This window comes from Eumetopias jubatus, unplaced genomic scaffold, assembly GCF_037043125.1.
Source record: "Eumetopias jubatus isolate StellerSeaLion01/CBP00866 unplaced genomic scaffold, mEumJub1_p1.0 scaffold_2, whole genome shotgun sequence".
NCBI classification, from domain to species: Eukaryota; Metazoa; Chordata; class Mammalia; order Carnivora; family Otariidae; genus Eumetopias; species Eumetopias jubatus.
Genome location: NW_028274808.1, coordinates 17336302 through 17408390, shown reverse-complemented (window position 1 = coordinate 17408390; position 72089 = coordinate 17336302). Strand labels below are relative to the sequence as shown.

At 39.8% G+C, this 72089-nt stretch overlaps 3 protein-coding genes across 3 annotated transcripts; all 3 read right to left on the bottom strand.

Annotated features, from left to right (window-relative positions):
- Window positions 1-17154: 17154 nt before the first annotated feature.
- LOC114206166 (coagulation factor XI) lies at window positions 17155-25891 on the bottom strand. Its single transcript, XM_088021302.1, has 10 exons — window positions 25752-25891; window positions 24785-24894; window positions 24520-24682; window positions 24324-24430; window positions 21194-21201; window positions 20638-20804; window positions 19334-19509; window positions 18632-18727; window positions 17764-17903; window positions 17155-17337 (listed from the first exon to the last, which is right to left on the bottom strand). The coding sequence occupies exons 1-10, from the start codon at window positions 25889-25891 to the stop codon at window positions 17155-17157; spliced, it is 1290 nt and encodes a 429-aa protein (XP_087877428.1).
- Window positions 25892-29170: 3279 nt separating this feature from the next.
- On the bottom strand, window positions 29171-33488 carry F11 (coagulation factor XI). The gene is made up of 4 exons (XM_088021386.1): window positions 33434-33488; window positions 31369-31531; window positions 29989-30095; window positions 29171-29334 (listed from the first exon to the last, which is right to left on the bottom strand). The coding sequence occupies exons 1-4, from the start codon at window positions 33486-33488 to the stop codon at window positions 29171-29173; spliced, it is 489 nt and encodes a 162-aa protein (XP_087877512.1).
- A 6589-nt stretch (window positions 33489-40077) lies between these two features.
- On the bottom strand, window positions 40078-60810 carry KLKB1 (kallikrein B1). Its single transcript, XM_088021385.1, is given in 13 exon segments — window positions 40078-40151; window positions 42546-42641; window positions 43619-43797; window positions 46108-46276; window positions 46444-46556; window positions 46656-46818; window positions 46978-47084; window positions 48022-48181; window positions 51612-51721; window positions 52146-52305; window positions 54814-54920; window positions 56143-56305; window positions 60753-60810. Coding segments are annotated over 13 exon segments (1659 nt in total).
- Window positions 60811-72089: the final 11279 nt, after the last annotated feature.

Genomic DNA, 72089 nt, shown 5'->3' with positions numbered 1-72089 from the left:
GTAGTGGAGAAAAGCATAGGTTCATGAGCCAGACACTATGGATTTGATTTTCTAGTCTACCTCTTACTAGCTCTTCGGATACTTAATCTCTCTTTGCCTCAGTTTTCTGACCTGCAAAATTAGAATAGTAGTACCTACCTCATATAGTAAGTGCCTAGTACACTGTTAGTTATGATATTTGATTTCCAATTAAATTCAATTTTTTCTATTTTCAGTTAAATTCTATTTTTCAATTAAAAATTGGCATACAGAGATGGGATGGGGATTCAGAGATGTTAATACAGATCTAGTGAAATCTCTTTAAAATTTTGCTCCAGAATCTTAATTATCACATAGAACAAAATCCCCCCAAAAGATATTCAAGTACATTGAGAGGAAAAGTAAGCAAACAATTTTTAATTATTTTTTATGTTAGTCACCAATCATTAGTTTTTGATGTAGTGTTCCATGATTCATTGTTTGCATATAACATTCAGTGCTCCATGCAATACGTGCCCTCCTTAATACCCATCACCATGCTCACCCATCCCCTGCCCCCTCTAAAATCTTCAGTTTGATTCCCGGAGTCCATAGTCTTTCATGGTTCATCTCCCCCTCTGACATCCCCCCTTCGTTTTCCCCTTCCTTCTCCTAATGTCCTCCATGATATTCCTTATGTTCCACAAATAAGTGAAACCATACGATAATTTTTAAAACAGTAGATGGCAGTGTTTCAGGAGTCCTCCTTCATATGCCATTGGAACTGGCAGTTGGATAGTCAAAAGGTCTGTTAAAAGGGAAACCAAATAAAACATTGCTTGTATGCCCATTGCATTTTAGAGAACAAGCTAAGCAAAAGCCAAGCAACAGGAAGGAAATAATAAAACTAGAGCAGAAATAAATGAAAGAGAAGAGAAAAACAAAAGTATAAGTTAATGAAAACATGTCATTTATTTGAAAATATCAGTAAAACAAACCATTAGTGAGACAAGAAAAAGAGAAACTCAAATGATTAAAATCAGGACTGAGAGAGGAAACACCACTACTAATCTTACAGACCAAAAAAAAAAAAAAAAAAGGTTATAATGGAATACTATGAACAACTCTATGCAACTAACAGAGAAGATATGGGCAAATTCCTAGAAATATATAAAGTATTGAAATTGACTCAAGAAGAAATGGATAATTTGAATAGACCTATCATAAATCAAGACATTAAATTAGTAATTTTAAAACTTTGACAAAACCCAAAGTAAGCTACAGATTCAGCACAATCTCTATCAAAATTCCAATGGCATTTTTAACAGAAATAAAACAATCCTAAAATAGGCAAAGCAATCCTGAGAACAAAGCTAGAAGCGTCGTGCTTCTTAATTTCAAACTATATTACAAACCTATAGTAATCAAAAACAGTATGGTATTGGCACAAAAATAGACACATAGATGAAGGGAACAGAACAGAAAGCCCCAAAATAAACCCACATATAAAGTCAATTAATTTATAACAAAGGAGCCAAGAACACACAATAGGGGAATATAGCCTCCTCAATAAATGGTGTTGAGAAAATTGGACAGCCACATGCAAAAGAATAAAACTGGACCCCTAACTTACGCCATACACAAAAATCAACTCAAAATAGATTAAAGACTTAAATGCAAAACCTAAATCCATAAAGCAATTAAAAGAAAACATAGGCAGTAAGCTCCTTGATATCATTCTTGGTGATGATTTTTTTGGATTTGACTCCAAAAGCAAAGGCAACAAAAGCCAAAATAAGTGGGATTACACCAAACTAAAGTTTTTGCACAGCAAAAAAGTCATCAGTAAAATGAAATAAAATGAAAAGGTAACCTTTCCAATGGGAGAAAATATTTGCAAATCATGTAACTGATGAGGGGGTTAATATCCAAAATATATAAAGAACTCCTACAATTCAATAGAAGAAAATTTGATTTTAAAATGGGCAGAGGATCTGAATTGGTATTTTTCTAGAGAAGACATACAGATGGCCAAAAGGTACATGAAAAGATGCTCAATATCACTAATCATCAGGGAAATGCAAATCAAAATCACAATGAGATATTACTTCACACCTATTAGAATGGGTATTATCAAAAAGACAACAGGGGTGCCTGGGTGGGTCAGTAAGTTGAGCATCTGCCTTCAGCTCAGGTCATGATCCTGGGGTCCCAGGATCAAGCCCTACATCAGGCTCTCTGCTAAGTGGGGAGTCTGTTTCTCTCTCTCCCTGTCTCTAGAGAAAAAAACAAAAGACAAGAAATAACAAGTGTTGGTGGAAATATGGAGAAAAGGGAACTCTTGTGCACTGTTGGTAGGAATGTAAATTGGTGGAAAACAGTATTGAGGTTTCTAAAAAAAAAATTAAAAGAATTATCATATGATCCAACAATTCCACTTCTGGATATTCAAAGGAAACAAAGACACTAATTCAAAAAGATACCTGTACTCCCATGTCAATTGCATGTTTATTGCATTATTTATTTACAATAGCCAAGTATGGAAGCAAGCTATGTGTCCATTGACAGATGAATGGGCAAAGAAAATGTGGTGTATATACACAATGGAATATTGTTCAGCCATAAAAATGAACTCCCGCCAGTTACAACAACATGGGTGGACCCTGAAGGCATTATACTAAATGAAGTAAGATAGAGAAAGACAAATACTGTATGATCTCCCTTCCGTATGGAATCCAAAAAGAAAAGCCCCCAAAACAAAAAACTAAACTCATAGACTCAGAGAACAGACTGGTGGTTGCCAGAGAACAAACTGGAGGTTAGGGGATGGGAGGTAGGCAAAATGGGTGAAGGAGGTCAAAAGGTATAAACTTCCCCATTATAAAATACATAAGTCATGGAGATGCAATGTACAGCGTGTGACTATAGTTAATTAACACCATATTGTTTATTTGTAAGTTGCTGAAAGATCTTAAGAGTTCTTATCACAAAAAAAAAACAATTGTAGCTACCTGTGGCGATGGACGTTAACTAGATCTATTGTGATCATTTCACAATGTATACAAATATCAAATTGTTACATTGTATACCTGAAATTAATATGTTACATGTCAATTATATTGTAATTTAAAAGTCTTTGAGTCCTTCAAAAAGTTAAACATAGTGTTACCATATAACCCAGAAATTCTGCTTCTAGGTATATAACCAAGAGAAAGGGAAACATAGGTCAACACAAAATCTCGCACCTGAATATTACGAGCTTTATTCATGAGAGTTAAAATGTGGAAGCAATCCAAATGTTCATCTACTGATGAGTGGATAAGCACCATGAACATCTATACAATGGGCTATTTAGCCATAAAAAATAATGAAGTACTGATACATGCTACAATGTCAATGAAGCTTGAAAACGCTGTGTTAAGTGAATGAGGCCAGACACAAGAAAATGACATATTGTATGGCTCCATTTACATGAAACGTCCAGAACGGGCAAACCTATAGGGACTGAAAGAAGTTCAGTGGTTGCTTAGGGCTGGGGTAAGGGGGAGGGAGAGCAGAGATGGGATGGTAAATGGCTGCTAATAGGTATGAGGTTTCTTTCTGAGAGTGATGAAGATGATCTGAAAGTAGACTGACAGTTGCACTATTCTGTGGATATACTAATCATCAGGGAACTGTACACTTCAAAATACGTGTATTTTGGATTTTGTGAATTATAGCTCACTAAATCTTTTTTTTAGAAAAGAATACATACGATCACTGATGATGTTAACCTCATTCACTGAACTAGCTGGTTTCACACTGTAAAATTACCTTTTCATCCCTTTCCATCCTCTACCCATCAGAAGAAACAGGGAGAGAATTAACCCCCATTTCTGTGACAGGAGGAATAACTCCATAACTTTTTTGGAATTCTTCTGTGTAGGAAATTTCTCTCTTCTCTCTCATTTTTGTATTTATTCAATAATTTTTTTTTAATCAGTCTAAACTCATGAGTATATTTTTTTCCTTTGGTATATAATCCAATACTACATTATTCATTTCGTTACTGAAATTGTTCCAGCTTTGGTCACGGGAACTCTTTCAGGTTGGGGCTTATGTAATTACAAGTAAATTACTTCTTTACAATAACAATTAAAAGTGATCTGGACATGCAAACAGCCAGTTCAGAAGCGGGCATTCAACTGAACAGAAGCTCACGTGTGCACTACAAAGTAGCCTTTAAGCCATGAGCATTTCATGGATGGTGGAATCAGCCAGGGTGTTCTACAGGAGTTGTGGGGAGTGCTGGCAATGAATCTGAAAGTCAATTTAGGAGCTTCAGCTCAAATGTTAACTCAAAAACAAAACCTACCATGCAGAGAAAAAATATCGATGCCTCCAAATGCAATTGTCCATTTTTTCCAGACATTTTGTTACCACCCAGGCAAAGAATCTTATGCTTTCAAACCACACCAGCCTTTCCCCCTCTACTTGACAGGAGAGGACTCAGCCCTAAAACAATGCAGATAAGCTAATGAGGCTCCTGAAATGAATGCAACCTCTTTCTAGAGCTACAGAGATTGTCTTGGGTGATGAGCATGGCCTGGGCTGCAGAGAGGGTATTGCTCTATTCTGTTTCAAAATATATTTCAGACCCACTCCAAGCTTTAAACAGCAACTTATTAAAGAATCTAAGTAAATCTCCACATTTGGTTGACCTTTGATAGGGTCCCTTTTAGAGAACAGAAGAATCTATTCAGTTGTTTGTTTGCCATGTTAACAGTAATGCTTTCATTTATGACAACGTCTGTTCCAGGGGACGGATCTTTCAGGGCAATTACGTTCTATTAGGGAAAATTACACAGAAACTTGAATTTCCAGTAACAAGCATGGAAAACAGAAAAGCATTGTGAATTAAAATGTTATGTTGCTCTGGTTTTAAATGCATGTTTATGATAAACCCCCAAGAAGCAATTGGCTTTCTGATATTAACTCATTCATGTATTCATTCACTCAACAAATAGCTATTGAAAATCAACTATATTTTAGAAGTAGAATGTCTAGGATAGAAAATAGAAAAAAAACATGTAAGATATATTTTAGTGTGATAAAGTCATAAAGTTATTGTGTCAGGGAGGATTCGTGTCAGGGTTTAGTTTGTGGGGATGAGCAAGACTTCCCTACCAGATGTGGCATTTGAGCTGAGACTTAAAATAATAAGATCCACTCAAGTGAAAGCTGAGAATGGTACCTTCCAGAGAGAGAAGCCAGTACCCAGGGCCTCAGCAAAGTGCACTGATGGAGGATGGGGACAAGGATGGGGAGTGATGGGTAAGGAGGTTAGTCAGAGGTGCAGGAGCCAGATATGTCAGGGATTAGAAGTCTCAGGTAAGGAGTCGGAATTAAATAAAAATCAAAGACTTTAGAAAGAGATGATCTAGAAGTCCAATAACCTTTTCTTTTTAAAAGATTTTATTTATTTATTTGAGAGAGAGAATGAGATGGAGAGAGAGCACATGAGAGGGGGCAGGGTCCGAGGGAGAAGCAGACTCCCTGCTGAGCAGGGAGCCCGAAGTGGGACTCGATCCCGGGACTCCAGGATCATGACCTGAGCCGAAGGCAGTCGCTTCACCAACTGAGCCACCCAGATGCCCAATAACCTGCTTTCTATACTGAAAAATTTGCTTACTTGCAGAGAATGAATTTAAGAAAGCAAAAAGAGATGGTAAGGATCCCCATTCGGAGACTCCTATTAGTTCAGGCAGGAAAGAGGTGGTGGTGGGTGGGCATTGCCTGGCAGCAGAGAAGAGGTCCTGAAATTAAAAGCCAAGACCTTGCTGATCAATGAGATGTGTAAAGAAGCTCAGGTCTCTGATTCCAGGGAATGGACTTGCACCTTGTAAGACTACAATTTATTCAACTGAGAGTACAGAAAATATCAGGAGTGGGGTGGCCACACAAAGTGTAGGTAAGGTAGGCTATCTTAGCCCAGATTTCCTAGCTACCTCAGAGAAATTTACAGTTTTGTATTACTAAACGTCCACCATATTTTTCTTACTTGAAGGGAAGTAAGAGGCTTTATTTGAAAGAAGTTAGTTTTCATCAGAAGCTGTACATTCATGAATGTGGGAAACAGAGATCAAAGCCAAATCTGTCTGGGCCAGCATTGTGTTCCCAACTTTGTCTTCCCTCAGTCGAACAAAATCAGTTCTGCACTCCCCTGGGTGCATTAATAATGCTATTAAGTGTGTGGAACAGAGCAATGGACCGCCAACATGGCTGACCTTTCCTCTGTCAGTTGACCATAGAACAGTTCAGACTGGGGCTTCAGCCTCCTCACCATCTCCCTTTGCTTATCCTGCACACAGTGGAGCCTCACACAATTCTGACAAGATCATTATTCTTGGGACACTTAAGGAAAAAAATCTACTAATACAGATGGTGTCCTTGAATAATAGGAGTTTGCATTCAGGGCAGACTTTCAGCAGCAACAGAAACATGCCCCCATAAAGCAAACATTTTTTTAATGCATGCATTTGCACTTTCAGTGGTCTTCTACAATAAAGCAACCATCTCAACCTGCAGGGAGGTTCTTAAAGCCATGAACATTAATTTCCTCTTGCTGCTCTGACAAATTACCACAAACTCAGGCAGCTTAAAACAACACAAATTTATCATCTAACAGTTCTGGAGGTCAGAAGTCTCAATTCAGTCTCACTGGACTAAAGTCAAGGTGTTGGCAGGGCTGCAGTGTTTCTGGAGGCTCTGAGGGGAATATCCCCTTTCCGGCCTTTCCAGCTTCTAAAAGGACCCGTACTCCTTGGCCGGTGGCCCTTCCTTACATCTCACCAACCTCTTGCTTCCATGGTTACCTCTATTACTGGCTCTGGTCCTCCTGTCTCCTTCTCATAAGGACCCAGTGATTATATTGGGCTCACTGGGATAATACAGGATAACCTCCCCCATCACAAGATGCTTCATCACTTCAGCAATGTCCCTTTTGCTATGTAAGTTAACAAAGTCACAGGTTCTGAGGATTAGGACATGGACATCTCTGGGAGGGTGGGAGCATTACCCAGGTACCGTACCCTGTGTAGTCAAACTTCACATCCTGGTCTCTGCAATGTACCAGAACCCTGAGAGGGCGGGCGACTACAACTGGAAACGCCTGACTTTAAAAAAGTAACTTCTCAGGAGAAGTAAAAATAAGTGAATAAGAAATTTTAAAAGATGCCATCAAAGTAGTAAAATCTCATTCAGGGCATCAACTTAATTTTGGCAGCCTTGAGTGCCATAAAATTTAGCATGGTCTTTTTGCTTCTTTAAAGTATTTGCAGGCCAGTAGGACTTCCAAACTCAGGGGAAAAAAATGAAAGACTATAAGGCAGCAGATAGTGATTATCTGTGATGCCATAATAAACAGAGTACCAGATATGAATGCCAATGAAAAATAAACAACTGTTTGATGGCATGATGTCTCACTGTGGGTGCACTGGTGCTAAAAAATGAAATTCATAATAAACAAGGTTCTTCCTGTATTTAAATTATCTCCAGATTAATTCAGGAGTCCCTTTAGGGCAGTTGAGCAGCTTTTCATTCTGCAAATACATCACAGCTGGAGAATTAAGAGTATTAGAGGAAGGGGTTTAAAAAAAACCCACTGGAAATAGAACAAAAACTCTATTATGTTGCCTGTATGGTAGTTTATTTTTTAAGTACTTCCATATCCATTGGTTCTTTTGTTTGGCTATTCATACAAAAATATCTGAGCCTTTCCCCTATGTATGCCAGGTGTGTGTTGTTGAGGATCTGAAAGGCCATTACATGAGGTAGCCCTTTGCTGTGAGTTTAATGAGGAGCCACTGGAGGTTTCTGAGCAAAAAAGTAAGACGATTAGATGTAGGTTTTAATGGGGTCACTTTGACCCCTAGACTGAAACTGGATAAAGGGAAGGAAAGATTAAATGGAGGAGACAAGTGTAAACAGTGTGATGTACGTGTGTGACAGGTTACTCTCAACAGTACCAGGAATGCTTACTTAGCATCTGATGTACTCATCAAGAATCAGTAACCCAGAGACAGTTACTTAGTATTTCAAAGGATGCCATCAGAATCCACACCAGAGGGTTTGGTAGTTAGCAAAATTAACAGAGAAGCACAATTGTGTTGTTTAGAACGAATGAAGGCTAGTTGGAAACATGTGCACAGGCCCCACTACCCTTGCCTGAGTATGAGAAGCCTGCAAGTTCCACACCTGTGGCTTCAGTCCACCTTCAAGGTCAAGCTAGTGCCCCACTGATTCTCAATTTGTCTACTGAACCCCACCCCAAGGCTGACTGGTCCTACCAGAATTTTGTGTCCCCCTCGAAGTAAACCTGAAGACACCACAAAACTACAAAGATAGGGGGTTGTATAACTTTTTGTACATGATTGCTAATAAATATTTGCATGTTTGGTAGAATTTGGTCCAAGACTTGCTTTCTCTGTCACATACCATCTTACAGGCAGTTAGTGGGGGAAGGGAGTGAGTGAAAGACGGCCAACCTTCCTCTAGCCAATGAGAAGCTATTTACCAAAAGAACCTGACATTTTTGGAGAGGTCAAATCAGTTTAGATCCATTCACGTCTAATAAAATGATTTAGCTCTTTATTTTAATCCAAATCTGGATTCTATGTGCTTGTGTTTCATGTTGGATGTTTCTATCTATATTCAAATAAACATTGCTCTGAAGTTTCCCTTTCTATCTTTATTAGGTTCTAGAAATATAAAAATGACTGGAAAGAATTCAGAGTATGAGCATATAATGAAAATATTTTCAATAAGTTCTCCTGATAGAACATTTAACATTTCTCATTTATATTATTACCAATTGTGTTTTAGAAGTTTCTTTCCTATCTCCCACCCTCCATAATCAAATATGACAGTTACAGGTCTCAAAATCAATTTTAATGATTATTCTTGGATGAAGTAGGTTATGGGTCAGTTAATTTTGTTAAGTTTTTCTCTGGGAGTTTTGAATATTTTGGTATTTTCATCTTTGGGTCCTCTGCTTTGTAGCAATCGTTATTTAAGTTCAAAAGGAAACGTTTAAAGTGAAATTTATTCCAAAGTAATACTTTTGTGTAGAGGTTTGCTCTGTATTCTAATAGAGACTATGCTCTCTTCTTCAGGTAGACAATTTAATGGGCTACATTTGAATAAAGTATGACTTCTAAGACTTCATTTTCCCCCCAAATTATGTGGCGCTCAAATAAATATCTGCCCGTCAGGCAGCTCTTACCAGAGGGACATCACCTGAACTCACTTTCTGAAGGGAGCTTTTAAGAAAAAATTCCACAGGTGATTTTAACTTAATGTTGTAATGGCTGAGCTGGGGAAGCATTTCAAGTGCATTCCCGCAATGCCCAGGCACGGCAGAGTTCTCCAACCAGCTTCATGGGTACCAGATAAAAATGGACAGTATCTGCAAATTTCCAGTGGCTCTGCACCACATGACCTCCCAGAATACCTGAGTATCTCTGGTTGGTAGCGCTGAGTGATAATTTTGTTATAGGCTGCTCAAGTGGAGCGCTTTTGAAAACATGAGAGCTACAGATTACAGGGTAAGGTGGGACTCAGGGGGAATGCTCTTTTAAGGCTGCAAGCAATTTCTCAACTTCTCCAAACTGTTGCCTGGCGTTGGTATGCAGTTCTTAGGATAACTGCACCCTCTGGTGGGCACCTTTGGAAGCTATGAGGATTTCACACTGAGCCCTATCAAGAACGGCATCCTTAATCCTTGTTCCCCACATTGTCTTTCCACCAGTTTTTCTTTCTTCCCTTTCTTTTTCTTTTCTTTTTTTTTAGAAGCTCCTAAGCCAGCCGGCCAACGTACTGCACACTGTTCACGAGTCAGGGAAGATCCATACGTCAGGCCTTTGCTCTGTTCACATGATGTGAACAAACCAAATACAGATGAACATTCTGGCCCTAAGAGGCTTTCTAGGGCACAGAGAAGTTCCCCCACTGCCATGCATGGGGGTACGTTCCCAGACCTTCAGTGGATGCCTGAACCCACACACACTACCAAACCCTCTCTCTACCATGGTTTTTTTCCCTACACGGACATACCTGTAATGGAGTTTAATTTATAAATGAGGCACAGTGAGAGATTAACAGTAACTAATAAGAACAACTGTAACAATATGCTGAAATAAAAGTTACGTGAATGTGGTCTCGCGCTTTCTCGCTAAACATATTCCCCCAAGGTACTCACCCTTCTTCCCGGGATGCTGCGAGGTGACGAAATGCAGACGCAGGGGAGGAAGTGAGGTAAATACCCGCCGGCGCTTTGTGACGTACGTAGCGTGAGGCTGCCGTTGACGTTATGACTCTGAGTCAGAACGAGGGGCAGCTGCTTCCGGACCACGGGGAACTGAAACCGGATGGTAGGGGCTACTGTAGTCACAGAACCGTGTGAGCGTCTGCCCCACCAAACCTGCTTCTGTCCCCGCGAGCTCCGTGGCTGGAGTGTGCTTGAGCTGGGCCTTGCCGCACACAGCCAGGGAAACGTCCTTGAAGGACCTTGACCCGTGGAGTTTTGGAGTGACTGTGTCCACGTCCCTTCTGACTGTGTGTGTGTGTGTGTGTGTGTGTGTGCGTGCGTGTATGTGTTTGTGGAGGTGGTATTTTTTTCTTTTTCTTTTCTATCATCAAGCCTCTAGTATTCAAAGATTGTGTTCATTTTGCAACTTGATGTTAATATTCTGAGTAATCAAGGGAAGGCTTTCTGCTCCCATGTTCAGCAAAGCAGGTGTGGGGGAGAGGCAGGGAGTGACCAGAGGGTTGGGGGGGGTGGTAGAAAAGTGTGGGGAGGATAGCAGTGGCTTAAAGGAATCCACAAAGCCATGGCCAGAAGTAGTCCTGAGCCACGTGACTCAGCAACACGGCAAATGACAAGAGGGATGGTTTGGGGAAACACAGGAGAGCTGTCCACCTGCAGCCCTACCGGTGTCTGAGGGGCACAGCTGTGCACCTCGACCCCCTGTGCACCCAGTGTTGGGAGCTCACAGTAGTTAGTCACTAAAGGGAAGCAAGTCCCCAAAGCTGGGGACTCTGGAGCATATTTAAAGGAGAAACTACTATCTAGAGACTATTTACAACAATTATATTTGAAAAGTCAAGCGTACCTGAATTGAAGCAGTTGATTTAATGTTTCCAGATACTGTAGCTACATAGAATTGTTTAGATAAATTAAGTGCATTCTGTCTGGACGCTGTGGTTTAAAATGTAACAAAAAGAGGTATCAAAGTGCCATCTAGTGGGACAATGGAGAATTAAGCTGAAGATATGTACCCACTGATGTTTCGTTTTTTCCCTGTAAAAACATTATGATGTACTGGAAAAACACCTTCTCATACATGGTGGTAATAAGGAGTAGGAGGTGGTAGGAGGGGTAAAGCACACGGAACAGTATGCAGCACGTAGCAGGCACTGCGTAAGAGGTAGAGATTGTAATTCCCTATCCGTATTCATTTCATTTGTAATTCCTTATTTGTATTCTTTTTCTCATTTCTGTTAATCAAAATGATATTATTAACAATACGAATCACTGATCGTTGGACCTACTGAATCTCAGGTTTAGGCTATCCATTTAACAAGCTCTCCGCTTAACTCTAGAATGTCCATTTCTTTTGGGACAGAACGAAGTGATAATGATGGGATAGCCTTATGGTCACCCCTTCCTTGGGATTGTTTAAAAGGCTGCTTAAGAAGCTCCTGGTTTATTTCCACATACACTATTCCCCAACACTGAACTAGAAGCCGCTGGAATTTGGAGGAAGGAGGGAGGAGAACATACATCTCCCGAAATACTTGCAGTGTCGATGCCTTGGGTACAGACAGAAGAGCAGCTTAATGTAAAATGCCCGTGGGTGGGCGCCTGGGTGGCTCAGTTGGTTAAGCGACTGCCTTCGGCTCAGGTCATGATCCTGGAGTCCCGGGATCGAGTCCCGCATCGGGCTCCCTGCTCAGCGGGGAGTCTGCTTCTCCCTCTGACCCTCCCTCCTCTCATGTGCGCACTCTCTCTCTCTTTCTCATTCTCTCTCAAATATATAAATAAAATCTTTTTAAAAAAATGCCTGTGGGTAACGTGCAGCATCTTAGAAACCTGTTTCTAATGTGTCCCTCAGGACAGCAGAGACAATTCCCTTCACATGGGATTTAATACCCTGAGTAGTGCGGGATGGGGAGTGGGGGACTGGAAACCTAGATATCAGTGTAAAATGCCCAGAATTCAGATAAATTGGAAGGATGAACAAATTGAGCACCTCAGTCATAGTGGAGCCACACAGTTTTTATAACCTCCAGCGCAGCCATCAATACGCTGCTAAACTCATGTCCTGATGTCAGAATGTTAAAGCTGCCAGGCATACCTGAGATTTTTCATTTTGTTTCTCATTTACAAAGTGGAATCTGAATAAAGAAAAATTAACTTTTGAGTCTGGAAAAACAGTCTTACCTTGATTGCTGCCACTCTACAAACACATTGAAATATATATGATGCAGAAATGTCACTCTAAAATAGCTTTATTAATCCTTCCCTCAACTAAGTGAAGTAATGACTTGAAAAATAGATCCACCAAGCCAAATACAAAGTAGTAGTTTGATTATATAGGTACTCCTGAGAAAGGAACTTCTGGCCTTGATTTCTCTTCACTGCTTTACCAGTATTCTTATAATGGGGATAATTATTTTAAGTAGTAGCAGCAGAGACTTGTCAGAAAATACCCCCTACTTTGTGGTTGATACTGTTTTCCATGGAATGAAAAAAGGTTTCATATTTTGTATACTTTGTTAAGGTGTCTTTCCGACCAAGGTCACGAGTGCCACCCTGGCTGTTCTTTTGACAGTATCCAAGCATTGATATTACCTACAGATCCTCACCAAATTTAGAAATTCCTGCCCATGCACAGCACAGTGTCCTTGGAAAGTTCCTTTGGTTACAAAGTTTGCACAACTTTCTGGGGGGTGTTGGGTGAAGTGGGAGAACTGCCTCAGTAGATAAAAGTTGACATCTTTTTAGGTAAAACAAACACACACATGCACAGTTACAATCTTCATCTGGAAATCCCACCATATAGTATTACATTTGTCACAAAATTACCTGATATCCCAAGGGCAAAAGGGAGGGAAGTCATTTATTGGATATGTTTTGTGCCAGTTACTGTACGAGTCATTTGAATATAGTCTCTTCTCTGAACATTTGGGTTAAATGGATAATGACAGTAAATGATATACTATTTGCAGTATATACTCTACACAGGAAGTTGGGGCTCTTAATCCAATATGACTGGCATCCTTATAAGAAGAGGGGAAGAGACACAGGGAAGGAGGCCATGTGGGGACAAAAGACAGAGGTCAGAGGGAGGCAGCCCGAAGCGAGGGAACAGCTGGGGCCACTAGTGACTGGAAGAGGCAAGGAAGGACCCTCCCCTGGTGGCCTCAGAGGAAGTGAGGCCCTGCTGACACCTCGATTTCAGACTTCTAGTCTTCATAACTGTGAGAGAATAAACTTGTTACAGAAGCCCTAAAACAAAAACCACATATGAAGATGAGGAAGCATTGAGACCCAGAGAGGAGGTGAAGCTGAGGTGTTAAATATTCATTTCATTCTCACTTTCTCCCTTTCTCTCTCTCTCTCTCTCTCTCTCTCTCACACACACACACACACACACACACGTGTACATTCCTCTGGAATGGCCTTGGAAATGGCAAAAGTCATGTAGAAAGGCACACGGACAGAGAAACCTACTGTGACAACAGACAACCACCAGTAACTGCTACTGGAACATCGGTGTGGTTGGTGAATTCTCTGAAGGGGACCTTCAAGTCACTGTCAACCAGAATGTGGAAATCCTCTCCCGCAAGGAAAGTGAAAAGCCCGTTCTAACCCAGATGGGTGTAAGGTGTGGAAAAGCACACGACAAAGGAATGTTAGCACAATGTAGAACCCAGAGGATGAAGAGAGAAGAGGGACTAAGTGCCTAATATATGTAGGTTAAATTTAATTGAATCAGGGTAATAATACTTTAGGTTACTAAGTCCCAGTGCATCCCAGTGTTTCAGCTGCAAGTAATAGAAAACCCAATTTGAACTGCCTTAAACACGAAAAGGGATTTATTGCTATGAAACAAGGAAGCCCAGAGTTCGTTCAGGCTTCGGGCATTCTGTATGTCTCGGTGGGCCCTGGGCTGGCTTCTCAAAACTGCTGGTGCCACAACCAAGATGAGTGCTTCTTCATTCACATGGAGGAGGAGGAGAAAGCCATTCCCTTGACAAAGTCTTAAAAGTTGCTCAGACTGACATCTCTGAGCCAATCACAGTAGCTGGGGGAGGCCATCTGCCAGCTACCTAGACCTGCTCAGCCACAGACTCATTCCCAGGGCAAGGAGGATAGGCCACGTCACTGGATGCACACAAATCTTCCACCCCAAATTTATGTCTGGAACATGCAAGAAGAAGGATAGCCAACCAATATTTTTACAATACTGAGCTACTGTCCAGTGTGAACAAGATAAGCTCTGGAAGTGTTTTTCTTTCTCTCTTGCAAGAATTCTTACCATGTTCATAAGGCTGCAAGGATCATACTCTATTTTTGTCTACATGGTAACTACTAAATTAATATTTAAATAAAAAGCTGTTAATAAGTTGGTGACCTTATACATGTGATGTTTAGTGTCATTTATATTAAGAAAACTACAAAAAACTACGTTGAGATGCCTTTTTCCAACTATCAGATGTCAAAAATTCCCAAGTTTGATGTCATAAGGGGAGCCAAAGTGTGACCCTCTCTTCTATTGCTAATGGGAGAGAAAATTGCCACAGGCTTTTGAAGAGAAATTGGATTATATTTATCAAAATTACAAATGCATTTGCTCTTTTTGTTTTGTTCTCAGCAATTCTACTTCTGGAATATATGCTACACATTTACTACATATGAATGAATGAAAAAAATTGAAAACCACTTAGGTGTCCATCAGTAGGCGGCTGGTGTTTGGCATCCCCACACAGAATACCATACTTTTATAAAAAACAGACTGAGGAAGCCCATTGTGTACCAATCAGAAATATTTCCAAGGCAGAGCATGAAAAAGAGAACAGTGCTAAACAGTGTTAGGGTGTGCAATCTTTTTGGTGTGAATCAGGGAACCTTCTCATTATGGGTATAAGATATATTTTATACCTTCTCCCAGTGTTTTCATTTCTGAATCATGGGGATATACATACTGTTCAAAAATTAAGATAATATACAATGTTAAGTATGACAAAACTAACGTGTATGTTTTTCTCAAATATTTGTCAGGAAAGACTTTCCAGAAAGATCTTCCTCTCTTCCCTCTTTTAAAGAACATTTATTCAGAAATGGATCAGTAACACATGGTCTCCTCCACCTTTCATGCCCCTTCGTCTACTTTTGAACAACGAAAAAGACAAAAATGGGGAATATAGAGGAAAGATCTCTATCTATGAGGAATTATATCCCAACAGTTTTTTTTTTTTTTTAATGTGAAGTGTTCCATCAAGACTACTAAGGTAATAAGCAGATAATAAAAAAAAGTTATTACTGCTGTTTGGTAATTTTAACGGTGCTCAAGTCTCGGTCTCAGTCTTGTTTGACTCCATAAGCGTTTTGGATCTGGTCCCTTTAGACCACCCCAGTCTTTTTGATTTGGGGTTCTGCTTGCTTTTGTTTTTTGTTTGCCTTCCTCAGCCAAACTCATTTTTATCCCAATTTCTGAACCTGCCCCAAATGCTCTTCTTCCTCTCTCCTGTCAGAGTGCCCTGTGCAACCCCCTCGTTGAAGTTTTATACTTGTGTACTTGTTTTATTTTTGTTGTTCATGCTAACTAGACTGGGGCTCCATGAAGGTAGGGACATAGCTACTTGCTTACCACTGTGTCCTCATAGTTCAGTGTGCTAAGTATTTTTCATACTGGATGAGATGTAAAGTTGTGGACACATGTTGAAAACTGCAGTGGAGAGAATGCACATTCTAGTTATTGCACCACATCAGAAACAATAACCAGGCAAATACTCGCACTGAAGGGAAAACCCCAACACTGAGCATACAGGGAGCTGCTTTGAAGATAATGAAGCCTCTATGATAGGCATCCACTTGTTCTCAAATTATTTCCCTGTAGTCCGGATGTACTTTGTATCGATTTCTGTCCAGTCCCTTTATTACCATGACTCACAGTGGCAGATTGTCTTGGGAAGGCTCTACCTTGCTCCCCTCACCTCGATCGGCTTCCCTTACCCAGAACTACACCGAATAAATATACAATCTCTGCACCAATAGTTTTCTAGGCAAGTACAACTTTAAGATTCTTCCCATAAGATATCCCTTTCAGGTGAATTACAGCCTTCAATCCTTTCCCATATAGATATTCTAGAGTCTACATTCACACTCACTCATGGCTTGTGTCTACCCAAACTAATTTGAAAACACATTAAAAATTGAAATGACGGGGCGCCTGGGGGGCTTTGTTGCTTGAGCGTCCAACTCTTGATGTCGGCTCAGGTCATGATCTCAGGGTCGTGGGATCAAACCCTGCGTCAGGCTCTGTGCTGAGCATGGAGCCTGCTTAAGATTCTCTCTCTCTCTCCCCCCTCTGCCCCTCCCCCCACCCACCTCTCTCTCTCTCCCTCTCAAAAAAAAAAAAAATTGAAATCACAAAAATTCCTGATTATTCTAAAAACCGACCATTGAAGCCAGTCAAGTTCTTCTTTCACAAAAGAAGGATGTCCATGTAGGCAGAATACAGATTCTTGCAAACTGAGGGTGACTGTCCTTGTCCCGTTTTGTCTAGCTCCCATTTCTCGCTTCACGAATCTCTTTACGGTGGTTGCTTTTGGTAGTTCTACCGGAGCCTCTGGTACCACAACTTGATTCTTGAATCTTAAAAACTATCACCGTAGAGTATTTCTTTGGCTCAGTAACGTGTGATCAAAAAGCAAGAGACTGTATGCTGAAAACAAACTAAGATTATCATAGAATGGAAATTTTGAAAATGACCATTTGTTTCTTTTGGCACATTCTCACAAATACCAACCCCCTTCAATGCGTTACTGTCTCAGTACCATAACCTGTGGAGGAAAATGGCAGCCCAGCGTCTGTCTTCAGGGCAATCCAAACCCTCCTCCCAGAAATAATCTGATTTGCCTTTCAGGGTGTCAAATAGCATCTGGGGACTCTCCCACTGCTTGAGTTTTCTCCAAAATCCAGTCCACATACTTAACCACGTTGGTGTAAACCCCTGGCCGTTCCCTCTGACCGCAGCCTTCTCCCCAGCTGGTGATGCCCACCAAATGCCAGACCTCGTTGTGCTTACAGGACAGGGGGCCCCCTGAGTCTCCCTGTGATGGGGAGGGGAAAGAAAAGGTGCACAGATGAGTTCAGATGCTTCTCATCTTAAATACATGTTCCTCAGAGTGATTTTGCCTAAAATTTTGTTCTTGGCTCTTTAATAAACTTCAATGTAAGTAAAACAAATATACCACGGCTCCCAGAAGACTGCTGTTTAAATGCATTAAACTTTCTGGGGAGCCTCGGTGGCTCAGTCAGTTAAGAGTTCAACTCTTGATTTCAGCTCAGGTCATGATCACAGGGTCATGAGATCAATCCCCGCAACAGGCTCCATGTGTGGAGCCTGCTTGGGATTCTCTCCTCCTGCTGCCCCTCCCCCACTTGTGCGCATGTTCTCTCTCGCTCTCTCTAAAAAAAAAAAAAATGCATTAAACATTCTAATGTGAATATATTCAACTAGTTGAAAACACTCTTACCTTACAAGCATCCTTCCCTCCTTCTTTATAGCCTGCACAGATCATCTTACTGCTTATTTTATGCCTTCTGTATCTTATCTGGCATTCTTCAGTTGTCACCAAGGGTATGTTAGCTTTCTGGAGAGTATTTTGTATTTTGCCTGAAAAAAAATTTTTGGCTTGTTAATGGAATAATCATATATATAATATAAAGATCTGAATTTAAAATCAAAGTCATACTTACATAAAAATCTAGAAAAAATATGAGGTTTACCTCATTAAACTTTTATAATTACAAAGTATGGAGAAGAGATTGTTTGTTAACATTAAGTTCAAAACTAAGTATGCCTCTAACTGGAATTACTGGCCAGAGAAAATAACTGGATAACAGTCCAGGATATTTCATGGAAAGTGCAAAGTTTCACACTGAACTTCATCAAAAATAATTAGTCTTTAAAGAGGTTGTCATATTTAAAATTTCCAATCAAACAGCTATGGGATCCTCCTCACTTGGGTAATTTTGCCTTTTCATTTTTTTTAAGGTTTTATTTATGTATTTATTTATTTATTTGAGAGAGAGAGAGCACAAGCAGGGGGAGCGGCAAGCAGAGGGAGAGGGAGAAGCAGATTCCCCGCGGAGCAGGGAGCCCGATGCGGGGCTCAATCCCAGGACCCTGGGACCATGACCTGAGCTGAAGGCAGACGCTTAACTGACTGAGCCACCCAGGCGCCCTGCCTTTTCATTTTTATTAACATGCTTTCTGTAGTTGAAGGATGTGATTATTTTACTCGTATTTTAGCTGTATGCCTTGATACAGCAGAAAAGGGTAAAACTGAGCTATGTTCTTTACCTTTAGGATGGAGCACACTGAGAAACATCATTTCTTACCTCTTAACTTTTGGTACCCCCATCCAGTCACCCAGCAATCAGTATATATTACATTTCTATCTCCTTTGGAAGGTAGACATATGGGTCTCTGAGCATCTAAATTTTAAAAATCATAGTTTAGTCATCAGAATCAAAATATATCTTGTCTCCCAGGAGAGACTCTCTTCTTTCGCTTTTTATCATATAGTGTGTTCTCTATTTATTATATTTGGGTTTTGCCTCATTGCCATTCATTTTCATTCCTCATGTTCGGCATTATCCATCACATACTAGATGGGTGAGGGAATGAGGGGGAATCAAGGCACAGGCCTCCCCATGAGCTCTATCTCTCTAAGTAGGTCTGTGACCCTGTAGAAAGTGCTTACTTGTTCTGATCTGCAATTCTTTAGTCCCTGAGATATAAATCATATTTAATATTCCAGTATATTATAGAGTTATGTCATTTGGTGCATCTGAGAAAGCCTGCAGAAAACTTAGCTCTTCACCCACACCTCACAGTAAGACTTTTTTTATTTTTTATTTTTTTAATAATCAGGAAAGAGTGCCAGTCTTAACAGACTAAAAGACTAGCTTTGCAGACCCTCTCTCTTTCATGATCAAACCACCTTGCGATTGCTGGGGTCAGGCCATGAATCTGGAGGTGTTAAACATTACATCTAGGTAATCATTGTTGATAACTTCCCATTTAAAATTTCAACATACCTGTGTAATTTATTGCAGTTTCCAGTTTCAACAAGGCAATATCATACCCGCTTTCTGCCACTTCATATTGATCATGAATTATTATTTCTTGAACCCCAAAGAAAGATGTGTTCTTTTTAATTTCTGACTGGTTTAAAATGCCACTATAGACACGCAAGATTTTAGGTGACTCTACCCTAAGGAATAAACAATAAGAGCAAAAGAAATTCCCGTTACCAAATAATTCCCAAATATTTGAGCTATATTGCTAATTACCTACATACATATTACTAATGTTTTCTACAGGTGGTGGGCTTTTTGAGGGAAAGGAGTGATTTCATGCTAAGATTTTTCACTCACATATTCCTCCTATAAAAAGCTCTGGGTTAGTATATATTAAACACAAAAATGAATGAAGGCTCTTTCCGCCCAAGACGTACACACACACACACACACACACACACACACGCACACACACATTCTCTCTCTCTCATTCTCTTTCTTGATCTCCCTCCCATGAAGAGTTCCAGGTTCTAGTCTCAACCCTAGCATTATTACCTGTGATCCTGAGAAATTCACTTGGATTTTCTGGTACTACATTTTCCCATATGGAAAAGGTTAAAAAAAAAAAAACAAAAAGGGAAAGGAGACTATTGACTTCAAACATATCTGTGAGTTATAATGTGAGTTAGCTACATACTGATGAAAAACAAAAACAAACACACAATACCGTGTCTGGAAACTCAGAGAATACTGAAGTGCAAAGAGCAAGTTTGGCCAACTAAAATTCCCTGGGATACGTATACTCTCCCAATGGAGCTTTTAGGTCTGGCCAATATTGAAATTGACCTAAGCAGGGAATCCAATTTGAGGATTTTAATGAACTCTTCCTTCTGTATTTGGAAACACAGGGAGAGAGAAAGAGAGAGAGGAAGGGGGAGAGAGAAGAGAGGGAAGAAGAAGCGGAGGAGAGAGAGAATATTAGATTTAGAGAAGGGGAAATTCTCCTTGTGTTTAGTTCTGGACCCAAGGCCCGAGACAATGCATAGAAGATATGCACTGGTGGGAAATAGCAAGAACACTCCTGGGCGTGTGTATGCATTTAAATGGGAAAGTGAAATACTATGCCATCATGTTCCTGCACCTAATCTGATGCTGGTAGACCATAAGTGGTTCTTCCCTTTTGCCTTTTTTTTTTCTTCACTCTAGAAATTTAATTTAGCAAATAGGATAATTTACATTTTTAAAGTATTTATTAAAATGCTAATGATAGATTTAATATATGTGTGAGCCTGGGGACTAATAAAAACAGGAATTGTACTGACTCGTCGAAACAGTGAGCAGCTGTTAGTATCCACTGGTTTCCAATGATGGAGCCTCCACATAGGTGTCTCTGGGTGGGTGACGTGATATGCAAAGTTATCTGCCATGGCCACTCACCAGGAACAGATGCTGTTCCTCCAACAATTCTGGGCTTGATTTTGGTTGTACACTCTGCAACAGAAGGGTTGCAATGAGTAGCTTCCTAAATCTTCCTTTTCCATCAGTAGTTATGTTCCTTCAGGCACAAAGAGGAGAAAACCTTCCCTGGATTCCATATTTTATAATGACCCTGACTTGAAGAAATTTTATAATCAAGCTGGCAAGAAAAGCATGCACAGGAAAATGGAATGACTAAGGCACCTTGTAATTACATACCCCCAAAGAAAGTCTCATCCGGTATTGCATGCAGTCTTATCTTCCCTCACATGATAACCCTGATGGTTCTTTCAAAGCAGTAGTTATCAAGTGTGGCCCTTGGACCTATCACATCACCTGGGAATTTGTTAGAAATGCAACCTCTTGAGCTTCCCTCAGACCTAACAGATCAGAAACTTGGACAGCAGAGCCTAGTAATCTGAATTTCAATCAGCCCTGCTGAAGTTTGAGAATGTTATTATAAAGAAAAGTGAGCACCTTCCACTGAGTTGACAGCATCTCTCCAATTCCCCCCATCATCTTCCCCTTAGGCTGACCTTTGGTCCCAGTCTCTCCTGCTCCAGCTGGGTTCCATCCAGACCTGGGCTGCTCTTCTGTTTGTGAACTGCTTCTGCCTTTTGGCCTTGTTGACAGTTTGAGGTTCTCTAGGTTCAACCCTTGATACTTTCCAAGGACTTTGATTCTGATTTACCCCTCTGTTTCTTCCTGTCTTAGCTGCCCTGGGCAGGACAGTCTAGTCTACTTCTACTTCCTGGGATGCCAAACATGAGCATCCACCCTCCTGATGGGAGCCTTGGCCAAATCTGGCCCAGTAACCTAGGGAGAGTGGGGATGAGGTGTGCATAGACAACAGTTTTCTAGAGCAATTCTCGTATTTAAATGTGGGTATGGATCACCGGGTTATCTTTTATTTTTACTTTATCACCTATTTTATTTTTACCTACTTTATTTTTATCACCTATTTATTTTTACTTTATTTAATCACCCATGCTGATTCTGATTCAGTATGGGGTGAGACCTGAAACTCTTTCTAGTAAGCTCCCCGGTGATGTCAACATGCTACACCCAGAGCACACTCAGAACAATAAGGCCCAGAGGATCAGGGAAGCTTCGTGGCCTTAGCTAAAGGAGGAGTGTGAAATTAGCAAAAGAATCACTAGTCAAAAGCCAAGTCCTAGATGGTCCGTTCCCTGGTTTTGAAGGTGTAAAACAACCTCTCTAGGCCGTTCTTTCCTCAACCAGAAAATGGATGTATAATCCTGGGGCAGACTTCAAACAGAAGGAGAGGTCAGGAAAACAAGTCTTAGAGAAAATTCCAGTTGGTAACACGCGGAGGCAGGAACACGCTTGATGTGCTTGTGAAAGCTTAAATAGGCTGGGATGCTGAGAGAAGAGTTCTCACCTGAGAGTAGATGGGGTGAGATAGGCTTCAGAGAAACATTTTGAAGATTTTGACTAGATTCTGGAATAACAGGGAAGCCGTTATGATTTACAAGAAAGGAAAGGCAAAGTTTAGGACAATTAATAGGTAAGCAGTAACTAAAATATGTTACAAACAAGAAAGACCTTCTTAGGGATAAATAATAGGTCTTGTTCATTCTCTTTGGTCTCTCAGTTTAAACAAAATGCTGGATATATGTGTTTAGTGTTAGATTTTGTGTCAGGAAACATTTCTTTTGATGACAATTGCTCTGTATCTTCAAAAAGTTATGAAGACCAATGACAGTATAAGACATGATAAATATCTCAGGTAGATATCCCCTCCCACTAGGGTATTATTTCATCTAGTATAGTGCAGGAAAATCTAATTATCTAGTTTCAGAAGGTGCCCTAAAAAGTCATAGGATTTCCTTTTACCTTGTATTTTCTGCTTCAGCTATCAGTTTCCACGTGATATATTCTGTAGCCTTCACAGACCAGAATCCATACATTCATCAGAGAAGAAGATAATGAAAGAAGGAGGGTGGGGAATGGATTCTGCAATTTAAGGTATAAGTGCTGATTCCCATTTTAGAAACTATATCACCATCACCACCAACAAAATCTGCCAAGTGCCAAGTGTCCCTTCTAGTGCTTAGCAGAACTAAGATGGCAGAATTATCGTAAATGTTCCTTCTGTCTCAGGTCAATGTATTGTGAGGAAAACAGAGAATATTTGAGATACAACTTCATTGGCTGGCTTTTTAAAGGAGCTTGGGCCATCCGAAGATTCCCACCAGATCCCTCTACACTCCAGAAAGGCATGGTTTCCTAGTTAGGATGTTAGCATTGGACACGATATTGTATATGCCATGAAACAAGTTCTCGGAAGTTAAGGATTTACTCACCTTCTCATAGAGAAATGGTTCTGACGCAAAAGATTTTTATACTTTGAAAGGTATTACAAAGTATAATCATCATTTCTTTTTATTCACTAAATCTCAGTTGAATCTTAAATTTGTAGGGTTTTATAGTATTGGGCATTAAGCCATAAAGGTCTAAAATGTAGTTTTATGTAAATCAGTAAGTACTGAAGCCATAACGGGTAACTGAGGGAGCAGTGTGGTATATTCTTCCCTGTTGGGGATTCTGTTCCTTAGATCATTCTGTTTGCCTACAAACCAGCCCTTGCTACTATGCTCAGAAATTAGCCACTGGAATTGGCCCCTGCTAATCTGATTTCCGTTATGATTTTTATGTTATTATAGGTCTTCTTTAATGTGGACAATTTCCTTTCTACCCTACCACACTCATTGTTATTACTAAACATGGTTTTACTGTAAATTTTTGCCAATAATCATAGATATGCAGAACACTTGGAGGCAATCTGAAAGAATGAAGGCCCTTGAAAAGGAGCTACTTTATTTCTTGAATAAATGCATAATTTTTCAAACATATGATAACTATTTATGTTTCAATTAAAGGTCAAGTAGTGGCCAATGGACAGAAAATGAATGATCTGACTAACCAAAATCCTGGTTGATATTCAGTTTTAAAGGATAATAAGATCATTGGCCTTCATAACAAGAATCAAACATCAAAGTGTTGGCTAAACCTGAGTCTCACCATGAAATACCAGCTGTATAAATGTGTTAAATTAAAACACGTTCATTTAATACTAGGCAATGCAGAGTTTAGTTAAGGCTCAATATTTACCTCTAAAACATGGTCAGCCTGGGTGACAGGAGCAAAAATAACAGAAAATTGCATCTAAGTTCATTATTGTACTAATTTTTTCCCCTTTGTGGCTATTATCGACTCTCTCTGTCAAGATGTATTTGGTATAGAACAACTCCTTCAGGGCGCCTGGGTGGCTCAGTTGGTTCAGTGACTGTCTTCGGCTCAGGTCATGATCCTGGAGTCCCGGGATCGAGTCCCACATCGGGCTCCCTGCTCGGCGGGGAGTCTGCTTCTCCCTCTGGCCCTCTTCCCCCTCGTGCTCTCTATCTCTCATTCTCTCTCTCTCAAATAAATAAATAAAATCTTTTAAAAAAATAAAAAAGAACAACTCCTTCAGATGTATTTTTTTTTCCTCAGGTAACGTTAAACTCACCGTTATCCATTTTACATAACCTTAATGTATATCCAGAGATACCTCCTCTCCCATGAAGTATTTTAGTTGGCGATCCATTTGAAGAAAGTTTTAAGTAACATTTACCCCTGCAGGTTGGAAACAAAATATTATAAGCACAAGGCACCCCTCAAAAAGATGGGACAGGAGCATCTATGTAACACGTCATAGGTCTTACTTCCCTCCGTTGCAAGATTCTGGAGATGGGGAATAGGTAAAAAATTGGCAGCGGATGGTATCGGTACACATTTTCTGACAGGCTTCATGCCCTTTCGCATCAACAATGTCCAATTCTTCTCCCAAGAAATCGGTGTCATGGTAAAATGAGGAGTGACAGAACACTAGGCAGCAAACCACAGATCAGATATGAGACACAAAACCTTAGCGCTCGTCAACCTCGGGTTTGCTAAGCTCGATCAGAAGAAAGCGCTTTTGCTGTTTACCTGGGACACTGTGCCTGCAGTTTTGCAGACTAAAACCAGAAAGAGCTTTGTTCTTCTTAATGCGTGTACTTGGTAATCCACTTTCAGATGTTTTCAGGAGACAAAGATTTCTAAGCGTAAAAAAAAAAGGAGGTAACGTAAATATATCATGTAAGACATATCAAAGAACTATTTTTATAGCACATATAAAAGGCAATTCATGTTGGTATTGAACAGTGAAAATTTTCTCATTTTCCAAGTACTCTTCATAAATCACTGAGTCAGACCCCATGATTTGTGGTAGACAAATCTTCAAAACTAAGCCACTTGCCTCCATAAAAATTTTCTGAGCTGGTTCTATTGTCAGTGTTCCTAGCATTTTCCTTCTTTACCTGCCTTCTTTCAACACTCCTAGCCCATCTCAAAGATTCCATAATTTTCATGCTACAGAGAAATCTGCCATCCAGAGTAGCTGGATGACTCTGGATGGCCGATTAATTCCTGGCTTAGACAGGGATAAATGAAAGCCAACACAGACTGCATCTTCCTGGAAGGAAGGAACTTCTCCTAATTAGCCCCAAATCACAGTCTAGAGCAGTGCTGTCCAACAGAATTTTCTGCAATGATCGAAATAGTCCATATCTGTGCCATCCGAGTCAATAGCCACTAGTGAGCACTTGGAATGTGGCCAATACAGCAGAAGAAATGAATATATAGTTCTATTTAATTTTAATTAATTTAAATTTAAAAAGCCTAGTCTTGGCTTGTAGCACCCATCTCCCTCTCTCACCCTGTATCGAGGATCCAATATGTTACTTCCCTTAAAGGCATTGATTAGGAATTTTGTAAAAGGAATAAAAAAGAAAAAGAAGAGTGATTAACCCAACAGTACAAAGCCATCTTTCTAATTTGTGACATGTATCATGTCCCAAGGCTCAATCTTTGAACCTTTCTTCTCTGACTGCATCTGTTCCTCTGATGGTCTCACCCAGTTTCAGTCGGTTTAATCACCAGCTGTATGCTGGTGACACCCGAACACAGATCTAGAACATAAACCTCTCGTCTTAGTTCCAGATTTCTCTTTCCATTGGCCAATTCAATACTTCTCTCTGGATGTCTACTAGGCATCTCTTCTCTCTTGAAATCTGCTCCTCATGAAATCTGCACCCCCACCACCGGCTTTTTCATCCTTTCAGTTCCCTGGGCCCAAAGTCTCAGAGCTATCACTGACTTTCTTTCCTCCAGAGCTGACGTCAAATTCATCAGCAAATCTTATTGGCCCTACATGGACAATAGATCCCAATCTGATTACTTCTCTGTGACTTCCACTCTGGTCCAAGTAGGGCAGGGGTTTTATCTATTTAGTTCACTAATGGTATCAGTTGTGTTTAGAACAGTGCCTTGCATACAGTAGGCACCAAATAAATTATGTTGTTGAGTAAATGAAAGCAACAGATATATTTTCATGTGACAGACTTAGTACTTCTGAAAGTCACTCAATGGAAAACCATACTTGCTTGATGGACAAGGAACTTGAGGGCTTACGCTGGCTGGACTGCTCTTGGGGACACACTCCCCACATGGGCAGCTAAGTCAAGAAAATACCAAGGATTCTGAGAATTCTGATTCAGATAATATAGAGAATCTAGATTTTGAAGCAGACTTAATCTTAAGGTTTTTGGTTTTTTGTTTTGTTTTGTTTTTCATGAGTCTTATTAATGAGGGCAGCAACCCCAACAGATATCCCTTTAATGACCAAAGAAATTTCCTATGCTTTATTATGGTCTCCTGTGTTAATACCCATCAGTAGGGAAACAGCATCTCGATTCTCAAACCTCCCTCCACAATTACCCCCAATTCCATTAATACAGGCCTTCATTTCCACTTCACTTTGGATTTGACATTTCGCTGAAATTCCCACTCGTTCTGCTCCAGGTTGAACGATCTCAAACTGGGCACTGAACTAAGTTGCCTCTTAACGGCCATCCATATTTTTTTCATTCTGTTCAGAACTAGGCAACTCTCCCTTTGCTGAAGGCAGGGACCTCCCCCAGCTAAAGAAAACAAGTCCTTGCTAACCTGGGATGTGTGGCCATTAAGTGGGGAATGGAAAGAGGGAGAAGCTAGGAATTCTTCTTTGCAACTTTGATCTACCCAATGCAGATATTCAGATCAAATGTGTAGTAGCTCAGAATTGTTAACCATGGATTTTGAGCAGTTGTTTTAAAAAATAGCACATTAATCTTAACTCCTTACCTTTCAGATTCCTTTGGCCATTCTTGAGAAAAGAAGGTAAAAAACAAACAACTGGGATGGTGAGTACAAATGCGGCGACAGACAAAGGCATCTGGGGCCATGACACTGTCAATGTTACTGTCTGCAAACACTGTACTACGGAAAATGTCCCTAATACAAGCTGCACAACAGAAGAAACCATGCTTAAGAAATCAGTTCACCAACATAACCAGTAAAATCCCCGTCATCGTATTTGTAAATGCCATATGAAAAGTTGGTTGGGGGGGTGAAGGAGGGATGATAAGCTGAGCACAGAGGAATTTTAGGGCTGTGGAAATTCTCTGTACGATACTGTAATGACATCGGACAAATGTCATGATACATTTGTCTAAACCCATAGAATATACAACACCAAGAGTGAATGAGAATGTGAACTGTGGACGTGAGGGGATTATGATGTGTCCGTGTACGTTAATCAACTGTAATGAATGTACCACTCTGGTGGGGGATGTTGATAATGAGGGAGTCTGCGTGTGTGTGGGGGCAGGGGTGTATGGGACATATATACTTTCCCCTCAATTTTGCAGCAAACCTAAAATTGCTCTAAAGAAATAAATAATAACAATTTTTTAAAAGTTTGTTTATCTCAAGATCTTCAAATTTTTCTTTTAAATTAGGAAATGTGATTATTCTAAATTCAAACATAGCTCTAATTATATAGGACATAATGAATTTTTTCACATGAAGAAGGTAAAAGATCATTTGGTCCACTTCATCAGTGAGCACATACGGGGATCCTAAGTTAGGCCCATCAGACATATCATCAGCACTTACTATTTAATGGCTAAACCACCTCACTAAGTACATAATAGTTACCCAGATTAGAAAGCGCACAGGATTTCAGTGAAAATCCAGACACCACTGAACTGAGCTTCGTTATTCTGGTTGGTGTCCCCATTTGGGTGTACTTCAATAGACAAACGTTACTGAATAAAAACAAAAATGGAAAAATGTTTTACTCTTCCAAATACAAGTAGGAAAAAACATAAGGTGATAAGAAATTCCAATTTAGACACTGCCTGGGCATTACAGCTAAAGGATCGCTCTGAAAAGCATGGATCTGAGAGCTGGACAGCTGGACTTGAGTCCTTGCTCTGCCAGGACTTGGTGGGCCTGTGAATTGTGTCAACTTTATTTTTCATCACTCAAATGCCAGCTTTGCAGGGATGGTGGTCTGAAGAGTGGCAGGTAGGAAGCAATGAATTCTCAAGCCCTTCTCAATGTGAGCAGTTTAACTTTTTTATAATGCCCAGCACCTCCCAAGTTCCTGGCTTCCTGTCCATGCTGTGTTAGGTCTTAGATGTAAAAAATGTAAAAAGATTTAGTAAGAACTAAGCTAAACACAAACCATAAAAGTTTGCTAATTAATTTGAAGATTCTGTTTTATCATTGGTGTTTTTGAAATAAATCTCTATTGCTTTATTTGCTTTGCACTCACGTCCTTGTTGTGAATGTGGACAGTGGAATGTTAAAATCCAAAGGTAAATCCAAATACTAGTCATTTGAACTTATTTCTCTCTCTCTCTCTCTTTGTGATTCTAGATAAGTATAATTTACTATACAACTCTAAAACTTCGCAAATATTTCTAAATATAAAAGTCAGTGCCATTTTCCCCTAAACTTTTTAAAAAAGGAGAACACAGATTAATCATTAGAGATCAGGTCATTTTTATATCCTACCCATTTATCTCTGGAATATTTCAAAATTCAGTAAGGGGCAGGAACTTTTATTTAGAGAGGTCTGAGAAGGTTTTTCCTTTTGATTCTATAATCCTTTAGGCCAGGAATGGCACAGGCAGACCAACTGTAACTGTCTCAAAACTGCCAATTAAGAAATGTATCACTTTTTAAATTAGCTAGGAGATGGGTTAGGCATTTTTTTTTTATGTAACAATGTCAGTAAAAGACAGACTCCTTACCATAAAGGAAATGCATCCAAGTTGGGCTTTAAATGCACTTTCTGTGAAGAAAACTTATCAGCACTGTACTTATTATAGAAATGTCATTTAGGGGCTAAAAATGAATTTTGGCATCAGGCTGAAGAGAAATTCTGTTTTCCATCAGATAATGTAACGATCTACTTACTGTCCTTGGGCTCAGCCTATGGCTCACTCACCGATGCTCTGCGCTTGGAAACTGGCTTGTTGCGTATGTGAAAAAGTGACAGTGCACATCATTTGTGCATCTCTCTTGGCATTCCTGAACGCTCCTGGCGACCGAGCCATTATAGTTCATGCCCTTCATGTCCAGGCCCACATACACATTTTTGTTGCAAGCTGGAAACAAAAGCAGCAAATATGGCGATCTTCCAGACTCCAGGGGCAACTGAAATAATGCTACCTTAGCAACTGTCCCTCCTGACTTATTCTTTCGACATCTACAGCCACTGTTCTTCAGAAATCCTTTGTTTTCATCTTAATCTGCTTAATTTCTACTCACAGGTGGAAGCAGCAAAAGGATGCCAATGTCCTTCTTATATTGCAAGAATATAGACTTGTAAATTCCTGTTTCAGTTTTCTGCCCTGGCCTCCCTGGTCTCCTTAACCCCTTGACTGATTCACGAACCTATTCAAGAATCTTTTCACTATTAAGACAAGTGTCATCTCAAACTTTACAGGTGCTCTTTTGACTTGAAGTAATATGTTCAATAAGGACTTTTATATAAAAACTTTAAGCTGGGAAAGAGAAAGGCAATAAATGAATGATGAGGACTAATGTAGTAAGACATGTCCTTCAATGACGTAAATTTTAATGAATGGGGTGGTGGGAGGCAACATGCATACTTAGTTTTTAGTCTACACTGAAGGCACTTCATTTGGAGATTCTATGACCATACAGCAGGGTTTTGTTTTATAGTTATAAAGCCCTATGTGATGTAACTATACGTATCATAGTAACTAGTATTTATGAATTCTAATAAGACATCTTACCACTTATTTGGTGTGAGCATTGCTTGAAAGAATATCCAGAAATGGCTCCTGTCATATTCACCCTTGGCAGTGTTTCTGTTACACTGTCTTTCAGGATACAAGTGAACCTGTTTTATTTTTTTAAATAAATAAATAACATTACTGCATGAGAACTTCTGTTTTAAAATAATGGATCTTAAGAGCCAGCACACAAGAAGTCAAAGAGAAAGAAACAAACTGCTCTACCTCACGCCAAAACAAATATTTTCTTAGCCAAACCGAGGTTGTTTCTCGTTCTAATATCCCTACACTTAAAAGATCACATACAGTATTCCCTACTACCTGGAAATGGGAGGGGATGAACTATGACCTGTCGGTCAAACAACCCTCTACCTGTTTTGTATGGCCCATGAGCTGAGAATGGTTTCTATATTTTTAAATGGTTACATTTTAAATGGTTATATAAGTACTTAAGTAATATTCTTGATTTTGCCTCTGGACCTGTAAAGCCTAAACTATTTATTCCCTGCCTTGTCAAGAAAGAGTCTGCCAAGCCCTGCTGTAGATTCTAGAATAGTAATTTTCTAAGTTCTGGGTACTATGTAAATATATCTATGAATGTGGCCATAATACACAAAGATGTTGATAACTTAATTCTGTAGTAAAACTTTGTTACTGAATTTTCAAGTTCAACATGGAAACAAAAGTGGTGGACGGAATGCCCTCAAATTTTAAAAATATAGCTACAGACACAAAACCACTAAATGCAATTTGTGAATCTGGAGGATTCTGGTTAATAGCTATAAATTATATTTGGGGGACAACTGAGATACTATAAAGGAATTCTTGTTTAAATCGTATGCTTTTTGTGTAGGAAAATGTATGCTGAAATATTTAGGGGTGAAGTATTACAATGTCTTCAAATTAATTCAAATGGTTAAACAGATCAGATACATGATAGGAAAGAAATGGCAAAAGTCTTAGTGGTGTCAGGGGATCACTGTACTATTCTTTGAAACTACCTTTATAAACATTTATTTCCTAATAAAATAATTGAGGGAAAAGCACCAGTCCCAATAATATCCAATATAAACAATCAATCAAAAAGCAAAGAACAAAATGATTGAGAGGCATAAAAGTGGAGAGAAATAAGAGAGAAAGTGTACTGTTAAAATCTAGACCACAGAGAAGTTGGAAAGTCCACACGGATGGGCATGTCTGCTCCTCCCTGACCTGTCTAAACACCATCTTTTTTTTCTGTAATATTTCATATTTCAACTGAAGGACAATATGTTTTCCAACTGTTGACCTTTACATTTTATAAAATGGTAGATGAATATTCATTGGTAAGAAATCCTCACGTAAAAACTATTTTCTCTACAGAGAAATGCAAACATTTACCATTTGGTAGGATCTTGAGATGACGATTCAGCCATGAAGGTGAAGAGCAAACAGCGTGGGTGGTGGGTGCAGATGACCTGGCAGTACCTGGCACTTGGCGTGAAAAAGGTAGTGATGTCTCCTCCTTGGAAGCAGGTGTCTGTCAACAGCTCAGTTACACAGTCTGTGATATAATACATGGCATGCCTTATTTTGGATTTTAGTTGTACATGGTCTAATTAGATAATAATTTCACAAAGGCAAGCCAGAGTAGGTCTACTTAAAAGAAAACATGCCTGAACTTGGAAATCAGAACAATCAACACTTTCATGTTAGTTTATTGGGTGAGCAGCCTCAGACAGAAAAGGAGATCACAAAATGGCACATTTGCCTCAATGGAATTGTGCTGATGGGGGATTGTCTTGGGGACGCGGGTGCTTTGTGGGTAACTGAATAATTGCACAGAGCTTTACTGGCAAAAGATGTTCTTTAGGGTCACATTCAAGTCTGGAAAGGGCCACCTGCTTTTTCCTTTCCCTACTGCTTGCTTGTTGAAACTCCATGTTTATACGAAACAAAGGATCCAGAGTGATCATTTTTCAATAGTGTTTGACGGCCCTGGATGGGAGATACTGTATCACGTCACTATTGAAAATGGGCCAGTTTAGTAACAGGAACTTTAGACTCTCAGAAAAATAACTGAATCCCATTCTAACTGAAACCATACACAGGTTTGTGGGTTTTTTTTTTCTTTTTAAAGCTAAATTGCATAAGATTTTTTTTTTTTCCTGTTTCTAGGAAGAGACATCTAATATTCCAGATTATGGCTCTTTGGATCATTATTACTGAAGTCACTGAATAAAAGGTTGTAGTTTTTAATCTTGGTATATTCCTATTAAGTACTACTACATAGCCCATGATCTTCTTAATATCTTTCATATATATTTAACATATGCATACTATATATGTAAATGTATATATACAGACATAATAAAACTGAAATACTTTGGGAAGGATAAATATAACTCAAATACTTATTGTAATAACAACAACATACGAAATATATGGGAAAGAATGTAGGTACAGAGCAGGGAAAACTATCACTAGAGGCTTATATTAGGTGGCCCATGGCCTTGGATGGGGAAAATTCCAACTTTATTTTCATTAACCTCTAACAGAAATGTGGCATAGCCTTCTATTATTAATGTAAGTAACAAACCGACATAGTGTTCACTGTATCTGCAACTTTGTCATAATACAATTACAGATTTAGAAAGAAAATACTACCTGCAGATATCTTAAAATATCATTATCACTCATCACTAGTTTGGTGGTAATTATTATTCTGCATTTTTATATCAGAGTTGGGTTTTTTTTTTTTTACATGTTAACTAACTATATTGCAATATACTTGATTTTCTTGGTAATCCTGTGTATTTTTACTTTATGCCTTTAAAGGCATTATTCTGAGAATACGGTCTAAATGGATTTATGGGGAAAAAGGAGTCAAGGATCCCTGCCACAGACCCTGCTCAAAACCCACCACATACACCTTCTAAATTACCCAGCTACACCCTCTGCATATAACATAATGTTCTCCAAAATTGGCAGCTACCCAAGAATGACCTGGAGGTTGACAGAAACCTGCCCTCCCCTCCCCAAGCTCTGTGTTGCTTCCAACAGAGCTGTAATGCAGCGGCCCCATTAATGAAGTCTTATTTACAACTGAATATACTCCCACTGTCCACAAATCCCACCTCTTGGCTCAAAGCAAGTACTAATTACCACCAAACTAGTAATGAGTAATGTGGATTTGGATATATAGATACAGATGTGGATATGGACATACATATAGACATAGGCCTACTACTATTATGAACAATTCCTGCACCTCAATTGCCTTCCCTGTTTTGAAAACCCACAGAGCCTTAAGTGAAAAATAAAATGATTATGTCCTTCCCTGGAGTAGATGGCATGGGACATTGGTGTGATTTCCATCTCTGGGCTTAAGCCCTTTTGTTTTCTAATCTTCAAATCAGGGAACCAAGCTATTTCCAATTCATACCTAAAATTAAGCTCTACTTACCACCACAAACTGAGGCAAATAAAATGAAATGTACCACTTGATATAATAAAATCATCCTACAAAGAGAAAAATGTGCACATAAAATGTCAATTTATAATTAGTTTACTGCCATCAGGGTTTACAAAAAAAATAGGGAGGGAGGGGAATGGTTAATTCCATAGCGTTCACAGGGTTCTTATCATAATGATGAATTTTACCTTCCCCACATCCCAGGACATTCCTCAGCATGGTTATGTGTCGTGTTCAACACTCTCCTAGTTCTGAAGAACCCAGAACTGACAGGGGAGATTACACCCCCCCATCTCTGCTTCCCCAAGCCTGCAGGTCACCATTAACCAGATATTTCTCATTGCCATCATCTGACCCCTCCCCCACACCAATTTTTCCACTTTTGTGTTCTCTTTCAAATTGTTTCCTTTCTTTCCATCTCTGAAGTCTCAATATAGCTATCGAAGAGCTCTAAATGACTTTCTACTTATGAAGTTTCCCATTTTAAAAATTCTGCTGCAAATATATTCATAGACCATCCTGGTCACCCATAAATGTACTTATCCCCACAAAGCACTGAATTAACTGCTCTATAAAAAACCGACTATCAGTAAGAAAAATCAACTTATTTTTTAATATTGATCTTGAAAATCTTTTTAATTTGTAAAACACTGTCATTGATTACAAGTTACTAGTCCTCTTTCATTCTGCATCTTCTCTCAAATTGGTTATAGATAAAAGCTTCTAAAACGTCGTCAGACAAATTTTAATAATCATTCTCTATTGTAAAAAAACATTTTTAAAGCTCCCATAGTAGAAAAGGTACTTCAAGGAATAATTACTTGAGAGAAATCTTAAATAAGAATTTTTGAAATCGTACCTGAAAACATTTTGTTTGCTTGTTTGCAGCATTCTTAGTAAGAGTGTTTTTCTTCTTCCCAAATAATCTTCATCCTCCTCTAAATGGGCTTGTGCAGGTAATGTTCACTTTAATATTTACTTTTACCGGTTCCCAATGTTATGTAACATTGCCTCTTTGCGGAGCATGTCTGGAAAGCCCTTAACATCTCGGCATATCAAAAATGTCTCTTGGTCGAGTTGCTTGCTCTCTCAACACATTAAAATCTTTTTGTCTTATTTTACTGTGTATTCCAAAAAATGACACAGAGAGATTGCTGGAGAACTTGGATTTGCCTGTGTGCCTTAGCAGTTGGGCAAACTCACATCAGTATTTCCAAAGTTTCACTAAACCACACGTTCAAATACCAGCTGTTAATCATTAAACAGCCGAACCCGAGCCTCGCAGTCTACAAAGAAAACAAGGAAGGTCTGATGGACTGACATACACAGTATAGCTGTGGGACGGAACCTCACCTGTTGGAGGTGGGAAGCTTCTTCCGAGGCCTATGTTGATATAGTTAGTTCTAAGAAGCTAAGCTCTTTTTTATTCCACTCACAAACACTGAAAGTCTAACTTAATTTTTTTCTTTGAAAAACGGAAAAATATGGGACTTCCGTATTTTTCTTTAAATGTTGGCGCACTGAGACAAAAGGAGGGCTAGGAACTCACGTGTCTAGCTTTTGCAGGAAAAGCTGTGGAAACATAACAGATCAATTCTCTTTGTCTTGGAGGGCGCCCCCTAGTGATAGGACCTGGGGCAGTTCACAAAGAGGAAAGCTGGTGAAACACTTTTTTGGGTTTCACCTGGTTGTATTTGTTAAACGCCTTCCCGTTGACCTTGAAAGAAGGGCTAAAAGCTCTATAGCAGCCGTGGATGAGTCATGTCCTCTGTTACTATTCATTAGTTTACTATTCATGGAACTTGAGCAGAAGCCATCTTTCTGCACTGTAAACCAGCCGCCTGTGCGTCCTTGGCCAAGTTGCTTTCTCTCTCTGAGTTTCAGGTTCCTCATTTATAACATTAGACAATAACTAGCCCTAAGGATTTCTATGTGATCTCCTGGAAGCCTAAAGAAGTAGAAAAAGATTTAAAAACCCTTTTTAGGGGCGCCTGGGTGGCTCAGTAGGTTAAGTGTGTGCCTTTGACTCAGGTCATGGTCTTGGGGTCCTGGGATTGAGCCCCTCGTGGGGCTCCCTGAACAGTGGGGATTCTGCTTCTCCCTCTCCCTCTGCCTGTCACCCCCCCCCCCGCTTGTGCTCTCTGTGTCAAATAAATAAATAAAATCTTAAAAAAAACCCAAACACCCAGGGTGCCTGGGTGGCTCAGTCGTTAAGTGTCTGCCTTCGTCTCAGGTCATGGTCCCAGGGTCCTGGGATCGAGCCCCGCATCTGGCTCCCTGCTCGGCGGGAAGCCTGCTTCTCCCTCTCCAGCTCCCCCTGCTTGTGTTCCTGCTCTTGCTGTCTCTCTCTCTCTGTCAAATAAATAAAATCTTTAAAAAAACAAAACACCCTTTTTAATATGTCCGATTTACATAAATTTTAGTTCCTTCACAAAAAGAAGATAAATAAATAAATAAGTAAATAAATTTAAGAGAAAGATAATTTTATGGTTCAGAGACTTCTATTTTCCATAGAGAAGCAAAATAAGATTTTACATTTATAAATGGAGGCACAATTTAAAAAAGTTCTGAAGATGAAAGAAGAAGTAAAATTACAGGTCTGGCCCCGTTTGAGATCTTGCTGAGGTTATTGGTATCAGAGGAAATGTTATACTTAGTTCAGGGACACTGTGCTGATATAAGTATGATCTTCTGAACATAGAAGATGCCACCAGTTACTTTGAGCCTCTCAATATTTGGAGATAGAAACAATCTCCTTTTATGTCCATTAAAACAAGGTTGACATTATCTGAACAGTTTCTGAAAGTGTTTTGGGGTGCCCGGGTGGCTCAGTCGGTTAAGTGAGCAACTTTTTTTTTTTTAATTCTTCATTTAAATTCAATTAGCCAACATATAGTACATCATTAGTTTCAGATGTAGTATTCAATAATTTATCAGTTGTGTATAACATCCAGTGCTCGGATCACAGGGCTGTGAAATCGAGCCCTATGTGGGGTTCCACGCTGAATGAGGAACCTGCTTAAGATTCTCCCTCTACCTCTGCCTACCCCCCTCCCACTCACATGTGCTCTCAATGAATGAAAGTGTGGAATACCTAGTCTCCAGTGGCCTAGTGTCTGTGTAGAAAGACCACCCAAGATTAGGAACGCTGGACGCCACTTTCAAAATTTGCAGAAATGGAACTGCCGTAAAGGAGAACTTACTGAAGGAGACAGTGAGAGTATAGTTCGTGAAGTAAGGTAGATTGGAAGCTTAGCCCCATATAAACTCATGGGAGACTTTTTGAAAAGAAGAGAAGAGCCAGCATTGTGTCGCAGAGGGCAGAAAATTGTAAGGGGGATTTGTACTCAGAAGAGGGCTTTATGCAAAGTGCCGAGGACTGTGTGACATTCTATCCAGAAGGCAGTTCTTCAGATAGTTTTAATTCATCTATTGCCAAGATTGTGTGACCAGTCTTGATATAAAGAGTCCTTAGTTGCTTTCTTGAAATTCCCATTTAAAATTAAGTACATTCCAGCTACACAAAGAGCACATATTTATGATGAGCTCCTTTTTATGAAGCTCAAACACAGAATGGCAAGTTTATGCCAAGACAGGTTTTCATGGAAAACTGATACATGAAGTTATATAAAGTCCTTACATCCCTGTATTGTTTACTCCATGAAACCCCATCTCTATCCTAAAGCTCCAATAAAAAGACTATAATGATAACCTTCCAACCCTATTCAGAGAAACAGAAAGACTCTAATGACAGCAATACTTCATTGGGAAACCAGATAATATCTTCCTTAAGTTTGGTTTAGCTAGTTAGTGAAACCTCTAAAGCCTTTGAAATAATATAAAAATTCCAAAATATTTTTGTCCATTCAAATAGAAGCAGAATAGGAGTCTTACTTGCTTAGAAACTCTTTGAGATTCAATAGACCTTCCTTTCAAACTGAGAGTAAGTATTCTAAAGACTTTTTCCAACTAATGCCATTGTAGTTTAGAATTCCAATGTCAACTACTTTTACCTTAAAGGTAAAAGTCCCCCCACCCCACCCAGTGAAATAAAATGCTCTTGAAGGCTAATGGAAACAGGGAATTACTAGACAAAAATCTTAGGGAGAATCTAGAACTTAGTCTACAGAGACCCAAGTGCAAGTCAAAATTTAGAAGCACTGATGACCTCAAATCTCCTGTCTGGGACAAAGGAAACCACACAGACACATTGCAGGTAGAGACCAACATCTCTGGCTTCTATCCACCAGATGTACCCCCCTTGCCCAGGTGTGACAACCAAAAATGTCTCTCTCTAGACGTTGCCACATATCTCCTGAGTGGCGTTGTGCCCAGTTGAGAGCCACTGCTCTAGATGATAATGAAAATAACAAATAAGGGTTATAAATGCTCCTATCACCTTTTATCCTTTTCATAGAATGCAGCAACACGATCAGGGCTAGAGACACCATCTGGGATATATGAATGCCATGCTCAGTCTGGTTCTGTCCTTGCCAGTGGACCTAGAGATAATCTTTGTACCTCTTCAGGGCTTCACTTCCCCATCTTTAGAATAAAGATGCATTCCTTCATTAGACATTCACTGAATGCCCACTTATATGCAATATGAATGTAAGCGAGCCACCTTCAAAGTTGCTCACAATTTAGTGAGGAGATAGAGATAAACAATAATTAAAAGTTTTCCATTTAAATTAGAGGTCTCACACACCTTGATGAGGAACGAGATGGATGTTGGAGCCCTGGGCTAACCTTGGATTAGATGGGCACCTGTGCTGTGTGTCTGCCGTGTGCATGTGCTGTTGTCATCAGCAAGAGCCACACCAGCTTCCTGGCCCCGAGCTGCCACCGCGCTCTCCTGGATGGCACGGTCAGTGACCCATACCTCCTCCTCACTCTGCTTCATGAGGGTGAAGTCATCCCAACCCCTCGCCTTCTTAGCCTCTCGCACATTTCACCTCCCACAAGGCTCTTCGTGTTCGCCTCTGTACTTGAAAACATGATGAGTAACAGGGACCATGCCAGGATGGCGGGCCCTGACCAGCAACTTGAAAATAATTGTTCGTATCCTAGGGGAAGTCCACATTTCAAAACTTCCTCCCGGTTTTGCCCAAATGAGGTCATTCCCTGACCAGTGCTTGCCCAGCAAGCATTCCAAAGTCCGGTGCAAAGACCCATTCAAATTAATACTAAAAGCCAGAGATAAAAGATTCTCATAGCAAACCACTTCCCCCCACCTTTAAAGATAAAATGACACCCACACAGAACAAGGACCACCATCTTTATGGCATGCCAAAGTGCAAGTTGAAGTTGTATTTATTTTTAATTATTTCATGGAACCCAGCCACATTTTATAAAATCTAGCGCATTTCTGGAGTAAACTCTCCCGCCTTCAGTTTCCTAGTGTGGGGAGTGTGAATAATCCAGACCTCATGGTTTTCCTTTAGCCCCTCCAGCTTTAGCCCTACCACTTACTGTGTCTTTGAGTGTGGAAGGAAAAAAATATCGTTTAGAAACTTCACTTTTCTATTTTTTCTACTTATTTTGCACAGTATTTTGTCAACAGTCAATTCTGTAAATGTGAAGTCAGTTTAACTGAACTGAATCCAACAGGCTGGTTATCAGTTGTAGTAATAACTGACAAGTTTGGAATTTGTGTTCTATGCGGATTTATGTCAACTTTTTTTCCCAGGGCTACTCCCTACCACCATAAATTGACAAGACTGAATTTATGAAATACTTTATACACGATGCTTCTTGAATTACTATTGCAGAGCCCAATATCCACTGACACCCTTACCCTCATCCCACAGAGCAGATTCCTTGCCCTCCATGAAGGCTGTGTGATGTCTCGCAGCCCTCTCCTGCATATCCGACCCCAGGGCCTTGAGCCAACACCAGGTAAAAAGGTAAGAAGCCCAAATGAAAAGGTGCACTATTATTCTCCCAGGTTCAGAAAACCCATCTCTTTCTTGGAAAAGTGAATCTTTTACACTTGGCAGAACAAAACCCAAGCTTACTGGCTCTTCATCCCCAAGTGAGTCAGGCAGTAGTAGTTTTTCATGACCATGCAGGTGAGGAAGAGAGAAGAAATTACCAGCTCTTAAGATAGATTGAGTTCCAGAGCCGGCAGTCCGATAAGAGTGACCCAGTCCAAACACTGTGCTAGAATCAGGAGTCACTTACCTTCCATTCTGTCTAACAATCAGAAGGAAACACTTGTAAATCACATTCTTTTGCCATTTTATTTCACAACAAATAATCACGGAAATGTTCATTTTTTATCTCCCATTATTAGGATTGTTACTGAATGCTGAAAGCCCACCTCTGCATGACATTCTCCTCAGCAGCTTTTGTGTGCATTGTCTCCTTTTGCCCTTATGACAAGGACATGAAGTAGATACCACTCTCCACACGTTTGCAGACGAGAACCCCAAGGCTCACTATTTGACTTGGACCCAAGCTGTAAAACTTACGTTACAAACTGGGCTCTTTCCCACCTCTATAAAGCTTCTTCATGCCAGTGTCTTCATCAAAGACCAGTATGCCCATCACCGGGCTGTGTTTTCTCTAAAATCCAGTCCACATACTCAGCAACTTTGGTGTAGACACCTGGATGTTCTCTGCGGGCACAGCCTTCACCCCAACTGGTGATACCCACCAAATGCCAGATTCCATTGTGTTTACAAACTAAGGGACCGCCTGAATCCCCCTGTGTCACAGTGGGTGGAAAAATAAAGTAATGGAAAATATGACAGTTGTGCCTTCAAAATTCTGTAGTCACACTGCATACAACACACATACAGTTCCTTATAGTTCTTCAGGTGTCTTATGTTCCTCATTAGCTGTTGGACATGATGAAAATAATTTAATTCAATAATGCATGGTTGAATTTTCTGTTTAGTCCAACAAGGAAATGTTGACATCATAATCTCAATGTCAAATGGATCTAATGCTCTAATATTTTAGTACAATTATATGTACAATGATACTCCCTTAAACATAATATGCTTCTGCACAGACTGTAACATATAAATAATGAAAATTGTATATATGCATATATATATTCAGTTCATCAAAGGTTGCTTATGAAATTGTTGGATTATTTGGCTCTGAATTTTTAAAGAAAAATATAATGAAATATACTATGGAGAATATATTTTACGGTTGATTTTCTCAAGCAGACCACTGTGTGTTTTTTCATAATTGAACGTATTACCTTACAGGCATCTTTCCCTCCTTCTTTATAGCCAGCACAGATCATCTGTTTCGTTACTTCATAATCTCTATATTTTTTCTGGCATTCTTCGCTTGGTACCAAAGGAATATTTGCCTTTTGCAGGGTATTTTGAATTTCCCCTATGAGGTAACCAATATGAAATTTCAGAAGGAGGGAATACAGTGAGTATGAAAATACTAAAGTCTTAAAACAAATCAGAATAATGAACTTTTCATTAAGGTCATTTCTTTAGATAAGAATAGTAAGGGTGAAAAAGTAGAGTTAATCACACCAACAGAGAGAGGAGAGAGAGAGAGTAAAAGAGAAAGAAATTGAGAAACAGAGAGAGAAAAGAAACAGAAAGAGAGAGAGAGAGCATGCGCATTGCCTCTGCTGTGCAATGTTAGGACAACCCCAGCACCCTAGGCTGACCAAAGATTCTCTGCCATCCTCTTATCTCAATAGAAACCTCTCACAAATTCCCTCCTATCACCTCCAACCCAAAAGCTGGACGTTCTTACATTTCAGTTCTTGTTTTATATATTCAACACAATCATTTTAAGATATATGATTTGGGGGAAAAAAAAAACCTACCAAGCCTCTGGCAACAGAGGAGTATTTTGTTCTTCGAGTAAATGCAAGTATTTCCCATTAAGAACAATTTATTTACAAATAATTAAATTTCCACCAGTGTCCAGGTTCCCCTTGAACATATGTTGGGAGCTTTCCTTGTTTAGTTAAGATTACTCTTAAAATTTCTTCCTGTCTTAAGGTACTAGTCAAAAACTTGAAAAAATTGAATTCATTGAATAAAGGACTACATTAGGAAAGAAGGAAAGAGCTTGACATCCTTAAATACGTAAAGAATGATGCAAATATTATTCCTTATATTGTCTACCAGGAACAAAATTTTGAAAAGGGAGAATAGTCTGTTTCCTGGGAAATTCAAGGGCAACTGAGATACACCAACTACCCATGAGCAGGAGTTCTTAAACTGGGGTCCACCGAAAGAATTCACTTGCTCTATAAACTTGGATAGGAAAATATCTTTATTTTCGCCAACCTCCAATGGAAGTCTAAAACTACCTTCAGTTTTGAATGCAGGCAATAAAAATGGGAGTATTAGCAGTATCGATGACTTCGCCATCCGTAGAGAGTACAGATATTTTTGCATCACAGTCGTGATATTTTCACATGACGGTCATGACCGATAGTGGAAAATAACAGCTGCCCTCACCACAATTTCAAAATTATGGTAGTTACTTGAAAAGCTTGCTATTTAACATATTAGTAAAGAAACTCATGTGTTGTCATATCACATCTTTTAAAAGTATTTTGATGACTCTGTTGCAACTTCATTGGCTTCCTTCATATTTCTGTGTGTCTTCTTTAAGTGTTCAAAAGCACCATTACAGAAGCTGCTCACCAGCTTCATCAGATTGCAGGAAGGGCGCATGCAACAACAACAACAAAAGATTTACAGCCTTCCAGAAAGAGAGATGGTGTGCCTGCCTATATTCCTGGCCCTTAGTATGAAGGCAGAGCGACAGCACTGAGAGATGGGAACATTATTAACAGTGAGGACACGATAAGCTCGAGTGGTCTTGTTACCGCTCTATGGGACCAGTCCTTTATACGAAGTCAAACAAGTGATCTTGATTAGTAAGTAAGATGCTTAAAAGGTAACCTTATAAATTTTTCCAGCCCCAAACAAAAATACATCTCAGAAATCACTGAGTAAATATTTGAGAATGGATAGATTGGAAAGGTCATGAGTTTGAAGAAAATTTCGAAATTTCAGACAGAGGCCAGTTAAACGGATTCACTCCATGTACTTTAACATAAAAGACTTGTTTTAAGAACAACATTTAAAATGTCATGCTGTACCTTTTTCTTTTGTGAAGCCCCATCCAGTTACCCAACAATTAGTATAAATTGTATTTGTATCGGCTTTGGAAGGTAGGCATATTGGTTTTTGGAATTCTGAAAGGTAATTTTGAGATTAGAGTTTGGTTAAATGAAGTTATGGATATTGACCAAAAATACACACTTTCCTTTTCCCATATTCTCTTTCCATAGGGTAGCACCAAGAAGAATGACCCTTTTCCTTTCTGCTCAGTTGCTAAGGTCAGTGATTTAAGAAAATTTCTCATCATCAGACTCATTTTCATATGACATTTTTGGTGTCGGACTTTCTGGATTAAACCTTAAAACTTGGAACAAAAATTTCTGTCAAAAGCATTTAGAAGTTTGTGTGTTTTACCATGTGTGTGACACTTTTAATAGTAATAACAGAGTGTTTCCACTGTTACAGGCACTATTTTAAGTGCTGTTTAAGTGCTTTAACTTATTAAGTAGCAATTTTTATAACAAACCAACAGGTGACTGTCATGCTCATTTTACAGATGAGGAAATTCAAGGTGCGAAGAGGTAAAAGCAACTTGCCTGAGGTCACAGAATCGTTACGGGACACAGGGGGCATTCACCAACTGGGGAGCATTGTCCCACAGAGGCCACACCTCCCACCATCACACCACCTGCTTCCCAGAGCTTCCTGCTGCTTCTATGTCTCTACTCAAGTTAGACCTGGGAATTAGTACCTGGCCCTTCTTACCTTTATATATTCCTAATATGCTCAAAGCAATAGTAATCCTGCTATTCTTGTCAAAGGGAGCCGTGCTTCCCAAACGGCCAAGACATCCACCAGGTGTATTATTTCAATAATGTATATGCAGTTCTATTCCTACCTGAAGAAACCAATTACTATTTCTTACCCCTTGAGTAGAAAAGATTTATCCAAGTCACAGGTGTCTCCCTTGGCAATTCCTCACCTTTCCCCCAACTCCACCAACCAGAAAACAAGGATAATCTGTCTAGATTCTGCCATCTCGTTCAAATTGATGTGCAAATTTAAACCGCCGAACTCAGCTGTATAGCTTCTCCTCAAATATGCTACGTACCCGTATAATTCAAAGGAGTCTCAAGTTTTATTAAGGCAATATCATGACCATGGCCATCTGAGATTTTGTAATTTTGGTGAATAATAAGCTCTTTTATTTGTGAGAAAGGTGTTTCTTTTGTTATCTCTGACAGATTTAAAATGCCACTATAAATGCGCCAAACATTTGACAAGGGAAGCCTAGGAAGGAAAAATAAAGACCTATTTGAAACCAGAAAGACCAGCCTTTCATGTTGGCCCATTTTCCTTTCAACTTTATCTTTTGAAAATAGTACTTTTCTGGGAAGAAAATACAGCATATTTTTACTATCTAATTTCTCTTCCACACAATTTGTCATCACCACCAGCAGCAGTACTGAATCCCTGAAGATTTAGTTAAAAACACTGAAAATGTACATTTGTGTAGTTATTTCATGTTACTGTAAGTGAAAATACAAGAACGTTGCTGTCCCAAATCTGAGAGAAACCGGTTGGGAGAGATTCACAGTTTATTATGGGAAAATCCTGCCCAGTTCAGCAAAGCTGAAAGCAATTGCTTCCATGAAATCCAGAATATCCAGAATTGTCAAGAGGTCAGATTGATTTTACACAAGCCCCCCTCATTGGGCAAATTTAGGGAGGCCTCAGTGTTATTTAAAAGTTCTCTGTCTAGGGCGCCTGGGTGGCTCAGTTGGTTAAGCATCTGCCTTTGGCTCAGGTCATGATCCCGGGGTCCCGGGACTGAGCCCCGCCTCAGGGTCCCCACTCAGTGGGGAGTCTGCTTTCCCCTTAGACCCTGCCCTCTCCCGTGCTATCTCTCTTTCACTCTCTCTCTCTCAAATAAATAAAATCTTAAAAAAAAAAAAAATAAAAGTTCTCTGTCCAGGCTTCCAGTTGCAGCAAGGCAAGTGGGAACACCAGGCACAGGGCTCTGAGAGGAACTCCAAGGTGATTTCAGAAAGTAGTAGACAAGCCAGGAATCACCAGCTTCTGTAAGGCCAAGCTGAGGAAAACAGGGCCTCCCACTGGAGACCACTGAGCAGGAGAGGCAGAGAGAAATTTCCCAAGAACCTGGAGGATTCCCCACCCCTGTCATCTTGGAGAGAGCCCAGTCCTGACATGGAGAAGAGCCACCTGCAAAATGGACAAGTGACAAGCTGGGCCGTGAACCCGGCACCCTGAGCAGGTGCCACCAGCCTGTGGGGATCTCAGAAGACCCCCCGCTCGAACTGCCAATCCTCCAGTTTGCCTTGGGCTGTTAGGGAAAATTATTTGTATGCTTAATGAAAATAAAGCACACTTCATGGCATGGCCAAAAAACAAAATCAGAATACAATAAAAATAAATATAAAAAATCAATTAAATATCTGTATTTTGAGAAGTGTGAAAATTTAAATTAATTCTTTTTTTAAAAAGATCTTATTTATTTATTTGAGAGAGAGAGAGTACGAGCAGGGGGAGGGGCGGAGGGACAAGCCAACTCCCCCCTGAGTGCAGAGCCCACGTCCAACTCAATCCCAGGACCCTGAGATCATGACCTTAGCCAAAGTCAGATGCTTAACCAGCTAAGCCACCCAGGCGCCCCTAAATTTTAAAATATGAATACCTACAAAGGAAACCTAAAATTATGATCTAAAGCAGAGTCTTATCTTTGGTAAAGACTTGGACATTTTTATCATCATTGAGAGGTGCAAGTTGTATTTGCATGAAACTCTAGAGAAAATCATGCAGATAGGGGCAAAATGGTTTTCTTTCAATTAAATCAGTGTTTTTGTGTATATTATCTCTTATAAAGTCTTATTCTTATTTAATTATAGCTTATTTTTTTTGTAATTTTTATGTTCCAGGTATAGTGCTAAGGACTTTAAGTGTGTCACTTAACCCTTTTAATAACTCATGAATTAGATATCATTATTATTCATATTTCACAGGCAGGGAAATAAAGCGAAAAGAGATTTACAAATCACCCAAGGTCACTCATACCTCTAATAAGTGACAGAGCTTGGACTCAAGCCCTGTTCTAACTACAAAGTCTAAGTGTTTTAGAATATTATATCCAATTTTACTCACTGAACTATATAGGGTAATAAATTTGCATTTTTGTTTTCATTATTAATATTATTCAGTACCTTTGTGAATTGAAAAGCTGAAAGTAAAATCTCTGTGGGCCTGGAAATTAAGTCTTTGAAGAATATATTTGGGGAGTGGTGGATGGAGGTGGTAGCAGGGCGGGCATTTTTTCCTTATTCTTTAACGCAGGAGTGACATGCCCCCAGGAGTATCAGTCCTGCAAACAGACCACGCTGTGTTCTGCTGGGTCAGATCATTCAGTGCTCAGGACAGGCCCTATGAGCTATTCGACATTTTGAATACCAGCCCTGCTTTAAAATGTCTTTTGTCAAAAACTAAACTTTGATTAATACACTGACATGATGATTGAGACACTGATCACAGATTCCTCAAAACAAAAAGGCAAGTTAAGACCCTGGATAAGTTGCATCCAAAACTTACCCATCAAAGCAATGGGCGGCAGTTAGGACCCACTGGTGTCCAATGATTGACCCTCCACACAGGTGGCTCTGAGCTCTCAGCTTCACTTGCAGGCTGACTTGCCAGGGCCACTCTCCCCAAGAAGAGTTGGTTCCTCCAACAACGCGTGTGTTTGTTTTTGTTGTGCAGACTAAAAAGAGAGTCTTGACATTAACAGTTGGAATTCGAGGTGAGTCAGAGTTCACCTCAGCCAAGGAAAACAAAATACATAATAATTCTATTATGTCAGACTAAGCAAGCTATCAAGACAACACAGCCTTCCCTTTACGGTTCCATGAAAAAGTGAGGCTTACTCACCAGAACCATCCCCACTTCTACACAACCTCAAAGAATAACCAGAGCTTGCTCGTGTCCCATACGTGATCCTAGTTGGGGAACCGTCCAAAGATAATCGTAAGGAACACTTGCACCTAGATAAAATGATCGGTATAAAGATTAAACCTTCACAGAGGGGTATAATTCATGAAATTGTATTGCTGACGGTCTTTGAAAAATAGAATTTCACTAACTTCTCTTCTCTACAGTCTTCTGGGCATAAAGAATAAGTAAAAAACTGACAGCGAATCATCTTTGTACAAGTCTCTTGGCAAACACTCACTCCTTCAACAAAGGTCACATTCAGTTCTTCCCCTTCAAAATCAACTCCTGAGTAAATTTTGGAATGACAAGGCTCTGTGTGAATTAGAGACATAGAGAGATATAAAATGAAGACAGCGATAAACCCACATTTACCCAGGTTTTCGGTACTGAGGATTGTTTCATTGCTATTACTTGTTAGAAGATCATAAAGTGTATCATATTTTATGTACTATTATTATTGAATCACATTACCAGGTAAGGTTTTGCAGGTTAAAAGGCTATATCCAGATATGGCGTTTTCCTGAGGAGTAGGGGAACTTGGTGTCCCGCTTTTGGAAGTCTTAAGAAAGCAAACATTTCTATTAAAAAAAAAAAGCAAAAGAGAGGGAAACAAAACTGCATTAAAGCAAACACAAAAGCACTTTGTATTTTGAAAAGCACCTCTGCAAATTTTATTCCTCTGAGAAACCCTTTTCAAAGTAAAGCAGACCACAGGACTCTAATAAATCACAGAGATCAAATGTAAACCAAGCCACATCTCCCTCTGAAGAAAACTGATAGGGCACAGATAGCCTGGGAAGAGGAGAATGGTAAAGTTCCACCTTCTCACTGAAAAGAAAGAGCCAAGACCAAATTCTGGGGGTTTCTGCTGCTGATGCTATTGTATAACTATGAACCTTTCTCTTAGGACCACCTATGTATAGAAGGAAAAGGGAAGGGGCGCCTGAGTGGCTCAGTCGCTTAGGGGTCTGCCTTCGGCTCAGGTCATGGTCCCAAGGGTCCTGGGATCGAGCCCCGTATCTGGTTCCCTGCTCCGCGGGAAGCCTGCTTCTCCCTCTCCCACTCCCCCTGCTTGTGTTCCCTCTCTTCACTGTGTCTCTCTTTCTCTCTCTGTTAAATAAATAAATAAATAAAATCTTTAAAAAAAAAGGCAGTTATCGGAGGGTAAAGAGGTCAATCAGGATAAACAGGGCTCTAGTTTCTGAAACACAGGAATCAGAGACAACATTAATGGATGAGTGAGTGGGTTTTACTTCAAGTTAATAAGACAAAACATTAAGATCAGTAAGAAAAGTATGGGATCCTTTTCTTCCATGGATCCAGTGTTATGTTTCAGGAAGAGAAGGTAAGTGGAAAAGTCGGCTGAGCTCTTAACTAATCTACACCTGGCAGGAAAGGACCTACTTAACCCATGGCTTCAAGCGCTCTGAGGGAAATGAACAAAAGTTTTCAAAGATTCAAACTATAAAATTACAGTGATGACAGGACAGTAGCAAATGTTACAGTCTTACTCACCTTTGTGGTTCTAGATGCCACGCCTTTGTGTAGAACGTAAAGAAGAGGCAGCTGGGATGGTAGGTGCAAATGGTTTGACATACAAAAGCATCTGGGGTGACAGCTCTGGCGATGTCCACATCTGAAAATGTGAGGTGCTGGAAAATGTCCATGCGGCAACCTGGGAACTCACAGATGGAAGACAGTCCTCAGCAAGTGACGCGACGCTCAAGGGACCTGTCCTTTGTCATCATAACTGAGGAAATTATGACTGTTATTTATAGTACCAGATATCCTAAGTGAAAACAGTGTCCATTAAAATATCCTCAGATTTGTTGTTTGCCATCTGGAAGAAGGAAAAATTGGTCTAAATCTGATAAGAGATGGACTCCTATGTCAGAGAAATGAAATACCTCAACCTAGGCTCTCAGCTTCATCCTGACCCGTGCAAAATATTTAGGTTACTTAGCATATGCTCAGAGCTTCTTTCTTATTACCCTGACCCTGAATTCCAGATTTTAGTAGATAAGGTTTTATGTTACATTTTCCCGAATATTATGAAAAAGATTTTAATAAAAACAGATTAACAAAAATATCAAGTAGCTAACAAAAATGCCATGTGCCCATTGAAATTAGAACAGGAGAAAGCCCACTTTCATTATCTGTATATAATTTTATTTTTTAAAATATTTGATTTATTTATGAAAGAGAGAGCGAGAGAGAGAGAGAGAGAGGAGGAACAAGCAGACTCCACACTGAGCGCCAAGCCTGACACAGGGCTCCATCTCAGGTCTGTGAGATCAAGACCTGAGCCGAAACCAAGGGTCGCATGCTTAGCCGACTGAGCCACCCAGGTGCCCCAAATCTTACGCTTAATTACACTTTTATTTGTGTTCATATTATTTACTCAGTTTACTCAATTTGATAACATAAATTTTATTAAAATTATGGAATAATGATAGCAATTATAAGAAGGACAGAAAGAGTCCTGATTTAAATGAACATAGTTGTATCAAGAGAAAGTACCTCCCATGACATAATATCTACAGAGGGGCAGTCTAGGAAATTAGGCCTCCACTAATTAAATCTTTCAAAAAAGAAAGCAAAACACAGACTCTGGAAGCTGGAAGAGAATTTACAGTCATCCATGCCCACCTACAACTACATTCCCTGAAGGACGTCCCTGACAAGTTGTTTACCTTTTACTAAGATATTTATAGTGATGAGGAGCTCATCAATTCTTTTCTGGACCATTCTAGGTGTTAGGAATGTTTTTCCTATTTTCTTCATAGGAGCATCTACCTTAATCTGCCTAATGGAACCACACAGATTAATCTAATCTCTAATGAAAGCCCTCTAGAAACAAAAAATTAAGACAGTCATCCTGATCTTTTTCAGGTTAAATGCCTTTAACCTATTCCTCTAGCCAGTTTGTGTTTTCCATTACTTCTAGATATCTTACTCTCCTGGTTACCCCCTTTGGAAGTGCTCAGGGTTGACCATTGCTACACACAAAATATGCAACCCAGAGCTGTATACAATGTTTCGGTCACTCCCTGACCCATCCAGATGACACAAATACAGGAGCTATCTTGTTAAGACCACTTCCTTTTTTAAAGCTAGTTTTTTGGTTTCATTTGTTTTGTTTTGTTTTATCAAAAGCACTACAGGATGTGAGTGGGAATGACAGAGGAAGGACCTCTGAAAATCCTCTCCTCCATAGAAGTAATGAGAGCACGGGCAAAATTGTCAAATCATTGTTTTCAGAACTCTAGAAATTAATCAAAATTAATCAAATTATAACAGTCCAGGAGTACCTATTCAAGAAAAACAGCTGATTATCTATAGGAACAGTGAGTTTTGCGGGGTTTTAATTTGCCTTGTTCCCATTCTCCTCTCCCCAGCACCATGGAAGCCTTGAAAACAGCCCCACAATCATGCTGGAAACCAGCCAGTAGTCTAGCAGCCCTAGAGGGGGCAGAGTGGGTTTGGGGCTACTCCAATACTCCATCCCCATCCCCAGTTAAACACCATTATTTGCCCTGTCTGGAAATTCTCAGGAAAATTCCACTCACAAGGATTGAGTTTATTTGATATGACTCAGAGATTTCTTCAGTATTGACAGCTTTTTCCTTGCAAGTGTTTGTCAAGAACAAAGAAAAAAAAAAACAAACAAAAAGTGCCAATTACGTAACATTGCAGCTTCCCAGGGCAACAGTAATAGCTGGAGCAAACAACAAGCTGACAAAATTCTTAAAAGGAAAATGAAGGGAAAGAGGGTGGTGGTGAAAACCTTTGCCATATTCCTGGGAATCTAGAAGGCCATATACAAGTACAGGGCTGCATGACCAGGGCTGTGCACATGTCCATGAGAGATCTGAGAAAGTCCTAAGCCCTCAGGCTGGCTGATGTTTCGCCCTGGGTCAGCAGAAAGCAAAGGCCAAGGCAAAGTTGCAAAATGCCTGTCTGCACATTGATGGCATGCCTGACACTCCCAAAAATACCCATCAAAGGCTGAGAAACTTACTGGTTCCGGGCATGTAAGGACTGGAGGTGAATGGAAACAAATAGGAAAAGAGATGCCCAGTTGCCACCTTCCCAATCTCCCCCAGGGGGTCCTCACCCAGCACCTGCTGAGGAGTTTGGCAGAAGCTGGCACTGGATACTGTGTAGCATCGAGTATTGGTGATTCAGTTTCAGTAACATCTTATCACTAACATGCTGGTCACTAAATAAGGTGGAAGGCCATGACAATTTTCTGGATAATTGAATTGAAATTACCTAAATGTCTGAAACTACAGCACTTTCTTGATTCATTATGGTTGAGTCATTTCACTAGACAACGGACACCACCAAGAAAGGACCCTATGGTTTTCTCTGCAGTGTCGCTGCACTCATCCCCTATTACTGCTGTAACAAATTACACAAACCCAGTGACTGCAAATAACACAAATTTAGTATCTCGCAGTTCTGAAGGTCAGAAGCCTGGGTCTCACCAGGCTACAGTCAAGATGTAGGCAGGGGGGGTGCCTGGGTGGCTCAGTTGGTTGAGCGACTGCCTTCGGCTCAGGTCATGATCCTGGAGTCCCGGGATCGAGTCCCGCATCGGGCTTCCTGCTCGGCGGGGAGTCTGCTTCTCCCTCTGACCCTCTTCCCTCTCGCGCTTTCTATCTCTCATTCTCTCTCTCTCAAATAAATAAATAAAATCTTTAAAAAAAAAAAAGATGTAGGCAGGGCTTTGTTCTTCAGGAAGCTCTATAGGAGGACCTGTTTCCTCGCCTTTTCCAGCTTCTAGGCAACCTGCGTTCCTTGGCTTGTGGATCTTTTCTCCATCTTGGAAGCCAGCAGTGTAACCTCTTCAAAACTCTATCACTATGACCTTTCTATCTTCGTCTTTCTCTTATAAGGCTCTTGTGACCACATCAGGCCCACTCACATAATCTGGAATAATCTCCCATCTCAAAATCCTTAGCTTGATCACATCTACAAAGCCTCATTTGCCTTGTAATGTAACATATACACATGTTCCAGGAATTAGAATACAGATGTCTTTGGGGGACTCTAATTCCGCGTGCTATAGTCACATGGGGAAATAGTAGCCATATAATTACCAATTTCTGAGAGTGCACAGGACTTCAGTGAGAATCCAGATACCACATTAGTCAGCACCTTTATACTGATGGGCGTTCCTCCTGGACCGTATTTTAAAAGACAGGTGTTTCTAAATGTGAAGAAAAGAGGTTACTTCTCTTCCTAAACTGCAAGATGCATGTAGCAATACTTTTTGCATTGAAATGATCCTTGGCCAGTGGGAAATAAAGCAATCAGAGCGATGACTTTGATACTGTGTGGGTCTGGGGGTTTGTGTTTTTAATCAAAGAGACATTTTTCTGCTCTTCACAGGGAAGGTTAGGGTGAGAATGGGATGGGAGACATTTTTCAACCAAACCCCCACTTCCCCAAAACGGAAATTATTCTCCTTAGCAAAATGACACCAAAACTGAGTAAATAAGCAGAGCTTATTTAGTACCTAAGAAGAATTTAGAAGCCCTATTTGGTCTTCCATTGGGGGAAAAAAGTTACAAAGAGTTCAAGTAAATCTTAAAAGCACCATCAGAAAGAACAAACACTATGAATGTACTTACTGGTACTCTGCATTGTAAAATCTTTCAGTGGCATACGTGAAAAATTGGCAGTGAATGCTGTTGGTGCACATTTTTTGGCATTCTTCAACACTTTTTACCTTAGAGACGTTAAAATTGACTCCTCTCATATCAATTCCTTTATGAATGTCTCGGTGGCAAGCTGTACAAATAAAATGCACAGAACAAATTTGGTCAGTTTCCTTCTAGAAGTAGATCATCCGTTAGGCAGGGTAGTTTTGAAGGATTCTAACTGTTTTTCACAACTGCCCTTTTAATTAGGGGATTTAGAATTTTCATTACATCATGACATTATCAAACTCTACTTAAAATAAACACATTCCAAATATGTTTTAGAGCACTAGCATGGAGAAGGGGTTACTTTGTTTCCAAAACTGTAAGGTATGTGCAACTATATAGGTAATATTTCACCCTGAAATTATCAATGAGCAAAGGCTACAACAGTGAGCGTCCTGATGACTGAGTGAGGGATCTGCATTACTAAGGAAACTGATGTGCCCTCGACTTCCTGCATTGAGTGAAGGAGCTTCTCTATCTCTTTGCTTATTTCTCAGCTTTCAACTACTTCTGTCTGATTGTGAATTTCATTGTAGGTCCTGTCATTGACACCTATGTGTCAAATCATTATAAAAGGTGGAGAGTTTTGTATATTCATGATGAAACCATCTTTATTCTTGCTTTAAAATTTTGTTAAATTCCACTTTCAGTTGAAATGAAAAAATATAGATAATTCTTTGGACAGATAGTGAACAAAATTTATGATTTAGGCTTTTTTTTTTTTTTAAGCACTGAGATTTGTTAGTTAGACCCTTGGTTAAGGAAACCAGCAGGATAAACCATAATCTGCTGTACATAATGTTCCACTCTAAGAGGTTGAAAAAGTCATAAAACTAGATTTAATGGTGGTAATGATAGAAAATGTACAAACTAGTAGGAAAAACTATATATTGAGGTGGGCAGGGGAGTGGATAATTCACAGTGATTCATGCACATAGGAGTTTGTAGATTCTAGAAATGAAGACTCTTTCCAATTCTGCTGTACAGGAGGAAAAAAAAACAGCTGAGTTGGGATAGGATACTTATAAACTAAAACTTTTCTTTATGATTAATGGAAAGCTATAAACCTACCTATAAATGTTTTAAACCAAAACTGGTCCCGAGTTTAGGGACTGTATGTCCTTGGGAGCAATTATTCACTTTAATTTGAGATACTCAGGGAGAGTTAGGAGGGAATATTAAATAAGTTCTGTAAGACTAAATTTGAGAAAAAAATAACAATAACTGGGAGTATCGAGAAAAGCAAAATACTGTTCTTTAAATTTTACTATGATAGCATAATTAAAAATAATGCTTAATCGAATGATTTGCCCGAAGTTGTATTAAGATATAAATTTGATCTTATAACATAGGACATGTACTCGTCCTCAGGTAAACTACGTATTGGCTAAGTCAGATCTCTATGTTCCTAACTAAGGACTGGTTCCTATACAAATGCATGCCCAAAGCACACATATGTATTGAGGGAGTGGTGTTAATGGGGGAAGGGAGGATAGAAAACTTGAAAACATCTGAAATTTGAAACTACAAATTTAACTGTAAATCGTGAAGGTAAAATAGCAATGATGTACGGTCACAACATGTTTATTTCAAGGTTCTGCCAACCCATCAGTTGAGAATCTTTTCAGTACTTCTTGCTTTCAAATCAGTTATGTCAGAGAAATAGTTCATCTCCCTTAAATTAGGATAGGTTTAGAAATTGTTTCCCAAGACATTAGTAGCAGTAAGTGTCAGGATTTAAATTTCCTGGCCTCTTCACCCTCACATTTTTTTCTAAGAAGTATGATTCTCATTAGCAAGACTTACAGAGCCCAGACCTTCAGTTTGGGGGCCTAATGAGGTTTCTTAACTTCTGCATTATTGACACTTGGGACCAGAAAATCTTTGTCGTGGGGGCTTCCCTGTGCCTTGTGGGATGTTTAGCAGCATCTCTGACCTCCATCCACCAGATGCCAGTAGCATTCCCCTGTGTTGTGACAACCAAAAAAATGTCTCCAGTACTTGCCAGTTGTCCCCTGATGAAGAACCACGAGTGTGCAAATTATCTCAAGTAAAACAGGGATAAAGACACCCTCTGTATTCTCTTTAAGATTCTTATCTGCAGGGGCGCCTGGGGGCTCAATCGTTAAGCGTCTGTCTTCGGCTCAGGTCATGACCCCAGGGTCCTGGGATCAAGCCCGCGTTGGGCTCCCAGCTCTCGGCAGGAAGCCTGCTTCTCCCTCTCCCACTCCCCCTGCTTGTGTTCCCGCTCTCGCTGTGTCTCTCTCTGTCAAATAAATAAATAAAATCTTAAGAAAAAAAAAAGATTTTTATCTGCACTCGTGGGGGGGAGAAGGGGGCACCTATGATTTGAATGTGTATTCACTTTCTACAAATCTTACACTGTAGTGCTAACCTCATAAGCAATAGAGGCTCCTTAAGCTTGGAACCGATAAAGACGGGATGGAGGATACATCCAGTTAATAGTGCCCCCTCTCTGCTATCTTTCTGAGTACTCCCTTCAAATGTCCAAGGCAGTACAGAGCTTATGCAGAAGGCATTTTAAGGTAAACCCATTATTCACTTAGATTTCGCTCAGAAATGGACAGCTTACCACTTATTTGATGACCACATTGCTTTAAGGAATGTCCGGAAATTGCATTTGTCCGTGACACTCTTGGCAGGATTCCTGTAGCACTGTCTTTCAAGAAGCAACCAAATCTGTTTTTAAAAGTACTTTCAGTTAGAAAGTAGAATAATAAACACACATTGAGGAGATGTCTAATGTTTTTCATACACTGATAAATATGGCAGAATAAGGAAAATAATAGAGCTTCTTTGATGCTTGCTGGAAAGAACACTCTTAGAGGAAATTCCATAAAATCTAACAGTCTTTGTAATACCTAACTTCAGCATTGTTTTTCTTTTTTAAAAAACACTTTTAAGTACAGAAAGTCAATCATATTAAAGAGGTAATGATTTTTCCCCTGTTCCTACAATTTGGGGAATTATGTTCTCACCTGGTGATTGTTTTTACTTTAGAAATTAAATCAGTCATGACAGTTGGATCTATCTATGATGTTCAGCTTGCTTATTAACTCCTTCTAGGTTCCCACTAATGGTAGACTTCATTCTGTCTTTAATGTCAATCCTAATGGCAATCTTTCACAAGGATTCTTGAACCTAACTCAAAGTTGATGCCTCTCACACATAGTCTGGGTTTTCTGTCCAAGTTTAACATGTAGAATCAGGGGGTGATGATCTAATTCCCAGTTTTTAAATTCAAACGGAGTTAAGATAAAAGAAAAGACTTATGGATATGGAAATGGGAACAATGAAGAAATGCTCATTCTGGATATTGATCAAAGTGAAAGAAAATTGTGATGAAAACATGACTACACTCAGTCAACTTTAAGACCTAATAAGATTTTTAATGACTATTTTTACAGGGCTCTTACTTTTCCAAAATGCCAGTTAATAATATATATTTGCATGTGCATGCACATGTGCTTAAATACAATATACAATATACAAACAAATACAATCCTGAGTCAGATAGTATGTTTCCTTGTTCAGGTGAAATATTCACCTGTTTTTAGACCGTTTCTTGAGACAATCACTCAACCCGGTGATTTTCAAGCATTCTCCCTGAGGCCTTGGATAGACACTGCCTAGTGTCTATGACTTTAGGTCAATGCAGCAACTGTTTGACATGCATATTGCCAGGCCCAAGACACTTTGGTTCAGTGGGCTGAACCATTTGGGTCCGAGGCTGTGGCCTAAGAATCTGCTAATGTAAGAACCACTCCAGGTGATTCCAGTGAAGCTGGCCCTTGGACCTCATTCGAGAAACATAACCCCACAATATCTACACTTTTTGTATACAACTCATTCTATTTTGAAAAATTACTGGCTTCTCCAATAAAGACATATCAGCTTTTACCTTTTGCCTATGTCATTAGTGGAACTTTCAGGAAGAAAACTGAAGAGCAAACACCTAGGATGGAACGTGCACATCATCTGACAGTGTTGGGCATCCGGGGTGTACTTGGCAGTTAGGTCCCCACCTCTGAAGAAGGTATTTTTATACAATTGAGTCAGGCATTCTATGATACAATAATTGAAAAAAAAACATTAATTTGCAATGAATGCAAATAATTATTTTAATAGAACAATATTTGTGTTCTGAACCTTCTTACTTCCTCCACTAAACCCCCAAAGAGCTTTACAACAGGACTTTAACTATAGAGGTAGAATGAAACATATTGAGGTGACTATCTGAACAAGGCATAATGTTATTTAAAGTCATTCTATGGGTACCTCTACGTAAAAAAACTTGGTTGATTTTTACGAAATCATAGGATAATTTGCACATAAATTATCCACAAGAAAACACAATTCTAGCTTGGTTTCTCCCTGTAGTCTAACATGCTTTGAAAAATACCATGACTTAAAAATAACAGTCAGGGAGCACCTGGGTGGCTCACTTGGTTGAGCATCTGCCTTTGGTTCAGTTCATGATCTCAGGGTCCTGAGATTGAGCCCTGTGGCCAGCTCCCTGCTCAGCGGGGAGTCTGCTTCTCCCTCTCCCTCTGCCCCGCCCCTCTCCCCCACCCCTAATTGTGCTCTGTCTCTCTCTCTCAAATAAATAAACAAAATCTTTAAAAAAAATAACACACAGGGCGCCTGGCTGGCTTAGTCAGTTAAGCGCCCAACTCTTGATCTCAGCTCAGGTCTTGATCTCAGGGTCATGAGTTCAAGTCCTGCATTGGGCTCCATGCTGGATGTGGAACCTACTTAAATAAAATAATAAAATTAAATAAAATTAAATAAAATAAAATTAAATTAAATTAAATTAAAGGCTTCTAGTTATGGAATAAATAAGTCATGGGCATAAAAGGCACAGCATAGGGACTATAGTCAATGATACTGTTACAGTGTTGTATGGTGACATATGGTAGCCACACTTGTGGTGTGGAGAATAGAATGTACAGAGAGGTTGAATCACTATGTTGCACACCTAGAACTATTATAACATTGTGTCAAATAAACACATTAAAAAAAAAAAACAATGTAGGATCTCTTTCTCAAAACCCTTTCATAACAAATAGCTCTGTAAGGGGAGTTAGAGACAGACTTCAGTATATGCCTCTGACTTCTTTTGTTTTGATTTGTTGTTACGGAAAGAAGTTAAGTAACTGAGTCTCAGGGCAATACAGACTTGCACAAGACCCACGTGGCTAGTGAATGTACTAGAGGAGAAACCTAGCTCTTTTCATTCCCAATCTTGTTCCCTTTTCTAGTGTGCAATGTCAAATATTGTTCCTCATCTCAGTTTAATTTAAACCAATCAAGAGTTATTGGGTACTTATTGGGATCAGTATGTTTATTTGCTCGGTTTCTACAAACAAATGCAAATGCATGCATATGCTAAATTGAAAATCCATTCTGAACTATTTGCTGTTTGGAATTGTTCACAGTTCTAAAGTACCCTGCATCCCACATATTATTAGCGTATTAAGTGCTACCTTTACTGTTCTACTGTTTCATATATTAAAAGTAAACTTTAATACATGAATTTGAGTTTACCTTGAAAGACCCGCTTTAAAGTCAGCTTAATAAGCTTTTCCAACGCAGGCAGCACATTTGTCTGTCTGTCAACTGTCTGTTAACCACAGGATATTCCAATGACAACTTTGTCCATCCCCTAGGACATCTATTTTTGTATTGCCCTTTGGGGAATGGGCAGCTTAGACACGTGTTTCATTAAGCACTGAAGATTAGAATTTCCTCTGCACTATCCTACCCCTCTGGGGATTCTAGCCCTGAGCTCTATTAGGATGACCTAACCTAGCAAGATCGATTTTCTTCCTCTCGGAGGTGTGGCTAAAATGATTAACCCTTCGGTAAGTTTCATATTTAGAAAAAGCAGAGATCCCTTCAGGTGGAAGCTTATGCGAATACAAATTGCCAGGTGTATAGGCCTAGATTTCATATACACACAAAACTCTGAGTACCTGGTCCAGTGACAACGCTAAGTGCAAAGTGACCTGTGTTTTAAACAGTTGGTGTATCTGGCTGATTCCTAGTGACCAAGCAGCCATCCTCCCCCATGCCAGTGCACAAACCTGAGTACAAACAATACCCCGTGCTAGCCCGGGAGTTCCCATTCTGCAGCTAAGCCTTTGTGAACTGCCATGTGACTTGCTGATGGAATGGGGCAACTGAAACACACCAACTTTGGAACAGGCTGGGAGGAAAGTTCTAATAGGTGTTCTTGCTTATCCTCGTAAGTTAGAAATAATGATGATAATGGTGGTGACAATAACGAGGATAGGCTTGTTCGTATTGTGCTTTAGAGTGATTTAAAGCACTGTTACATTAAGTTATCCCATAACATAAAATAATGTCACACTGTCTCCTGTGTCCATGGACTTTGGGCAGGTTATTTGGTCTTGTTTAAAAAAAACTACATAATCGATAAGGAGAAGAAAACACTACATTTAAAAAAAATGGGCAAAGGATATGAAAAGGTAATTTACAAAAGAAACACAAGCAAATAGTAAGTATAAGAAAAAATGGTAAGAATCATAAATACAGTCAAGTTAAAGCAGCTGATGCCATTTTACTCACCAGATTAGCAAAAATTTTTAATTATCTAAGTTACCAATGTTGATGTATTGATTTTGCCGCAAGTGATAAAAGACCCAGTTCAATGTGACTTAGTATAAATGAAATGTTTTGGTTCAGAGGCCAAAGTCCATGGCAGATTTGGCTTCAGAAATCACTGGACAGGGTACTGGGCTGATCCCATCAAGATTGAATTCATCTTCATCCCTTTGCTCTGTTTCACAGTGTTAGTGTTCCTCTCAGGATCCACAGAGTGGCAAGGTGCCAGAAACTCAGGGCTTTGCGTTCTCCAATAGTTCAAGTCAATTTGAAATAATAGTAAGAAGAGTCTTATTTCTAGAAGTGTAAGCAAAGGTCTTGTTGCAGACCTTTGGCTCTGATCAGGTCACTGTAGCCAGCAGGATGTGTGCCCCTATTTACTGCTTGGGTCACAGCCTCAGAGACCCAAACTTGGAGGCAGCAGTTTCCCAGAAACAAATTAGGATACAGTTTCCAGAGAGGTGAGTATATATCAAGTCATACAGATGACTACTGGAGTTGGCCTAAGTGGGATAAATGATCATTCTTATCTGCTGGTGGAGAGGGTTAACTGGAGAATCACCTTTTTGAAAGATAATTTCATGATGTACATCACAAAACCTTCCAAAATATTCACACCTTTCTATCTAACATTTTTATTTCCAAAATTTTATTCTACAGAAATAACTGAATGTGTGTATAAGAATGTGTATACAAAATTACCATGACTAGGGAAGATTACTAAGCTCCAAAAAAATATGATATGTATAAATAGCTATAAATGGGAAACATAAGTTATAAACAAAGTATAATTAATAACATCTTTGTTAAATGTGTAAATAGACATGTGTAGAAAAATTTCTGAGAGACCAAAAAAACTTTTTAACAGTGGCCATTTCTGTATTATAGGACTACAGATAATACACAGTTTCTCATTTTCTGCTTACCTGCACCTCTAATTTTCCTAGGATGATCATAATTTTTCTTTTTTTTTTTTGCCAAAAAGATAAAACTGAAGTGGCCATGGTCTATGGCATCTCTGGCTTCTACTACTCAGCATTCAATGGATTTAATGATCATGGCTCAAAAAAGCAATTAGACATGGGGGGGATTTTGGTTTAGGAGGGGAAAAACAGCTTCTTCCTGAAGAAATTATCTCTCTTTACAAATGTAACCCTTATCTAAAAGGTGTTTATGTTAGCCAGACATCTGAGAGGTAGGTAAATAACCATTATGGTGTGGCCATGTTAAGTCAACACAGACTCAGAATCTACCCATAATGGTGGTTCAGAGAAAACTCCATTCCAGAACAATTGATGAAAAACAGTGTCCAGAATCATCTTTAGTCCCTGAAAATTTAGTGGAACGGCTAGAGAGAAAAATATGTTCAAAACCTGGTGTTGAAATCAAAACTATTCAAATGGGCAATTTACTAATTTAAATTTAAGCCAAATATTTTCACTTCTGAAGCAGTTCCCCAGTGGCCTAAAAGAGTAAAAATATGCACCTGGTACCTATTACAACACTTGGGTTGGATCCAGACACTATAAAATGCCTACACACTGAATATTCAGATAAAGTTGATTTTTAAAATATATTGATAATAAAAATAGAGGGCTGAGTGTTTAAGATCTGCTTTGTAGAGAGTCATCTGTCAACAGCAGTTTCTGCCCACACATGCCCAGAGACATTCTCACTTCCGGGCTCCCCCACCCCGATATGTCTAGGGCAATACATCTGAGAAGCGGCAGTTGTCCCTGGATAGTAAAAGGATTTGTGTCCTGACTTCCTGGGTCTGCCTCCTTCCCAAAGCTGTCTGTTCAATAGTTTTCTCCAGGGCTGGCATGTCTTGTTAACTATTCCTCTCCCACATACAACTTTAGATCTTAGAGACAATGCACTCACCACAGGAAACTGTAGCAAAGAAGCAAGTGAGATAAGCTGCTTGCCTGAATGAAATCATCCTAAAAGAGAAAGCAACACATGCGTGACACTGCTGGTAACAGATCATATTTAACATGAACCTTCATTTAAGGTGATAGCGATCTTCTTATAAATGTCTGCATTGCAAGTCTAAGCACAGAATTACCAGCACAGGGAACAAGAGCTTTCTGTATATTTTATGCTGGAGACTTGGCACAAGATACAAACTGAGATCTCTACACTACTGTTTTGTTCCTTGCTCACTTGCCGCCGATGTTGTCGATAATTATGGAAAGGGAATTGGTAGAGGGGAGTTAAATGGCTGTGAAACCTCTTGACTTGAACAAAAAGAAACTGTAAATAAAGGCAATAAATAATGGCAAATAATAATGGCTAGGGTCCAGAATCCCTAAGAAAATCTCTCAAAATACTAATGCCCATTGAAAAATTTTAAAGCAGTCAATATTCTCTTTGATTTTAAAATATCTTACGCTAAAAGATTTCATATAGAAGAATATCAGTTTCTTCCACACTATATAAATACACCGGAAATTAGAACATATACTGATAGCTTCTTCTCAAAGTAGAATTATGCTTAATTAAAAAAAAAACTATTTGGAAGCAATCAGAATAATAGAAATTCTCTACCTGAGAGCCCAATTGCTTCTCTGGCTCTGGAGGTGAGGGTGTCTCTCGCCACTTAAAAATGGATGGTCCTCCGGCTCTCCTAACGGGGCATTGCACGCAGTATTTGCTTGGCTCTGATATTGACTTTGGTCTTCTGCCAACAGTTTCGACTTTTTGTCCTGTCAACATATTCTATGAAGGTCCCATTCCTGTGTTCAGCTATTTAATATATTAACTATTTCATTTTAGGGCCCCACAATGCATGCCCAGATTTCCATTTTTTAAAATGTGCACAGCATTCCCCATTGTTTGGAGTCATGCAGCTTAAATCTCATTTAACTGAAATTTCCCATTGCAATTACCTGGATGACAACTGAATGAGGGATGGGTATGGGTAGCTCCTTCTGGAAGGATCTTTTGACTGATTATCTATGCTTTTCCACATCCTCGTCAAAGAAGCATGTAACACTGAAGTTTTGAGTATGGAAGGGAATTGGAGGATGATTAGGTCCTTCTCTCACCCAATTTAGGAAATGATATATAGCAGGAGCTGACAAACCACAGTTCGCAGACCAAACCTGGCCCGGTGCCCGTTTTTGTAAATAAAATTTTATTGGAACACAGCCATGCCCATTCATTCATGTAATTGTCTATACTTGCTTTCATTCTACAACTACCAAGTTAAGGAATTGTAACAGATCATATGGCCTACAAAGCAGGAAAGGTTTACTATCCCGTGCCTTTCAGATGAAATGAGCTGAAACCTGCTATATAGCACTCTCAGCAGTCAGGATGCCTCATCGGGAAAAAAATATACTGGCTTTCCTAGAAATCTGTTCCTGCCCAGGGAGTTCTATTTATTTTTATTTTTAATAAAAATCTCCTTATATACTGAAATATACCTTCTTGCAACTACTTTAATATTTTAAAAATTATTTATTTATTTATTTATTAATTATTTTTAGCTTGTGTGTGGACCAGGGTGGGTGTGGGGGCAGAGGGAGAAGGAGAGAGAGAATCCTAAGCAGGCTCCAAGCTCAGCACAGAGCCCAATGTGGGGCTCGATCTCACGACCCTGAGATCGTGAGATCATGACCTGAGCCAAAATCAAGAGTCAGCTGAGCCACACAGGTACCCCGTTCTTGCAACTTCTATCCTCCAGTCCTAAATTTACTTACTAGATCCATACAAAATAATGTATTCTCTTTTTTGTGTGCTTTTTAAACTATTTAAAGACCAGATTCACTTGTCCACTAAATCTCCTTTGTTTTCTAACCCTCAAAATTATAGTACATCATTCTGCTTAGTTAATTAGATTTTTAGGGAGTTATTCTTATATAAATATTTTATGCATATTGCTGCAATGCAGAACTGTGTTTATTAAAAATGTAGTATAACATTGCCAGTAAAATATTTTCTGGCTGTAATGAAGTAGCATATTTCAAATATGCATGCTGTGCCACCTTGTAGATTCAATGTATCAACTAGTACACCAGCAGTCAACAAAAAGAATCCTCTGCCTGTGCAATATAAAAGAATTTAAGTTTGGGATCTCATCTGTTACCAGCCTCAACAGAAAAAACAATGAGTGGAATGAAGCTACCTTGCCTCCAAAGCACAGCAGAAACTCTTGAGGTTGTTTCCCTAAAACATGAGATTACAGATTTTAACCTTTTCACATACTTCTGTGTTCCATTGAACTTCTTTTACAGCAAAACATAAGTTATGTTCTAATAACACAATAAAACTAACAATTTCTTTTTAGAAGACCCAAATCAGAAATAAGTTGAAAAGAGGCAATGGTAGGCAGAATTGTAAAATGTTCCCTAAGATTTCCCAGTCTAACCCCGGGGACTGAATGTAGGATGAAATGCCCTGTCTGTCCACGATCATGCTGTGTTACGTGACAGAAGCAATTTTGCAGGTGCAATTAGGATTGCTAAAGAGTTGATTTTGAGCTAATCAAAACGGAGATGATGTGGGGGCCTAATCCCATCATGGGGGCTCTTTGAAAGCATGGTTTTCTTCTGCTGTTAGCCTAAGGAGAAGGCAGAACCCAGGTGTGAAAGGGGAGTAGTTGGCTTTGACAGGGCAACAAAGCCCTGAGAGTGGCCTCTGATGCTTCAACAAACTGAATGAGCTTGGATGAGGATTCTTCCCATGACACCCACCCCTTAATTTGGGGCTTGTGAGATATCAAAAATGGAACCCAGCTAAGCCCACCTACTGACCCACAGAAAGGATAAATTAGGGTTGTTTTAAATTGCTAAGATTGCAGTCAGTTGTTACAGCGAAAGAACACTAATATAGAAGCTTTATTATCTGAAGTGACAGTGGCCGGGAGAGAGAGGGTTTGGAACCGGACACTTCTGGGGGGAGGAGGTAGAGGAGTCCCTAGTGGAGGACAGGGGCCTTGGGTGAGAGGGTGGGCCGGTGGCAGGGTGGTGATCTGCCATGGGAGCTTTCAGAGAACGTGTGGGGTTTTATTTTGTTTGTTTTTTTAAAAGGCCTGAATCTCGGGGCGGAGCAAGATGGCGGAGGAGTAGGAGACCTGGATTTCGTCTGGTCTCAGGAATTCAGCTGGATAGGGATCAAACCATTCTGAACACCTACGAACTCAACAGGAGATCGAAGAGGAGAGTAGCAACAACTCTCTGAACAGAGAAGCGACCACTTACTGGAAGGTAGGACGTGCGGAGAAGTGAATCCGAGGCGATATTCAGGAGGATAGATGGCGGGGGAGGGGGCCTCCGTCGGCTGCTTCTGGCAAGTGCTAGAGCCGCAGAGCACAAAATCGGACCTTTGAGAAGTCGGCTCCGCGGAGGGACGTCGCTCCAGTGGCTAAGCGGGGGGTGGAACCCTCCCGGGACAGTGTGGTCTCCGGACCCTCGGGGTCACAGAAGGACCGGGGGAGCCTGAGTGCGGCAGAGCTCCCGGGTATCGGAGCGGGGAAGCCGGCTGCAGAGACGGAGCCGAGGCGCAGGCTCTCAGCTCGGGGTCCCATAAACTGTGATCCGCGGCCCAGTCGGGCCACTGCGCCTCCAGCAGGGACCCAACAAGCGGCAGAGCCGGGGAGACTCCCCTTCCTCCCCCGGGAGGAGCGGTGCGGGAGCGCACCACAGGGATCTGCTGGGTTTGGAGACTCCACACGGGGTCGGGAGCCAGAGATAGAAACGCTCGGTCACAGGCCGGGTGAGCACGGAGTGCGGCCGGAGACCGGGGACACGGGAGTGACTGACTGCTTTTCTCTGGGGGCGCACTGAGGAGCGGGGCCCCGAGTTCTCAGCTCCTCCGGGTGGAGATTGGGAGACCACCATTTTCGCCCTGGTCCTCCAAAGCTGTACCGAGAGCTTGCAGGGAACAAAAGTTCCCGAGAGCAAACCCGAGCAGCTTGCTTAGCCCGGACCGACAAGGGCGGGGCAATTCCGCCTCCGGCAAAGACATTTGGGAACCACGGCAACAGGCCCCTCCCCCAGAAGATCAGCACGAACAGCCAGCCAAGCCCAAGTTTACTGATCAAGGAGAACAGGAGAACTCCAGCGCTAGGGGAATACTGCACATAGAACTCATGCTTTTTTTTTTACCATGATTCATTAGTTTTTCAAAGTTAATTTAACTTTTTTAAAAATTTTTCTTTTTCCCTTTTTCAACCAACATCTTATCAATCCCTTTTTAAAAAAACATTTTTTATTTTTCATTTTTAGAGTCATATTTTATCCCTTCATAGTAGTTACCCTTATTTTTGGCATATATATATATATATATAAGTTGTTCTCTCTTTTAAATTTTGCGATACAGTTTCTTCTAATAGATCAAAATATACCCGAAATCACTAGTGTATGGCTTTGTTCTAGTCTCCTGCCTGATGACATTCTCTCCCTTTTTTTTTTCTTTTTTTTAAATCTTCTTCTTTCTTTTTTCAAACAACCTATCTTATCAATTCCTTTAATAAAATCTTTTATAATTTTCATCTTTACAGTCATCTTCCATCCCTTCATTGTATCAACCCTTATTCTGTACATATATAAGTCTTTCTTCCTTTAAAATTTTAGGAGGCACTTTTTTCTAACAGAGCAAAATACGCCCAAAATCTAGTGTGTGGCACTGATCTATGCACCAGCCTGATCATATTTGATCATATTCTGTTTTTTTTTTGTATTGTTCTGTTTTTGTTTTTATCTTTTTCTTTTTTTTCCCCCCTCTCTTTCTTTTTTCTTTCTTTCCCTTTCTTTTCCCCTGGTTTCAGGTCTTTTCTGATTTGTATAGAGTATATTTGCTGGGGACGTTGTTACCCTGTTAGCATTTTGTTCTCTCATTCATCTATTCTCCTCCGACAAAATGACAAGACGAAAAAAATCACCTCAGCAAGAAGAACAAGAGGTAGTACCGTCAGCCAGGGACCTACTCAATACGGACATTAGTACGATGTTGGACCTAGAGTTCAGAATCATGACTTTAAAGATACTAGCTGGGCTTAAAAAAAGCATGGAAGTTATTAGAGAAACCCTTTCTGGAGAAATAAAAGAACTAAAATCTAACCAAGTCGAAATAAAAAAGGCTATTAATGAGGTGCAATCAAAAATGGGGGCACTAACTGCTAGGATAAATGAAGCAGAAGAGAGAATCAGCGATACAGAAGACCAAATGATGGAAAATAAAGAGGCTGAGAAAAAGAGAGAGAAACAACTACAGGATCACGAGGGCAGAATTCGAGAGATAAGCAATACGATAAGACGAAACAACATTAGAATAATTGGGATCCCAGAAGAAGAAAGAGAGAGAGGGGCAGAAGGTATATTGGAGCAAATAATAGCAGAGAACTTCCCTAATGTGAGGAAAGAAACAGGCATCAAAATCCAGGAGGCACAGAGAACCCCTCTCAAAATCAATAAAAATAGATCAACACCCCGACATCTAATAGTAAAACTTACGAGTCTCAGAGACAAAGAAAAAATCCTGAAAGCAGCTCGGGAGAAGAGCTCTGTTACCTACAATGGTAGAAACATTAGACTGGCAACAGACCTATCCACAGAGACCTGGCAGGCCAGAAAGGACTGGCATGATATCTTCAGGAGCTAAACAAGAAATATGTAGCCAAGAATACTATATCCAGCTAGGCTCTCATTGAAAATTGAAGGAGATATAAAAAGCTTCCAGGACAAACAAAAACTAAAGGAATTTGCAAACACGAAACCAGCCCTCCAAGAAATATTGAAAGGGGTCCTCTAAGCAAAGAGAGAACCTAAAAGCAGCATAGATCAGAAGGAACACAAACAATATACAGTAACAGTCACCTTACAGGCAATACAATGGCAGTAAAATCATACCTTTCATTCGTTACCCTGAATGTAAATGGGCTCAATGCCCCAATCAAAAACACAGGCTATCAGATGGGATTAAAAAACAAGACCCATCAATATGCTGTCTGCAAGGGACTCATTTTAGACCCAAAGACACCCCCACATTGAAAGTGAGGGGGTGGAAAACCATTTACCATGCTAATGGACACCGAAAGAAAGCTGGGGTGGCAATCCTTATATCAGACAAATTAGATTTTAAAACAAAGACTGTAATAAGAGATGAAGAAGGACATTATATCCTACTTAAGGGGTCTATCCAACAAGAAGATCTAACAATTGTAAGTATCTATGCCCCTAACATGGGAGCAGCCAATTATATGAGGCAATTAATAACAAAAGCGAAGAAACACATTGACAACAATACAATAATAGTGGGGGATTTTAACACCGCCCTGACTGAAATGGACAGATCATCTAAGCAAAAGATCAACAAGGAAATAAAGACTTTAAATGACACACTGGACCAAATGGACTTCACAGACATATTCAGAACATTCCATCCCAAAGCAACGGAATACACATTCTTCTCTAGTGCCCATGGAACATTCTCCAGAATTGATCACATCCTAGGTCACAAATCAGGTCTCAACCACTACCAAAAGACTGGGATTTTTCCCTGCATATTTTCAGACCACAATGCTTTGAAAGTAGAACTCAATCACAAGAGGAAAGTCAGAAAGAACTCAAATACATGGAGGCTAAAGAGCATCCTACTAAAGAATGAATGGGTCAACCAGGAAATTAAGGAAGAATTAAAAAAATTCATGGAAACCAATGAAAATGAAAACACAACTGTTCAAAATCTTTGGGATACAGCAAAGGCAGTCCTGAGAGGAAAGTATATAGCAATACAAGCCTTTCTCAAGAAATAAGGTCTCAAATACACAACCTAACCCTACACCTAAAGGAGCTGGAGAAAGAACAGCAAATAAAGCCTAAACCCGGCAGAAGAGAAATAATAAAGATCAGAGCAGAAATCAATGAAGTAGAAACCAAAAGAACAGTAGAAGAGATCCACGAAACTAGGAGCTGGTTCTTTGAAAGAATTAACAAGATTGATAAACCCCTGGCCAGACTTATCAAAGAAAAAAAGAAATGACCCAAATCAACAAAATCATGAATGAAAGAGGAGAGATTACAACCAACACAAAAGAAATACAAACAATTATAAGAACATATTATGAGCAACTCTATGCCAGCAAATTAGATAATCTGGAAGACATGGGTGCATTCCTAGAGATGTATCAACTACCAAAATTGAACCTGGAAGAAATAGAAAACCTGAACAGACCTATAACCACTAAGGAAATTGAAGCAGTCATCAAAAATCTCCCAACAAACAAAAGCCCAGGGCCAGATGGCTCCCCAGGGGAATTCTACCAAACATTTCAAGAAGAATTAATACCTAGTCTCCTGAAACTGTTCCAAAAAATAGAAATGGAAGGAAAACTTCCAAACTCATTTTATGAAGCCACCATTACCTTGATCCCAAAACCAGACAAAGACCCCATCAAAAAGAATTACAGACCAATATCCTTGATGAACATGGATGCAAAATTTCTCACCAAAATAGTAGCCAATAGGATCCAACAGTACATTAAAAGGATTATTCACCATGACCAAGTGGGATTTATCCCTGGGCTGCAAGCTTGGTTCAACATCTGCAAATCAATCAACGTGATACAATACATTAACAAAAGAAAGAACAAGAATCCTATGATCCTCTCAATAGATGCAGAAAAAGCATTTGACAAAGTACAGCATCCTTTCTTGATCAAAACTCTTCAGAGTATAGGGATGGAGGGTACATACCTCAATATCATAAAAGCCATCTATGAAAAACCTATAGCAAATATCATTGTCAATGGGAAAAGCTGAGAGCTTTTCCCCTAAGGTCAGGAATGTGGCAAGGATGTCCACTATCACCACTGCTCTTCAACATAGTATTAGAAGTCCTAGCCACAGCAATCAGACAACAAAAAGAAATCAAAGGCATCCAAATCGGCAAAGAGGAAGTAAACTCTCACTCTTTGCAGATGATATGATACTGTATGTGGAAAACCCAAAAGACTCCACCCCAAAACTGCTAGAACTCATACAGGAATTCAGTAAAGTAGCAGGATATAAAATCAATGCACAGAAATCAGTGGCATTCCTATACACCACCACCAAGACAGAAGAGAGACAAATCAAGGAGTCGATCCCATTTACAATTGCACCCAAAACCATAAGATACCTAGGAATAAATTTAACCAGAGAGACAAAGGATCTGTACTCAGAAAACTATAAAATACTCATGAAAGAAATTGAAGAAGACATAAAGAAATGGAAAAACGTTCCATGCTCATGGATTGGAAGAACAAACATTGTGAAGATGTCAATGCTACCTAGAGCAATCTACACATTCAATGTAATCCCCATCAAAATACCATCCACTCTTTTCAAAGAAATGGGACAAATAATCCTAAAATTTGTATGGAACCAGAAGAGACCCCGAATAGCCAGAGGAACGTTGAAAAAGAAAAGCAAAGCTGGGGGCATCACAATTCCAGACTTCCAGCTCTATTACAAAGCTGTCATCATCAAGACAGTATGGTACTGGCACAAAAACAGACACATAGATCAGTGGAACAGAATAGAGAGCCCAGAAATGGACCCTCAACTCTATGGTCAACTCATCTTTGACAAAGCAGGAAAGAATGTCCAATGGAAAAAAGACAGTCTCTTCAAAAAATGGCGTTGGGGAAATGGGACAGCCACATGCAGAAGAATGAAACTGGACCATTTCCTTACACCACACACAAAACTAGACTCCAAATGGTTGAAAGACCTAAACGTGAGACAGGAGGCCATCAAAATCCTAAAGGACAACACAGGCAGCAACCTCTTCGACCTCAGCCACAGCAACTTCTTCCTAGAAACATCGCCAAAGGCAAGGGAAGCAAGGGCAAAAATGAACTATTGGGGTTTCATCAAGATAAAAAGCTTTTGCACAGCCAAAGAAACAGTCCACAAAACCAAAAGACAACCGACAGAATGGGCGAACATATTTGCAAATGACATATCAGATAAAGGGCTAGTATCCAAAATCTATAAAGAACTTATCAAACTCAACACCCAAAGAACAAATAATCCAATCTAGAAATGGGCAGAAGACATGAACAGACATTTTTCCAAAGAAGACATCCAAATGGCCAAGAGACACATGAAAAAGTGCTCAACATCGCTGGGCATCAGGGAAATCCAAATCAAAACCTCAATGAGATACCACCTCACACCAGTCAGAATGGCTGAAATTAACAAGTCAGGAAACGAGAGATGTTGGCAGGGATGCGGAGAAAGGGGAACCCTCCTACACTGTTGGTGGGAATGCAAGCTGGTGCAACCACTCTGGAAAACAGTATGGAGGTTCCTCAAACAGTTGAAAATAGAGCTACCATACGATCCAGCAATTGCTCTACTGGGTATTTACCCCAAAGATACAAATGTAGGGATCCGAAGGGGTACATGCACCCCAATGTTTATAGCAGCAATGTCCACAATAGCCAAACTGTGGAAAGAGCCATGATGTCCATCGACAGATGAATGGATAAAGAAGATGTGGTATATATACACCATGGAATATTATGCAGCCATCAAAAGGAATGAGATCTTGCCATTTGCAACGACGTGGATGGAACTGGAGGGTGTTATGCTGAGCGAAATAAGTCAATCAGAGAAAGACATGTATCATATGCCCTCACTGATATGAGGAATTCTTAATCTCAGGAAACAAACTGAGGGTTGCTGGAGTGGTGGGGGGTGGGAGGTATGGGGTGGCTGGGTGATAGACATCAGGTAGGGTATGTGCCATGGTGAGCGCTGTGAATTGTGCAAGACTGTTGAATCACAGATCTGTACTTCTGAAACAAATAATGCAACATATGTTAAGAAAAAAGAAAAGGAAGAAGATAGCAGGAGGGGAAGAATGAAGGGGAGTAAGTTGGAGGGGGAGCAAAACCATGAGAGACAATGGACTCTGAAAAACAAACTGACGGTTCTAGAGGGGAGGAGGATGGGGGGATGGGTTAGCCTGGTGATGGGTATTAAATAGGGCACGTTCTGCGTGGAGCCCTGGGTGTTATGCACAAACAATGAATCATGGAACACTACATCAAAAACTAATGATGTAATGTATGGTGATTAACATAACAATAAAAAACTTTTTTTTAAAAGGCCTGAATCTCTAATGAAGCTGCTGTGTGTCCATGGACACGTGTGCCCATGTGTCCATAGGGTGACCGGGAAGGAGAAAGATGAACAAAAGCTACACTGTACCACTCCTTAGGAAAAGAATCTCAGTTCACTGAGAAAGGTCTTTGGTGCTTGCATCTTTGACTCTTGAAAGATCTCTGCTCTCTGCATCTCTATGGCATTAAATGTCCCTGCGAAGGGTAACACTTTAGGCTCTGCTCTTCCCAGTGCATCTCAGTGAGAACTAAGGTATCTTATATATATAACACCACTATTATAAATACATACGTGAATAAAATATATATTAATATATTTTATAATATATTAATATATATTTACGTATAAATATATATTAATATATATTTCATATATAATAGAATAAATTACAAAATAAATATTATAGCAGAACAGCTGTGGTAGGGTAACAGCTAGAAGGGGAGTATAGAATAGACTCTTTGTAAGGGATCAAGAAGAGGAAAGAGGGCGGAGGAAACATGAGATGCCACTGTTAAGCATCTCATTTAAAAAGGCATCTTCCATCCCTCCTGACTTTACTAGGCTTTATTTTTCTTCACAGCACCTACCACTATCTGACATTGTGTTCCCTACTTGCTCATTTTTATATTGTTTTCCTGCTGCACGCTAGTCCTCACACCTTGCTGATAGGCTTACGTTTCTAGTCCCAGAGCCCTGAGTAGTACCTGGCAAATATTTATTGAAGGAAAGAGTGAAATGATGAATAAATATGTAAATAAATAAGAAATTAAATTTTCTTGAAGGAAGGATGGATGGAAGGACAGAAGGGGAAAGAAGGAAGGAAGGAAGGAAGGAAAGAGAGAGAGAGAAAGAGAGAAGAAAGGAAGGGAGGAAGGAAGAGAAAGAGAGAAAGAAAGAGGAGCGAGAGAGAGAGGGAAACAGAGAAAGAGAGAAGGAAGGAAGGAGGGAGGGAGGGAGTGAGGGAGGGATGGGAGAAGGGAGGAAGGAAGGAAAGAAGGAAGAGAGCAAGACACTGAGGACAGGATGGTCCTTTACCCACAATCGTGGACCATCTAAGTCACGTATGAAAGTCACTGTCACTCTTATAAGCGAGGATGAGCTG

Bases quoted from the DNA above. Each gene is read 5' to 3' on its own strand.
- LOC114206166 (XM_088021302.1), bottom strand. From the start codon at position 25,891: ATGCCTAGTAGACATCCAGAGAGAAGTATTGAATTGGCCAATGGAAAG. The intron at 18,728-19,333 runs GTATGTTGAAAT...TTTAAAATTTAG, and splicing joins AACTGCAATAAATTACACAG to ATGCTCAGAGACCCATATGT. The intron at 17,338-17,763 runs GTAAGAGTGTTT...TCCCCATCACAG, and splicing joins GAGGGAAGGATGCTTGTAAG to GGAGACTCAGGGGGCCCCCT.
- F11 (XM_088021386.1), bottom strand. From the start codon at position 33,488: ATGATTTTATTATATCAAGTGGTACATTTCATTTTATTTGCCTCAGTT. The intron at 31,532-33,433 runs GTAAGTAGAGCT...ATTATATCACAG, and splicing joins ATTTGCCTCAGTTTGTGGTG to ACTGTGTAACTGAGCTGTTG. The intron at 30,096-31,368 runs GTAAATGTTTGC...AAAATAAAACAG, and splicing joins TCTCAAGATCCTACCAAATG to GTTCACTTGTATCCTGAAAG.